This window comes from Petromyzon marinus, chromosome 70, assembly GCF_048934315.1.
Source record: "Petromyzon marinus isolate PM22_M1 ecotype Great Lakes invasive population chromosome 70, UKy_Petmar_22M1.pri1.0, whole genome shotgun sequence".
NCBI classification, from domain to species: Eukaryota; Metazoa; Chordata; class Hyperoartia; order Petromyzontiformes; family Petromyzontidae; genus Petromyzon; species Petromyzon marinus.
Genome location: NC_133736.1, coordinates 3,730,831 through 3,798,255, shown reverse-complemented (window position 1 = coordinate 3,798,255; position 67,425 = coordinate 3,730,831). Strand labels below are relative to the sequence as shown.

The 67,425-nt window shown below is 53.2% G+C and overlaps 3 protein-coding genes across 4 annotated transcripts in view; 1 reads left to right on the top strand and 2 right to left on the bottom strand.

Annotated features, from left to right (window-relative positions):
• Nucleotides 1-2,193, bottom strand: part of LOC116957203 (large ribosomal subunit protein eL39) — a 6,784-nt gene extending 4,591 nt beyond the window's left edge. The window contains exon 1 of the mRNA XM_032979217.2: nucleotides 2,074-2,193. Within this exon, the coding sequence (XP_032835108.1) occupies nucleotides 2,074-2,076 (3 nt within the window). The 5' untranslated portion in view covers nucleotides 2,077-2,193. The remainder of the gene's footprint in view (nucleotides 1-2,073) is intronic.
• A 14,630-nt stretch (nucleotides 2,194-16,823) lies between these two features.
• LOC116957175 (eukaryotic initiation factor 4A-II) lies at nucleotides 16,824-47,550 on the top strand. Of its 2 annotated transcripts, XR_012930482.1 has the most exons (11): nucleotides 16,824-16,975; nucleotides 27,841-27,889; nucleotides 32,501-32,633; nucleotides 34,390-34,529; nucleotides 36,003-36,281; nucleotides 37,565-37,708; nucleotides 39,434-39,571; nucleotides 42,235-42,324; nucleotides 42,805-42,884; nucleotides 44,369-46,717; nucleotides 46,753-47,550. XR_012930482.1 is itself a non-coding variant. In XM_032979175.2 (10 exons), exons 1-10 carry the CDS (start codon nucleotides 16,854-16,856, stop codon nucleotides 44,511-44,513), a joined length of 1,320 nt encoding a protein of 439 aa, XP_032835066.1. In that variant the 5' UTR covers nucleotides 16,824-16,853; the 3' UTR covers nucleotides 44,514-47,550. The 2 variants fall into 2 exon arrangements, 1 of the variants encoding a protein (XP_032835066.1); XM_032979175.2 differs by having other exon boundaries at nucleotides 44,369-47,550.
• A 17,142-nt stretch (nucleotides 47,551-64,692) lies between these two features.
• The window catches only part of LOC116957125 (uncharacterized), a 6,435-nt gene continuing 3,702 nt past the window's right edge, over nucleotides 64,693-67,425 (bottom strand). The window contains exon 3 of the mRNA XM_076055194.1: nucleotides 64,693-66,236. Within this exon, the coding sequence (XP_075911309.1) occupies nucleotides 65,262-66,236 (975 nt within the window). The 3' untranslated portion in view covers nucleotides 64,693-65,261. The remainder of the gene's footprint in view (nucleotides 66,237-67,425) is intronic.

Here is a 67,425-nt window from a genome sequence, read left to right as displayed (position 1 = left end):
GATAATCGTCACCGGTCGGCTGACACTTATTTTTCCCTGTACTACACACTATACACTACGTACAGAGTGCTTCAAAAAAATGTTAACACTTCCGCTGAGATAACTTCAAAAACAGCACCCCCACGATAAATGTTGGGCCTCCAGAGACCACCTGGGGAAGATTCCAGGCGCGCTAATGTTGACAACGCTGGCGAGAACAAGCAGGGGAGAATCTTTGAAGCTATTAAACGTCACGTTTGTTATCGTCTTACAATTGCTTTATCATTAAAAGCGATAGTCCCCTGTAAGTGTTAACGTTTTTTTGAAGCACCACGCGTGTGTAGTATGCCTCGGGTCAAAATACTTTTTGACAAGTCGCACACGAGCGGCGGTCACTGAATCGACCAATTCACAGGCGACGTTTCGAACCACGGGCCTCGAGAGAGCATAGACCCCCCTTCACAAATCACCCTCACACGTTGCTCAGCGGAAATCCACCACCACCCATCATCTCGCTATTAGAGACAGTGCCCAGTCTACTGTAGTCGTGACGTGTGAGACAGTGCCCAGTCCACTGTAGTCGTGACGTGTGTGAGACAGTGTCCAGTCCACTTTAGTCGTGACGTGTTGTGAGACAGTGCCCAGTCCACTGTAGTCGTGACGTGTTGTGAGACAGTGCCCAGTCCACTGTAGTCGTGACGTGTTGTGAGACAGTGCCCAGTCCACTGTAGTGGTGACGTGTGAGACAGTGCCCAGTCCACTGTAGTGGTGACGTGTTGTGAGACAGTGCCCAGTCCACTGTAGTGGTGACGTGTTGTGAGACAGTGCACAGTCCACTGTAGTCGTGACGTGTGAGACAGTGCCCAGTCCACTGTAGTCGTGACGTGTTGTGAGACAGTGCGCAGTCCACTGTAGTCGTGACGTGTTGTGAGACAGTGCACAGTCCACTGTAGTCGTGACGTGTTGTGAGACAGTGCCCAGTCCACTGTAGTGGTGACGCGTGTGAGACAGTGCCCAGTCCACTGTAGTCGTGACGTGTTGCGAGACAGTGCACAGTCCACTGTAGTCGTGACGTTTTGTGAGACAGTGCACAGTCCACTGTAGTCGTGACGTGTTGCGAGACAGTGCACAGTCCACTGTAGTCGTGACGTGTTGTGAGACAGTGCCCAGTCCACTGTAGTCGTGACGTGTTGTGAGACAGTGCACAGTCCACTGTAGTCACGCCGTGTGTGAGACAGTACCCAGTCCACTGCTGGAGTGGGCGAGGTGAGGTCGTGGTGAGGTTGTGGTGAGTGCGAGGTGAGGTCGTGGTGAGTGCGAGGTGAGGGGCTCCGTCCACCGCTGGACTGGTCGTGGTGAGGTCGTGGTGAGGGCGAGGTGAGGGGAGGTGAGGGCGAGGTGAGGGCGAGGTGAGGTTGTGGTGTTGTCGAGGTGAGGGTGAGTGCGAGGTGAGTGCGAGGTGAGGGCGAGGTGAGGGCGAGGTGAGAGCGTGGTGAGGTCGTGGTGAGTGCGAGGTGAGGGCGAGGTGAGTGCGAGGTGAGGTCGTGGTGAGTGCGAGGTGAGGGCGAGGTGAGTGCGAGGTGAGTGCGAGGTGAGGTCGTGGTGAGTGCGAGGTGAGGGCGAGGTGAGTGCGAGGTGAGGGGCTCCGTCCACCGCTGGGGTGCTCGTGGTGAGGGACCGCCGTGTTCCAAGTCAAAAACAAAATGTGCCGGTTCGTTTCGGAAGCGAGATCGTCGTTGTCGTGCAGTGGACAGAGCAACGAATCGACGCGCGGTGGTGATGGTGGTGGTGATGAGCGACAAGATGAAGGCAGCCAACGTTAAATCTCCTCAGCCAGGCCGCGACTTTTACCGCAACGGCGGCCTACGAGGAAAGGCTTCAACCGCTGGGCAATGGCGGGGGGGTGAGTGGCGGCGGGAGATTTTTTTTATCTCCCCTAAATTTTGTTTCAATTAAGAAATAAAGACGATAAAAAGCGACGACATCGCAACATGAATCCCCAATGGGCGAACTCGGGAGGTGTCCCGGTCGCGATTAAACGCGGCGATGGAGGCGGATGGCGATGGATTTGTCGCGCGGGAGTTTGTGCCTCACCATTCTGAGGGGAGACGACGACGAGGCGGCGGCGATGGCGGCGGAGGGGGAAAGGAGAGAGGGAGAGAGGGGGAGGGGCGAGGTGAGTGAGAGGGAGGGAGGGGGCGGGGTTAGAGAGAGGGAGGGGCGGGGTTAGAGAGAGGAAGGGGCGGGGTTAGAGAGAGGAAGAGGCGGAAAGGGGAGGGGTTAGAGAGAGGGGAGGGGCGGGGTGAAAGAGAGAGGAAGGGGTGGGGTTAGAGAGAGGTAGGGTCGGGGTTAGGGGCCGGAAGGGGCGGGGTTAGAGAGAAAGGGAGGCGGGGTTAAAGGGAGGGAGTGGGAAGGGCGGGGTTAGAGGGAGAGGGGCGGGGTTAGAGAGGGGGGCGGAGTTGGATAGAAGGAGGAGTTAACGGTGCGTCATGACGTCGGCGCTTACGGCGGACCGCACGTCCGCCGTGCGCGGTGACGTCAGGGCGCGGCCGTGCCGACGCTAGAGAGAGGGCGGCCGCGGTGGCATCATCGGCGATTGATGACGTCACACCGTTTGGCGGGAACGGGGAAGGCGGATTGTGGCGTGACGTCACCGCGCGCGTGTGTGTGCAACCACGTGGGGAGCGGTGGTGCAGCGGTTAGCGCTACGAACCGGGCCATCCGAGTTCGATTCCCGCTCACGGCCAACGATTATCTCGAACCGGTCCTGAGTCTCCTCCCCTAGGTCGACTCGGCCTCAAATGAGTAACCTGGTGCGGTGTGTAGCAAACATCGCCACTGGGGGAGAGACAAAGGCGGCCGGGCGTGGTGCTGGCCACCCACCCCCTCGTGTGCCACAGCGCCGGTAGCCTTCATAGGCGCTGCTCGCTAACAGCACTTGACGTCACATTTCTCACCCCTCCCCCCCATCGTCACACATCGTCACAAATGTCTGACCCCCCCCCCTCCTAGGTGCGTGACGTCATTTATGGACGATCCCTTGGCACAGTAGGGGATCACAGCTGGTGGTGCATCGGCCACTCGTCTCAGTCGGTCGACCCGTGGCACCTGCTGGGTCTGCCCCGTGACCTCCTGGTGCACCTAGCCTGGCACAGCAGGGGGCACAGGTGGTGCATCAGCCACTCATTTCAGTCGGTCGACCCGTGGCACCTGCTGGGTCTGCCCCGTGACCTCCTGGTGCACCTAGCCTGGCACAGCAGGGGGCACAGGTGGTGCATCGGCCACTCGTCTCAGTCGGTCGACCCGTGGCACCTGCTGGGTCTGCCCCGTGACAATCGTGGCCTCAAACGTGCACCTAGCCTGGTACACAAGCGCCGTGGTGACGTCACCGCCACTTAGGTGACGATCCCGTACGACGCTAAGATTGCGGCGTGACGTCACACTCGCACAACCGGAGGCGTGGTGACGGAAGGCGCGGAGGCGGATTTTGTGCGTGACGTCAGCCTGCGCTTAAACGCGTGACGTCACGACGCGTGAGACTCTTGTTCTTTGCGGAATGACGTCACCGCGTTCGGTGTGCGAGGGTGACGTCACGCCGCGAGGTGGTACGACGGCGTCGAGAAGGCGAAAAGGGAATCTTGGTTTTGACGTCACCGTGTGAGTGTTGATGACGTCATACGCGTGGTGACGATCCCATCCGACGCCCAGATTGTGGCGTGACGTCATTGGCAAACCTGAGCGTGGCGACGTCACGCCACTTCGAGAAAACGGGTTGTTTAGCGTGACGTCACCGCGGTTGCGATGACGCCGAACGTCGCGTGGAGAATCGGTGCTGTTTGCGGAATGACGTCACTGCGCGTGGCGTCACGAAAGTTTCGAGATGGGAACGAAAACCCGCGCAGCGGCGTGACGTCATCGCGTGGTTGCGAGAAAGGAACAAAAGACCGATTCGAAGCGTGACGTCGTCGTGCGTTGTCGACGTCACGCCGCGCGGGGCGACGCGGTGACGTCACGACGCACGGCGATCGTCACGACGCTGAACCCCGCCCCGTGCGTTCACAGCGGTGTGTCAGCATTGCGCAATGTCGGTAGACGTTTCGGGGCAATGGCCCTTCTACAGAGCGCACGTGTTTATACTGCAGCGAGTGGGGTTTTTTGGGGGGGGGTTAAATCGCGTAAATATATAAATGTTGTTGTGTCATGTGATTGGCTCTTTCGGTAAAGTCACCACGTAGAAGGGAAACAATAAAATAATAATTAAAATAATAATATTATATTCTTGGTTATTTCGGTAAAGTCACCACCACGTAGAAGGGAAACAATAAAATAATAATTAAAATAATATTATATTCTTGGTTCTTTCGGTAAAGTCACCACCACGTAGAAGGGAAACAATAAAATAATGAAAAATAATAATATTATGTTATTGGTTCTTTCGGTAAAGTCACCACGTAGAAGGGAAACAATAAAATAATAATTAAAAATAATAATATTATATTCTTGGTTCTTTCGGTAAAGTCACCACGTAGAAGGGAAAAATAAAATAATAATTAAAAATAATAATATTATATTCTTCGTTCTTTCGGTAGTCACCACCACGTAGAAGGGAAACAATAAAATAATTAAAAATAATATTATATTCTTGGTTCTTTCGGTAAAGTCACCACGTAGAAGAGAAACAATAAAATAATAAAAAATATAAAACGATAAAATTCTCACGACGTTTCGACTGCAACACAAGCAATCATCATCAGGTGTGAAAACCACAGCAAGAACAATTTCAAATTTTCCGCTTAATTTAATCGACTTTTTTTAAATAAATGTTTTCTCCTACAACATCAGAGTTGCAGCGCCACATTAAATACGCACCTACAATGACTAATAGTTTAAAGCGATTTGTAAGCATGTTTTATTTGTGGGGGAGGGGGCGGGGGCAGAGCTTTGTGACGTCATATTTGAGGGGGGGGGCGGTCTGACTTTTCGTGACGCCGTGTGACGAAGTGGGTGGAGGGGGGGGGGCAAAAATCGTCCAAAATCGCGTGACGTCATTTATCGACTGTCCCCCTGGGGAACCTTCCAGAATCCTCGGGCGGGATCTGGACGCTAACCACGTGACCACCCCTAGCCCCCCACTTGGGGCCCCTTTGTAGACTTAGCCGGTCACGTGTCCTCTCGAGTGCCATGGCCTTTGGTAACCCCATTCCTACGGACGGCACTCCCGCAACCTGTCCTGTAGGGGTTGGCACTGCGCGCCAAGCGTGGTGCTATCCGGCGCCATCCATCGGTGCTCAGCCGGTCCCTCTAGGGATGTCGTTGCACCGTACGCCGTGCCTCTGTAGGGCCGGCACGACACTAGTACGGCACTAACCGGTTGCTGTGTGTTGGAGAGTTAAACCCACTACAACATTCACAATTCGTTACTAGTACGGCACTAACCGGTTGCTGTGTGTTGGAGAGTTAAACCCACTACTACATTTACAATTCGTTACTAGTACAGCACTAACCGGTTGCTGTGTTGGAGAGTTAAACCCACTCCAACATTTACAATTCGTTACTAGTACAGCACTAACCGGTTGCTGCGTGTTGGAGAGTTAAACCCACTACAACATTTACAATTCGTTACTAGTACGGCACTAACCGGTTGCTGTGTTTTGGAGAGTTAAACCCACTACAACATTTACAATTCGTTACTAGTACGGCACTAACCGGTTGCTGTGTTTTGGAGAGTTAAACCCACTACAACATTCACAATTCGTTACTAGTACGGCACTAACGGGTTGCTGTGTGTTGGAGAGTTAAACCCACTACTACATTTACAATTCGTTACTAGTATGGCACTAACCGGTTACTGTGTGTTGGAGAGTTAAACCCACTACAACATTCACAATTCGTTACTAGTACGGCACTAACCGCTTGCTGTGTGTTGGAGAGTTAAACCCACTACTACATTCACAATTCGTTACTAGTACAGCACTAACCGGTTGCTGTGTGTTGGAGAGTTAAACCCACTACTACATTTACAATTCGTTACCAAGTACAGCACTAACCGGTTGCTGTGTGTTGGAGAGTTAAACCCACTACTACATTTACAATTCGTTACTAGTACAGCACTAACCGGTTGCTGTGTGTTGGAGAGTTAAACCCACTACAACATTCACAATTCGTTACTAGTACAGCACTAACCGGTTGCTGTGTGTTGGAGAGTTAAACCCACTAGTCCATTTACAATTCGTTACTAGTGTAGAGGAGTGAAATATGCGGAGCGCACAGTTGACCGAGGGCAATTGAGGGCAAACAGTTGCGTGTGTTGCAACATGATGTATGCACAGAGAAGCCGCCAGTTACTAAGGGGAGAAGCGGGTGCAAACGAGGTCGAACAGGTGCTACACTGTTCTCTTTGATTCTTTCGGTAAAGTCACGTAGGTAGATAACTATTAGATCACGACGTTTCGATCGCAACACAAGCAATCGTCATCAGGTGGGACAACCACAGCAAGAACAAACTGCTGAAGTAGGCGGGAGATCTGCCGTGACTGAAGATGTCTCGCCGCGGCCACTCACGCCGTTGCCAGCGAAGGGCAGCGGAGGAGATGGGGAGTCGCTGAGTGTGGAGACGCTGAGTGTGAAGACGCTGAGTGTGAAGACGCTGAGTGTGAAGACGCTGTGTGTGAAGACGCTGTGTGTGGAGACGCTGTGTGTGAAGACGCTGTGTGTGAAGACGCTGTGTGTGGAGACGCTGTGTGTGAAGACGCTGTGTGTGAAGACGCTGAGTGTGAAGACGCTGTGTGTGAAGACGCTGTGTGTGAATACGATTTGTGTGAAGACGCTTTGTGTGGAGACGCTGTGTGTGAAGACGCTGTGTGTGAAGACACTGTGTGTGAAGACGCTGTGTGTGGAGACGCTGAGTGTGAAGACGCTGTGTGTGAAGACGCTGTGTGTGAAGACGCTGTGTGTGAAGACGCTGTGTGTGAAGACGCTGAGTGTGAAGACGCTGTGTGTGGAGACGCTGTGTGTGAAGACGCTGTGTGTGAATACGCTTTGTGTGAAGACGCTTTGTGTGGAGACGCTGTGTGTGAAGACGCTATGTGTGGAGACGCTGAGTGTGAAGACACTGTGTGTGAAGACGCTGTGTGTGAAGACACTGTGTGTGGAGACGCTGTGTGTCGAGACGCTGTGTGTGAAGACGCTGTGTGTGAAGACGCTGTGTGTGGAGACGCTGTGTGTGGAGACGCTGTGTGTGGAGACGCTGTGTGTGGAGACGCTGTGTGTGGAGACGCTGTGTGTGAAGACGCTGTGTGTGGAGACGCTGAGTGTGAAGACACTGTGTGTGAAGACGCTGTGTGTGAAGACACTGTGTGTGGAGACGCTGTGTGTCGAGACGCTGTGTGTGAAGACGCTGTGTGTGAAGACGCTGTGTGTGGAGACGCTGTGTGTGGAGACGCTGTGTGTGGAGACGCTGTGTGTGGAGACGCTGTGTGTGGAGACGCTGTGTGTGGAGACGCTGTGTGTGAAGACGCTGTGTGTGAAGACGCTGTGTGTGGAGACGCTGTGTGTGAAGACACTGAGTGTGAAGACGCTGTGTGTGAAGACGCTGTGTGTGGAGAGGCTGTGTGTGAAGACGCTGTGTGTGGTGACGCTGTGTGTGGAGACGCTGTGTGTGGTGACGCTGAGTGTGAAGACGCTGTGTGTGAAGACGCCGTGTGTGAAGACGCTGAGTGTGAAGACGCTGTGTGTGGTGACGCTGAGTGTGAAGACGCTGTGTGTGAAGACGCTGTGTGTGAAGACGCTGTGTGTGGAGTCGCTGAATGTGAAGACGCTGTGTGTGAAGACGCTGTGTGTGAAGACGCTGTGTGTGGAGTCGCTGAATGTGAAGACGCTGTGTGTGGAGACGCTGTGTGTGAAGACGCTGTGCGTGGAGAAGCTGTGTGTGGAGACGCTGAGTGTGAAGACGCTGTGTGTGGAGACGCTGAGTGTGTAGACGCTGTGTGTGGAGACGCTGTGTGTGAAGACGCTGAGTGTGAAGACGCTGTGTGTGGAGACGCTGTGTGTGGAGACGCTGAATGTGAAGACGCTGTGTGTGAAGACGCTGTGTGTGAAGACGCTGTGTGTGGAGTCGCTGAATGTGAAGACGCTGTGTGTGGAGACGCTGTGTGTGAAGACGCTGTGCGTGGAGAAGCTGTGTGTGGAGACGCTGAGTGTGAAGACGCTGTGTGTGGAGACGCTGAGTGTGTAGACGCTGTGTGTGGAGACGCTGTGTGTGAAGACGCTGAGTGTGAAGACGCTGTGTGTGGAGACGCTGTGTGTGGAGACGCTGAGTGTGAAGTCGCTGTGTGTGGAGTTGCTGTGTGCTGAGTGCGAAGACACTGAGTGTGTAGACGCTGAGTGTGGAGACGCTGAGTGTGAAGACGCTGTGTGTGGAGACGCTGTGTGTGAAGACACTGAGTGTGTAGACGCTGAGTGTGGAGACGCTGAGTGTGAAGACGCTGTGTGTGGAGACGCTGTGTGTGGAGACGCTGTGTGTGAAGACACTGAGTGTGAAGACGCTGTGTGTGGAGACGCTGTGTGTGGAGACGCTGTGTGTGAAGACACTGAGTGTGAAGACGCTGAGTGTGAAGACGCTGTGTGTGGAGACGCTGAGTGAGGAGACGCTGTGTGTGTAGACGCTGTGTGTGAAGACACTGAGTGTGAAGACGCTGTGTGTGAAGACGCTGTGTGTGGAGACGCTGTGTGTGAAGACGCTGTGTGTGAAGACGCCCTTCTGTGAAGACGCTGAGTGCGGAGTCGCTGAGAGCAAAGCTGCCGAGTGCAGAATAAGTGAGGTGCAGAGCAGATAAGAGCGGGGAGAAGTTAAGTAGATGTGACCGTACAGATAGTTATAGGAGTGCCTATACACTGGGTGCAAGAACAGGTGAATAAAGTGTAAGCAGGTGACTTGTTACGTGTTGGTGTGAGTAATTTCTGAAGACGCTACATCTGGTGTTGGAAGTGCCAACGAACCGTCGCCGTCATCTCCCGAGTCGGCGATGAAACGTAAAAACCCACCTGCTGCGTCGTCCGATGACGCCGACGCCGAGCAAGACGTCGTCCCTCCAACGGCCCCGGTTTGCCGGAGCTCCGAGCGCCCGTTCCGACGACGTGCTTCAGTCGGCCCGGGAGTGCGTGGCGAGTCCTGCCCAGCCACCTCTTTCCGCCGAGCTGGCTGGGCATCGCCGGTCACCTGGGGATGTTGCCGTCGGCCGCCGCTCATCTTTTTGAGCCGACAAACTGCTGAGACTTCCACTGGACGCCAAGACGCGCTTCCTGCCGCCGTCACGACTGGAGCGCTGGACCTTCTCGCCATTTCGGGGGCTGCAGCCGCCGTGCTCCACTCGTCCGCCGTTTCGGGGCGACCGGCCCACGCCGCAGGAGCAGCCGCCGGCTTCCAAGGTGGAAGTCGTTCCCAGGTTCCGCCGGCTGCCGCCGGTGCGTCAGCTCGCCGCTGCGCGAGGGGATCGGAGGGATTTTCGTCGTCGATCCGAGGCCGCCTACATCCCAGGAGGCGCTCCAAGCCCTTCCTACGGCCCTCGGCGACAACTCGTACAGCCGCCTTTTTTCGCCATCCCCGAGTCGGGCAGAGCGACCCTCCCCCCCCCCCCCCCACCCCGCGCGTGCCTCCCTACACCGAGACGGCCGCTAATTTTTGCTCCCCAACCCCCGCCTAAAGTCCAGAGAAGATTCAGGCTGCGGCGACAGGGTGACGAGAGCGAGACTCCGCTGGCCCATCGCAGTGCTCTCCTCGCCTTGGCGCACCCGGCTTTCACCTCGCACGGACGGAGTCGCCTTGGATTCCCTCGCCTCGGAGCGGCTTCTCCCCTTGGCTCGGGAGTTGGGGGTCACCCCCGCCAGTGCCGGAGGGAGGCTGACTTCTCTGCGGGCGGCCCGCAGCACCCGAGCGCACCTCGGCCTTAACGCCTGGCCGGCGGCGGCGGCGGCGGCGGCGGCGGCGGCGGCGGCCGGCGCAACGGAGCCGGCCGTGGACGAGCAGGGACGTGCGCCTCCTTCGCCCGGGGGACGGAGGGAAGGAGCGCTGGCCCGAGCCCATCGGCACGGGAGCGGCGCCGCAGGCTGAGCCAGCCGCCTGGGCGTCCTTACCGTACCTGCTGCGGGCGCGGCTGCCCGGGCCGCATCGCCGTCGACTGCCGCCTCCGGCTTCAACGCCTCCTCCTCCCGCAGTCTGCGGGCGGGTCCGGACGCATCAGACACGCGGCCGCTTGCGTCCCATCATCCATCTGGCACAGGTCGCGCTCGGACTCATCCCGCGCGAGTCTCATCCCGTCGCGACCCCGGAAACGAGGCACGGGGTCGTTAGCGTGTTGGCCGCGCGGCGTCGAGCCGCGGAAAGCACTGGCTCATCGCGCTGCGAGCGCCGCGGCGGGTTCCTCAACAGTTGCGGGGTTGATCCCGGCGATCCAGGTTCGCCTGTTGATGGACACGGGGGCCGTTGCGACTGTGGTCTCCGAGGCTGTGTTTCGTACGTTGCCTTCGTCGCCCGACCCTCTTATCCCCCGTGGAGAGCGCTTGTGTGGCAGCTACCGGGGGGGGCGGGGTCTGGGCATAATGGGTCAGATGTTGGCCTCTGCACAAATGGGGGGAAATCTGTTTTGTAAGAACAGATGTTGGTTTCACGGACGTTGGCCGTGCCCTGTTTTGCCGGGCGCCGCTTTTCTAGGCAGGATCCCCCTCGAACATTCCCATCGACCCGGGGCATATTGAATTACCAATGGGACAGCGGTTGCTGGCTGCCTCTGAACTCCCCTGGTCGACAGCCGTCGCTGAATGCTGTCAGTCATGCGATGGCGGGCCAAACCGTTAAAAGTGCCTCCGGGTTCTCAAATGTTCGTACGGCCACGATTTGCGCAAAGAGTGTTGCCTTCACCGGGGCCCGGAGGAGTGGATCCTGCCAAACACTTCTAGCCCCCGTGTCGCGATCTCCTTACCCTGCCGGTGGCCACGACTATTATGTCCGCCGAGCCGATGCCGTTCCTACAAGTGCTTAATGCGGGGGGGGCATGCGCTGGCCGTGATTCAGCCGGGCACTGTCCTGTCGCATGCCCCGGTGGTCCGGTGTTTTCACGCGGAGGCAGCCCCTGGGTTCGCGGGAAGCGTTGCTGGAGCTGATGAGCCGGATTCCGCATGGCTGGGATCTTTGCGCTCCGAGAACCCCGGCGCTGACAGAGGCTCAGCAGGCTCAGCTGCGCCGGCTCCTGTGTACGATTTTTTCCGACGCCTTCAGCGCCAGCAAATTTCATATTGGGCGCACTCCCTCTCCTCCGCCATCATGTCAATGCGGGCGACTCGCCCCCAATTCGGATTAATTCCCAGAGACTTAACCCAGCGGAGAAGGAACAGGTACGCCAGGCTGTGGATGAGATGCTGGCAGCTGATGTTATTTCCCCGTCCAATACCCCGTGGGGAGCGCCCATAGTCCTATCGAAAAAACACGTGATGGGAACTTAAGATTTTGCATTGATTTCTGCAAGTTAAATAAGATATCGGTGGTGGATGCATATCCCCTCCCTCGTATGGACGAATTGCTAGATGCGTTATCGGGCGCACAGTTGAATGAGATGGTGGGTTGAGTGAATGAATGGTTGAGTTGAGATGGTGGGTGAGTGAATGAGTGAGATGGTGGGTGAATGAGTGGTTGAATGAGATGGTGGGTGCGTGAATGAGTAAGATGGTGGGTGAGTGAATGAGTAGAGTGAGATGGTGGGTGAGTGAATGAATGGTTGAGTGAGATGGGGGGTGCGTGAATGAGTGAGATGGTGGGTGAATGAGTGGTTGAATGAGATGGTGGGTGAGTGAATGGGTGGTTGGATGAGATGGTGGGTGAGTGAATGAGTAAGATGGTGGGTGAGTGAATGAGTGAGATGGTGGGTGAGTAAATGAGTAGAGTGAGATGGTGGGTGAGTGAATGGGTGAGATGAAGCGTGAGTGAGATGGTGAGTGAAATGGTGATTAAATGAGATGAGACGGTGAGTGAATGAGTGAGATGGTGAGTGAATGAGATGGTGAGTGAATGAGTGAGATGGTGAGTGAGCGAGATAGGGAATGAGATGGTGAGTGAAATGGTGGGGGTGAGTGAATGAGTGGTTGAGTGAGTTGGTGGGTGAGTTAATAAATGAGATGGTGGGTGAGTGAATGAGTGAGATGATGGGTCAATGAGTGAAATGGTGAGTGAGCGATATGTTGAGATGGTGAGTTAGATGGTGAGATGGTGGGTGAGTGAATCAGTGAGATGACGGGTGAGTGAGATGGTGAGTGAATGAGAGAAATGGTGATTGAATGAGATGGTGAGTGAGACGGTGAATGATTGAGATGGTGAGTGAATGAGTGAGATGGTGAGTGAATGAGATGATGAGTGAATGAGTGAAATGGTGACTGAGTGAGATGATGAGTGAGATGATGAGTGAATGAGTGAGATAGTGTGTGAGTGAGATGGTGTGTGAGCGAGATGGTGAGATGGTGAGTGAGATAATGGGTAAGTGTATGAGTGGTTGAGTGAGATGGTGGGTGAGTGAATGAGTGAGATGACGGGTGAGTGAGATGGTGAGTGAATGAGTGAAATGGTGATTGAATGAGATGGTGAATGAGACGGTGAATGATTGAAATGATGAGCGAGAATGTGAGTGAATGAGTGAAATGGTGAGTGAATGAGTGATATGATGAGTGAATGAGTGAAATGGTGACTGAGTGAGATGATGAGTGAGACGGTGAGTGAATGAGTGAGGTGGTGTGTGAGTGAGATGGTATGTGAGCGAGATGGTGAGTGAGATGGTGAGTGAGATAATGGTTAAGTGTATGAGTGGTTGAGTGAGATGGTGGGTGAGTTAATGAGTGAGATGATGATTGAATGGTTGAGATGGTGTGTGAGCGAGATGGTGAGTGAGATGGTGAGTGAGATGGTGGGTGAGTTAATGAGTGAGATGGTGGGTGAGTGAATGGGTGTGATGGTGGGTGAGATGGTGAGTGAGATGGTGAGTGATATGGTGAGTGAATGAGTGACATTGTGAGTGAATGAGTGAGTGAGATGGTCGGTGAGTGAATGAGTGAAATGGTGAGTGAATGAGTGAAATGGTGAGTGAATGAGTGAGATGGTGAGTGAATGAGGGAGTGAATGAGTGAGTGAGATGGTGCGTGAGTGAATGAGCGAAATGGTGAGTGAATGAGTGAAATTGTGAGTGAATGAGTGAAATGGCGAGTGAGTGAGATGATGAGTGAGACGGTGAGTGAATGAGTGAGATGGTGTGTGAGTGAGATGGTATGTGAGCGAGATGGTGAGTGAGATGGTGAGTGATATAATGGGTAAGTGTATGAGTGGTTGAGTGAGATGGTGGGTGAGTGAATGAGTGAGATGATGATTGAATGGTTGAGGTGGTGTGTGAGCGAGATGGTGAGTGAGATGGTGAGTGAGATGGTGGGTGAATTAATGAGTGGGATGGTGGGTGAGTGAATGGGTGTGATGGTGGGTGAGATGGTGAGTGAGATGGTGAGTGAATGAGTGACATTGTGAGTGAATGAGTGAGATGGTCGGTGAGTGAATGAGTGAAATGGTGAGTGAATGAGTGAAATGGTGAGTGAATGAGTGAGATGGTGAGTGAATGAGGGAGTGAATGAGTGAGTGAGATGGTGAGTGAGTGAATGAGTGAAATGGTGAGTGAATGAGTGAAATTGTGAGTGAATGAGATGGTTGGTGAGTGAATGAGTAAAATGGCGAGTGAATGAGTGAAATGATGAGTGACTGAGTGAGTGAATGAGTACAATGGTGAGTGATTGCGTGAAATGGTGAGTGAATGCGTGAAATGGTGAGTGACTCAGTGAGTGAATGAGTGAAATGGTGAGTGAATGAGTGAAATGGTGAGTGACTGAGTGAGTGAATGAGTGAAATGGTGAGTGATTGCGTGAAATGGTGAGTGAATGCGTGAAATGGTGAGTGACTGAGTGAGTGAATGAGTGAAATGGTGAGTGAATGAGTGAAATGGTGAGTGACTGAGTGAATGAGTGAAATAGTGAGTGATTGCGTGAAATGGTGAGTGAATGAGTGAAATGGTGAGTGAATGAGTGAAATGGTGAGTGACTGAGTAAATTAGTGAAATGGTGAGTGACTGAGTGAGTGAATGAGTGAAATGGTGAGTGAATGAGTGAAATGGTGAGTGACTGAATGAGTGAAATGGTGAGTGAATTAGTGAAATGGTGAGTGACTGAGTGAGGGAATGAATGAGATGGTGAGTGACTGAGTGAAATGGTGAGTGACTGAGTGAGTGACTGAGTGAAATGGTGAGTGACTGAGTGAGTGAATGAGTGAAATGTTGAGTGACTAAATGAGTGAAATGGTGAGTGAATGAGTGAAATGGTGAGTGACTGAGTGAGTGAATGAGTGAAATGGTGAGTGAATGAGTGAAATGGTGAGTGACTGAGTGAGTGAATGAGTGAAATGGTGAGTGACTGAGTGAAATGGTGAGTGACTGAGTGAGTAAATTAGTGAAATGGTGAGTGACTGAGTGAGTGAATGAGTGAAATGGTGAGTGAGTGAATGATTGAAATGGTGAGTGACTGAATGAGTGAAATGGTGAGTGAATGAGTGAAATGGTGAGTGACTGAGTGAGTGAATGAATGAGATGGTGAATGACTGAGTGAAATGGTGAGTGACTGAGTGAATGAGTGAAATAGTGAGTGATTGCGTGAAATGGTGAGTGAATGAGTGAAATGGTGAGTGACTGAATGAGTGAATGAGTGAAATGGTGAGTGACTGAGTGAGTAAATTAGTGAAACGGTGAGTGACTGAGTGAGTGAATGAAATGGTAAGTGAGTGAGTGAGTGAAATGGTGAGTGACTGAATGAGTGAAATGGTGAGTGAATGAGTGAAATGGTGAGTGACTGAGTGAGTGAATGAATGAGATGGTGAGTGACTGAGTGAAATGGTGAGTGACTGAGTGAGTGAATGAGTCAAATGGTGAGTTACTGAGTGAGTGAATGAGTGAAATGGTGAGTGACTAAATGGGTGAAATGGTGAGTGAATGAGTGAAATGGTGAGTGACTGAGTGAGTGAATGAGTGAAATGGTGAGTGAATGAGTGAAATGGTGAGTGACTGAGTGAAATGGTGAGTGACTAAATGGGTGAAATGGTGAGTGAATGAGTGAAATGTTGAGTGACTGAGTGAGTGAATGAGTGAAATGGTGAATGACTGAGTGAGTGAATGAGTGAAATGGTGAGTGACTGAGTGAAATGGTGAGTGACTGAGTGAGTAAATTAATGAAATGGTGAGTGAGTGAATGAGTGAAATGGTGAGTGACTGAATGAGTGAAACGGTGAGTGAATGAGTGAAATGGTGAGTGACTGAGTGAGTGAATGAATGAGATGGTGAGTGACTGAGTGAAATGGTGAGTGACTGAGTGAGTGAATGAGTCAAATGGTAAGTGACTGAGTGAGTGAATGAGTGAAATGGTGAGTGAATGAGTGAAAAAGTGAATGACTGAGTGAGTGAATTAGTGAAATGGTGAGTGATTGAGTGAGTGACTGAGTGAAATGGTGACTGAGTGAATGAGTGAAATGGTGAGTGAATGAGTGAAATGGTGAGTGACTGAGTGAGTGAATGAGTGAAATAGTGAGTGACTGAGTGAAATGATGAGTGACTGAGTGAATGAGTGAAATGGTGAGTGATTGAGTGAAATGGTGAGTGACTGAGTGAGTGAATGAGTGAAATGGTGAGTGAATGAGTGAAATGGTGAGTGACTGAGTGAAATGGTGAGTGAATGAGTAAAATGGTGAGTGAAATGGTGAGTGAATGAGTGAAATGGTGACTGAGTGAGTGAATGAATGAGATGGTGAGTGACAGTGAAATGGCGAGTGACTGAGTGAGTGAATGAGTGAAATGGTGAGTGACTGAGTGAAATGGTGAGTGACTGAGTGAGTGAATGAGTGAAATGGTGAGTGACTAAATTAGTGAAATGGTGAGTGAATGAGTGAAATGGTGAGTGACTGCGTGAGTGAATGAGTGAAATGGTGAGTGAATGAGTGAAATGGTGAGTGACTGAGTGAGTGAATGAGTCAAATGGTGAGTGACTGAGTGAGTGAATGAGTGAAATGGTGAGTGACTAAATTAGTGAAATGGTGAGTGAATGAGTGAAATGGTGAGTGACTGCGTGAGTGAATGAGTGAAATGGTGAGTGAATGAGTGAAATGGTGAGTGACTGAGTGAGTGAATGCGTCAGATGGTGAGTGACTGAGTGAATGAGTGAAATGGTGAGTGACTAAATTAGTGAAATGGTGAGTGAATGAGTGAAATGGTGAGTGACTGAGTGAGTGAAGAGTCAAATGGTGAGTGACTTGACGGTGGGTCACGTGAATCCGAATATGTTTCCTTTGTTTTTCTAAATAAAAAATAACGGCCCAGTTGACAGAAATTAAAACGTTAACTTTTAAAAGGGGGAGCCTCGGTTTTGGTGGAATGTGTCTCTCTGTCGCTCTTTTAAGTCGAATTTACCCCCTCGGTTGCAGATTGTGAATTTTTTTAAAAAAAATTAAACCGGTCCCGGTGACGTCACGCGCATTAAATGGAGCCCGGGCGAGGCCGCATCACGACCCGACGAACGCCACACACGCACACACAAAAGCCTCCTCTGAAAAGAAATAGTACGCTAACACACACCATTTAAAAAAAACCTCGATATTTATTTTCTCACGCAAACTCTCAACACCACCCCCCCCACCCCCACTAGCACTCGAAACGATTTAATATTTTCTCACCACCAAAGTATATTTAATAAAAAGAACCCGTTTTAATGTGTGGTGATTTAAATAACCAACCCACCCCACCACTGTGCTGCTGCTGCTGATGGGTGGGGGTGGGTCGCGGCCGCTTCACATAAAGTATCGCTGCGCGGACCGGGCCGCCCTTCTTTTCCGTTTTGCCGCGAAGCTGCGAGGGAAAATGTCCGACACGTCTGCCGAGTACAGGTAACGACTTCGACGGCCAAAAGGGCACCTAAAGCCTCGCCGCGTTCGCCGCAAACGTCGCCGTTCGAGCGGCGCGAACGTTCGCCGTCGTTTGTCGTGCGACTCGAGTTCGTGGGCGGAATTTTTGTTTTCCCTTCACGAGACCCGCCCGACCCCTGTGATCGGGGGGGAGGGGGTGCCGCCGGGGTCGTCGCGCAACCCCCGGCGAGGTTGGTCAGGCGAGACCGAGGCTTCGCTTGAGGCCCCGTAGAGGCCTAGGCTTCCACCAGCACCACCGCCACCCACGTTCTCGCGCCGAAGGGAGTTAAAAAAAAATCGCACGTGGCGAATACAATGTCGACGTTTTTGTTAACGTTATTAAATGTACCTTCGGTGCGTTGATGTTACAAACGATAGATTTAGGTCGAATCAAAACTAAATAAATCACTTTGACCTTCCTTTACAACAAAAAAAAGCCGACGCAAGTGCGGCCGCGGCTTGCGGTAAAATAGAGCGGCGTTTTTGTTGTTCAAAATAAATAAACGTGAACCGTCGTTACGAAACGACGCGAAGGACACGAATCTTGTACGTAAAAGCCCTCGTCGTGGTTTGGATGCGCGAGCGAGCGATGAGTCGCAGACTCTGGGAAGAGGACGCGTGGGACGGGGAGGGCCTCGCTCCGAACGTAAAATGGAGGCGGTTGCGGCGGCCGATGGTGATGTGTGGTGGTGAAGTGTGGTGATGTGTGGTGGTGAAGAGTGGTGGTGTGTGGTGGTGGTGATGATGTGTGGTGGTGATGATGTGTGGTGGTGGGTGATGGTGATGTGTGGTGGTGAAGTGTGGTGGTAATGTGTGGTGGTGATGACGGTGATGATGTGTGGTGATGGGTGGTGATGGTGATGATGTGTGGTGGTGGTGATGTGGTGGTGATGGTGGTGATGTGTGGTGATGGTGAAGTGGTGGCGGTGATGTGTGATGGTGGTGATGTGTGGTGATGATGTGTGGTGGTGATGTGTGGTGGTGATGGTGATGATGTGTAGTGGTGATGGTGGTGGTGATGTTTGGTGATGGTGATGATGTATGGTGATGGTGGTGATGATGTGTGGTGGTGGTGATGATGTATGGTGATGGTGGTGATGTGTGGTGGTGATGGTGGCGGTGATGCTGATGATGTGTGGTGGTGATGTCGGTGATTGTGGTGATGATGGTAATGATGGGGTGATGATGGTAGTGGTGATGGTAATGATGGGTGGTGGTGATATTGAAGGGTGGTGATGGTAATGATGGGCGATGGTGGTGATTGTGGTGATTGTGGTGGTAATGGGTGATATGGTAATGATGGTGGTGATGGGCGTGGGTGATGGTGATGATGATGGGTGATGGGAGCGCTTGAACGTTAAATCCGCTTAGATATTCACGTACTCGTCAAACAAACGATCCTATAACACGTGTGGGGGGGGGGGGTGGATTTAAACGTCTTAAACGAACGAAACAACGGCACGTTGATGTTGGGGGGGTGGTGATGGTGGTGGAGAGAGACTTGCTGCTGTGTGTGGCAGGCATCTTTGTAGGGAGCGGGCGGGTTCGTCTCACTGCAGTGCTTTGAGTGGCTTGGTTTGAGTCCTGCGCTGCGCTACGAACCCAGATTTGGAGATTCCCGACTTGATTATCCGAACCGGTACCACCACCCCTTAAGGCTCGAATTGGAGATTACCGGTTCGTAGAACGTCAGCGCTGTGTGTTGGGGGGGGGGGGGTGGCGGGGGAGGGACACAAAGGCGGCCGGGTGTGGTGCTAGCCACCCACCACCACCACCGTCGTGTGTGTGTGTCACAGTCCTCGGCCTTCGTAGGCGCTCCTAACTCGCTTACTAACAGCACTTGCCCCCACCCAACACACGGAGGTGGTGGTGGGGGGAGGTGGTGGTGGAGAGAATCTCTGTCTTTGTGTGGCATCCATTAGCCGGGGGCTTCTCTGCACGTATCCGGAGAGGGATAATCTCTCGGATATCGCGAGGAGAGATGGCGGCAGATTGCGTTGGATGGAGGAGGATTTGTTCTTCATCCAGCAGTGGATTGACCGTGGCCGATGATTAAAGGATGTACCCCCCTCCACCCGTGGCTTGGGGGGGGGGCTATCATCCAGCAGCGGATTGACCAAGGACGATGGACAATTTGACTCGCGTGGCATGGGGGGGGAGGCCCTCATCCAGCAGTAGATTAACCATGGCTACCGATTGTTAGTAATGATGATGATGGCTAGTTTCGTGTTAGCAGTGCTGCTTGGCGAACCGGATCAGTTGATGATAATCCCGTCGAGTTTCCGCAAGGAAGATTGGACTAACGTGGCATGGGGGGGGAGGCCCTCATCCAGCAGTAGATTAACCATGGCTACCGATTGTTAATGATGATGATGGCTAGTTTGGTGTTAGCAGTGCTGCTTGGCGAACCGGACCAGTTGATGATATTCCCGTCGAGTTTCCGCAAGGAAGATTGGACTAACGTGGCATGGGGGACAAGCCCTCATCCAGCAGTAGATTAACCATGGCTACCGATTGTTAGTGATGATGATGGCTGGTTTCGTGTTAGCAGTGCTGCTTGGCGAACCGGACCAGTTAAAAGGATCGGCTCGCTGGAATGGCCACGGGAGGGGGGGTGATAGTCAAGTGGACGGCACGAGTTGAATGAATTGTTAAATCCATCTGTGCCGAGCCTTGAGCCGTGGAACAATGCACGCGCTGCGCGTTTGGCGGTGTGTGGTGGGGGGGTTTGGTAGAGCGGTGGTGCAGCGGTTAGCGCTACGCTGTAACCCCGGAGGACCCAAGTTCGATTCCCTCTCACGGCCAACACCGGGTGACGATTATCCGAACCGGTCCTGGGCCACCTCCGCTAGGTCGACTCGGCCTCGAATGAGTCACCTGGTGCGGTGTGTAGTAAACGTCGCCACCGGGGAGACAAAGGCGGTCGGGCGTGGTTGCTGGCCACCCACCCCCTCTTGTGCCACTGTGCCGGCCTTCATAGGTGCTAACAGCACTTGCACCAACATATTCTTGGTTCTTTATAAAACAAAACATTTTATTGTCTTGTATATATTATTTTATTGTTTCCCTTCAACGTGACTTTACGGAAAGAACCAAGAATATGAATTACTGCAGTCACGAAAGCTTTAAATCATAACTTGCACCAACAGTTAAGGCTGTACGGGGGGGGGGGATGTAGTATCTTGGTCTTATAGGTTTGTTTGGATTAAGAGGTGGGCATTAAAGACGGGGGTGGGTGGGTTTTAGTTGTAGATTATTTTTTTGGGGGGGTTTATTTGTGAAATCCATCTGTACGGCAGCGTCTTGCGGGACCGGTCCAGACCCCCCCACCGCACGTCCACCCCTTCGGTTCACGAAAGAGAATGGCGGTGGCTGGTTTTTGGCTTTGGTTTTCGTTTGGTCCAACGTCCAAAATGTAGCAGACAGGCAGGGCGCGAAAGAGTTCGAGATCCGCTCAAGAGAGTCGTTTTTATTTTTATGTACGGTTTAGTTACACAAACTCCCGGAGCCGTAACTGCACCCCGTGTCCCGGTCACGTGCGCTTGGCTTAACCATGCTCTTCCACCACGCGCTGGTCAGTCGCGGAGGAGGAGGAGGAGGAGGAAGGGGGGGGGAGAGTTTAACGAATTGAAGGTGGCGTAAGAGGGAACACGATAGGGCAAGTTACAGACGTTATCGTCAACTCGCCCGCCGCTGCGTTTTTTTTTGTTTAGCCTCGGCCTGGGGTCGAACTCTGGTGGGGGAGGGGGAGGAGGCAGGATGGGCCCACCGCTCCCCACCGACACCCCCCCCCCCCGACACACGAGTGGACAAAGAGAGACACCTTGAAGCTTTGTGATAAGTTGTCTTTGCCTCCCTTGTGTGGCCGAAAACGCGAGCGAGTGCGTGCGCATGTTGAACTTCTTTCGCACCATGCGTGGCTAGCCGTGCTGCTATGTGTGTGTCTATGTTGAACCTCTTTCGCGCACCGTACGTCGCCAACCGCGCTAATCGTAGATGCGGGGGCGGGGGGGGGGGGAGGAGACTGCAAACGAAACACAATAACCAGTTCGAAGTAAAATTAGTTTTGTCGATCCGAGATGGTGATGATAATCATTCAGCGCCCAGCGGCTTCCCAATACCGGGCAGGAAGAGAGCGTTCCAGACGGCCGCGGAAGCGGCGGCGCATCTGAAAACGCGTGCGCACGATGATGATGATGATGCGGTGACCCACCGTCGTTTTTTTTACGGCATCGCGCGATGCTTTTGGATGAGCTTGCGAAAGACTTTCGGACCCCCCACCCCCTCCTCCCTCTCTATCCCTCCCTCCCTCCCTCCTTCCCTCATCCTTGTTTGCCCTGGGATCTCGGCGCCAGTCCCCTCTGGCTGGCTTTGCCGAATTCTTGCGTAATGGGGATTTTTCGCTGGCGCATGTTAACCGCGATTCTCCTGCCGCCGAGGTCATCGTGCCTGCTCGCTAGGAGATGTTGACCACCTCGCCTGGTACGCAGCAGGTACGAGGGCTCGATCGCGACCCTGACTCTATGCCCGTTTCATTTTTGGAGTTGGCGTTTCTCTCTCTCTCTCTCCCTCTCTCCCCCCGTGATTGTGTGGATTTTTTTTTCCGAATCCCCCGGTTTTTCCCTCATTTAAAATCACGCGCTGAGAGTATTTGGCCGCTGCTATAAATTGCCACGTGATGATGATGATAAGCTGATAAGCCGCCACTTTGTTGAGCTATAATTTGTGATAGCCAGGGGTCGCTTCTGAAAAAGAGCTAGGTGACATCCATCTAGTACGTACGCAAAAATCTGTCAACTTGACCCCCCCCCCCTCCTCCCTGTATGCACGCGTACTTTTCACCCCCCACCTGGGTACGTACGCTTGACGCCCCCCCTCGAATCCTATAGAACGGCCGATATTTAATCCACGCAGAAACGATCAAGGATGAATAATTTGAACGCGTTTTAAGCAAAACAGTCCACCGCCGGACTAACTAATTTGAAGTCCAATGTCGACAAATTGTTATCAAGGTTTCACCCTCCCCCCCTCCATGCGTACATACGAAATGGATGGCCCCTTACTAAATAGCAGTTCAGTGGGGGGGGGGGCCTTACAACTTGTACAATAAAAATAGTTTACTGCTACTACGTGTGAGAAAAACTCGTTCAGATGGAGGGGACGGTGAGAGTGTTGCGGTGTTGCAGCATAGCAAGCGGGTTGGTGAACTCGAATCGTCGTGTGGCAAGGTCAGGCGGAGCTCAGCTGTAGGGGCGGCTAGACCCCCCACGGCATTCATCCAGCAGTGGATTGACGAATGGGGGGGGGGGGACTGCGTCGTAAGCATTGTCTGCCCGTGCGAGTCCAGAGTCATTCCGGTTCCCGGCATCGTATGACGCGCACTCCTTATTAAGAGTGGGCCCTTGAAAATAAAAAAAATAGTTTTGTAATGGCGCGTGAGCGGAAACGGTCAAACAAAAACCCCAGCATAAGCTGCCACCCTCTATCCTGGCAATTGGTCTCTGAGACTCTGATCAGGTTCTCTTCTGGGTTTGAATAAAGAGCGTTAATTAATTGCTTTCTTTAGAACCGCTTGTTGTTGTGCGATTGGCTGCGTACGGTGCGAAAAGTTCAACGTGCATACAGTGCATAGTTTTGGCTTTGCGCCGTTAACGCCATCACGTTACGAACTTTTTCCCCACGGTTAATGTTCAGTGATGAGAGACATCTGTCACGTCCGTACCGATTCTGGCCTCGCATCACTTGAAGTAACTTTCTGACCCCGTTCCCACTATTAGGGGGGGGCGCCACGGTGGCTGGGAGATGTCATCGCCCTCGCCTGGTATACAGGAGGGCCGTGGGTTCGATCCCGACCAATGGGAGCCTGCTGTATATTTGGAGTTTGTGTGTCTGTCTCTCCCAAGTGGTCCGAGCGGATTTTGTTTTCGGGTCTTCGGTTTTTTTTAATTCCCCCGACCACGTTTAGAAACAACATCTACGCAATTGAGTGTTTGGCTGCTGCTAGAAATTTCCACGTGATGGTGATGATGATGAAGCCCCTACTTTGTTCAGCTATCATTTGTGATGGCCTGGTCGCTTCTGAAGAAGAGCAGCTGGGCCTTACCTGGTAAAAGAGTTCAGTAGTTTCACGGACGTCTGTGGGAAAAAAAATTAAGTTAATCAGATTCCTACTGTGTAAGTACGTATTCTGAAAGTGTGGTCAAACAACTGGTGCGGTTTGATGGTTTTTATCCACCAGTGTTATGGGCAGATGTGGTCGGGGGATGTTGGTGCTAACAAAGCAAACAGTGGGGAGTGAGGGAGGAAGGGAATTGCTGGGTGGGTAAGGGACCCAACCCATCGAGTCATGCGCAGAAGCTTCCCCCTCCCCACCGTCCACACGATTCGGCGGGGGGGGGGGGGTCTACTGCTGCCCGTACGTGACTCATGGCATCGTCGTCAAAATCGTCATCAGCTGTTGCCACATGGGGGCGAGTGGGGGGAGCTGAGTGAACATAGTTGGGGTTTACCTCAAATGAGCATCACCACCTCCACCACGACACCTCTGATTTTAGCACGGTTGGCTACGTACAGCCCGAAGGGAAGTTCTACATTAAACCGCAGCCCGCGTTTTTTTCTCGCTAAATTGGTGTCCGTAACTGACCTGGGTCTCCGCTAGGTCGACTCGGCTTCAAATAATTAACCTAATCACGATTTATATGCTTCGTTCTTTCGGTAAAGTCGCGTAGAAGGGAAGGAATAAAATAATAAAAATATAAAACAATAAAATTCCTTCGTTTCGACTGCAACACGAGCAATCATCATCAGGTGTGAAAACCACAGCAAGAAAATTTGAAAAAAGTGGTGTTTTTTTATTTTAACTTTAGCACCACGGAGAGCGATTTGACAGTTTATTCAGATGGACGAGTCCATCTATGTTCGGAAAAGAAGAGGGGGGAGACGAAAATAATGGATGCGGTCTGAACGCCACCGTAAGCGTGAACAATCAATTAAGGCCCGAAATGGTTTATCAAATCCTTCCAATGATTGCTAAGCCAGAATCCATCTTCTCGGTTGAAATTGTCTGTGTTTGTATATGTGGAAAGCCTCATGAACGAATCTCTCATGGTAGCCAGATGGCTTGCAAAAGAACCTCTGTCTTGGAGAAGTCGATGTCACGTGAACCTACTGAATTATATAACAGTGCTCTGCCACGGCCGAGGTGTTGGTCCTACCGTGCTTTAGGTCTGCTTTGTGTTCACGAATGCGGTCCGAGAATATAAATATGAATCCCTGCAGTCACGAAAGCTTTAAAACATAATTTTAATCACGATTTGTTTCCTTTTTGGGGGGGGTGGGGGGTGGGTTTAAAGGGTGTCCGGAACTGGTTTGGCAAGGGTCTCTCGAGGTCCGCTCGGCCTCAAATGGCGTGGGCGGTGGTGCGCGAGTGTGCCGCGCCCGTTTTTCAATAGGCGGGTCGCTAGCAGCGCGTATTCCCGTGTCGTCAAAATCGAATTTTTATTTTTGCCGCATAAGGCCCACAAACTGAGTGACCTGGCTATCACAAATGATAGCTCAACGGAAGTGGATTAATCATCATCATCATCACCACGTGGGAATGTATAGCAGCCCGAATACTCTTAAACTCGTGACGTTGAGTCTAAATGTGAAGGTGGAAACATCGGAGGACCCCGGGGGGGGAATATCCACGCGACCACGGGGAGAGACACATGCAAACTGGTGTGTACAGGAGGTCGTGAGTTCGATTCCGACCGCCTGGCGACTGCTTTTTATATTTGGAGTTTGCGTGTCTCTCTCCTCATGGCCCGGTGGATATTTTTCCGGGTCCTCCTCTTGGTTTTTCCCCTGCACGTTTAGAATCGACGTCACGCGTTTTAGAGTGCAGCGAAACCTTGTGGATTGCGAGTAACTGCAGGACGGGCAAAATTTGTAACTAAATGTTAATTTGATAAACGAGCGAGGGTCTTGCAAATACGAGCAGCGTACGTAACACGCTTTGTCTCACCGAGCGTCACGTGATCACAACTGATACACTACGAGTGCTTTGATATACGAGTGCTTTGATACACGAGTGCTTTGATACACGAGTGCTTTGATACACGAGTGCTTTGATACACGAGTGCTTTGATACACGAGTGCTTTGATGATATACGAGTGCTTTGATGATATACGAGTGCTTTGATGATATACGAGTGCTTTGATGATATACGAGTGCTTTGATGATATACGAGTGCTTTGATGATATACGAGTGCTTTGATGATATACGAGTGCTTTGATGATATACGAGTGCTTTGATGATATACGAGTGCTTTGATGATATACGAGTGCTTTGATGATATATACGAGTGCTTTGATGATATATACGAGTGCTTTGATGATATATACGAGTGCTTTGATGATATATACGAGTGCTTTGATGATATATACGAGTGCTTTGATGATATATACGAGTGCTTTGATGATATATACGAGTGCTTTGATGATATATACGAGTGCTTTGATGATATATACGAGTGCTTTGATGATATATACGAGTGCTTTGATGATATATACGAGTGCTTTGATGATATATACGAGTGCTTTGATGATATATACGAGTGCTTTGATGATATATACGAGTGCTTTGATGATATACGAGTGCTTTGATGATATACGAGTGCTTTGATGATATACGAGTGCTTTGATGATATACGAGTGCTTTGATGATATACGAGTGCTTTGATGATATACGAGTGCTTTGATGATATACGAGTGCTTTGGATCACAAGCACGTTTCCGGAACGAATAATGCTCGCAATCCAAGGTTTTACTGTAATTTGGCTGCTATGCTTTTCCCCACGTCTTGATGATGACGATGATGATGGCTCTCAACCCACTTGGTCGAGCTATCGTTTGTGATAGCCCCAGGGTCGCCTCTCAGAACGAGAGCAACGTAGCTCTGTGAGGGCAGTACCTGGTGAAGTAAACATAGTTTTAGTTTAATGTACGATCGAACAGTATTATTGAATATACAAAATTTTGTTAAACGTTAAATTGTTGAAGGTTACCAGAAATCAAGCGAGCTCATTTGCTGTGCGTGCGATCTCCATTGCTACATCTGCAGAACGTGAAGAACCAGTGGCATCTACATCTGCAGAACGTGAAGAACCAGTGGCATCTACATCTGCAGAACGTGAAGAACCAGTGGCATCTACATCTGCAGAACGTGAAGAACCAGTGGCATCTACATCTGCAGAACGTGAAGAACCAGTGGCATCTACATCTGCAGAACGTGAAGAACCAGTGGCATCTACATCTGCAGAACGTGAAGAACCAGTGGCATCTACATCTGCAGAACGTGAAGAACCAGTGGCATCTACATCTGCAGAACGTGAAGAACCAGTGGCATCTACATCTGCAGAACGTGAAGAACCAGTGGCATCTACATCTGCAGAACGTGAAGAACCAGTGGCATCTACATCTGCAGAACGTGAAGGACCAGTGGCATCTACATCTGCAGAACGTGAAGAACCAGTGGCATCTACATCTGCAGAACGTGAAGGACCAGTGGCATCTACATCTGCAGAACGTCAAGAACCAGTGGCATCTACATCTGCAGAACGTGAAGAACCAGTGGCATCTCCATCTGCAGAACGTCAAGAACCAGTGGCATCTACATCTGCAGAACGTTAAGAACCAGTGGCATCTACAGAACGTGAAGAACCAGTGGCATCTACATCTGCAGAACATGAAAAACCAGTGGCATCTACATCTGCAGAACGTGAAGAACCAGTGGCATCTACATCTGCAGAACGTCAAGAACCAGTGGCATCTACATCTGCAGAACGTCAAGAACCAGTGGCATCTACATCTGCAGAACGTCAAGAACCAGTGGCATCTACATCTGCAGAACGTCAAGAACCAGTGGCATCTACATCTGCAGAACGTCAAGAACCAGTGGCATCTACATCTGCAGAACGTCAAGAACCAGTGGCATCTACATCTGCAGAACGTCAAGAACCAGTGGCATCTACATCTGCAGAACGTCAAGAACCAGTGGCATCTACATCTGCAGAACGTCAAGAACCAGTGGCATCTACATCTGCAGAATGTCAAGAACCAGTGGCATCTACATCTGCAGAACGTCAAGAACCAGTGGCATCTACATCTGCAGAACGTCAAGAACCAGTGGCATCTACATCTGCAGAACGTGAAGAACCAGTGGCATCTACATCTGCAGAACGTGAAGAACCAGTGGCATCTGCAGAACGTGAAGAACCAGTGGCATCTGCAGAACGTCAAGAACCAGTGGCATCTGCAGAACGTCAAGAACCAGTGGCATCTACATCTGCAGAACGTGAAGAACCAGTGGCATCTACATCTGCAGAACGTCAAGAACCAGTGGCATCTACATCTGCAGAAGATTACTTTTTTTTTTAGAGAGGAGGCGTAGTAGCGGTAGCAGCGCCGTTGGTTTTTTTACAAAGACGTCGTTACTCACCGCAAAAGCACCGCAGCGACGCGATCGCCGCCACACTCTACCATCGCCGGCACCAAAACTGCGCCACACACGCGTGCTCCCCCCCCCCCCTCCCCTCCCTGCATGGGCCTTGTGGGGAGAGCCTCGCGGTACCGGTTTAAAGTTATTTTATTTTTAGCCTTTCTTCCGATTCCCGTCCGGACGCCGCGGAAGCGCGCAGCATTGGCACGTCGTGCGTCATCGGAACAACGAGCGTCTTTGTACGCGCGGGGGGGAGGCCGCCGGAATCCGCGCGCGTTGGTGGTTGCGTTTTCCCCGTTCGAAGTTTGACGTTCTGTTCTCCCGCCTTCCCTTTTGACCCTCTACCCCCCCCCCCCCCACACGCAGATCCCGTGACAATGGCCCGGAGGGTATGGAACCCGATGGCATCATTGAGGTGAGGTGCCGCGTGTGGCTTTTTAACTCTTGTCGCACGCACGCACGCGCTCTGCACACGCAGGCTGTCTCCTTCCTCAGTGCTGATGTTTACCGTCACCGATAGCGGTGATGGCGATTGTGACGCTGTCCTACCAGACAGTCTCGTCCCCTTCACCTGATGAAGGCTGCTTGTGTTGTGGCCGAAACGTCGTGAGAATATTATTGTGTTATTTTATTTTATCAATTTATTGTTTTATTCTCATTCTACGTGACTTTACCGAAAGAACCAAAGAAGATAAAAAAGTGACGATATCGGTGAGATGATGGTAGTGATAGTCACGATAGCGATGGTGGTGATAGTGACTATATCATTGATGGAGATGGCGACGATAGCGGTGAGATGGTGATGGCAGTGATAGTATAGCAGTGATGGTGATGATCGCGGTGATGTTAATGGCGAATAATGGTGATAGTGAAGATAGCGGGTGAGATAGTGATGGTGGTGATTGTGAAGATGGCGGTGATGGTGACGATAGCGGTGGTCGTGGTGATAGTCGTGAGATCGAGTTTGTGTTGATAGCGGTGATGGTGACGATAGCGGTGATCGTGATGATAGTCGTGAGGTGAAGACGACGTAGAGAGCGTTGATGGTGATAGTGGCGATATCAGTGAGATGGTGATGGTAGTGATAGTTACGATAGCGGTGGTGATTGTTACGGTAGCGGTGATGGAGATGGTGACGATAGCGGTGATCGTGATGATAACCGTGAGATGGAGATGGTGTGGCTAACGATGATGGTGACGATAGCGTTGACAATGATGGTGGTGATTGTTACGGTAGCGGTGATGGAGGTGGTGACGATAGCGGTAATCGTGATGATAACCATGAGATGGAGATGGTGTGGCTAGCGATGATGGTGACGATAGCGTTGACAATGATGGTGGTGATTGTTACGATAGCGGTGATGGAGATGGTGACGATAGCGGTGATCGTGATGATAACCGTGAGATGGCGATGGTGTGGCTAGCGATGATGGTGACGATAGCGTTGACAATGATGGTGGTGATTGTTACGGTAGCGGTGATGGAGGTGGTGACGATGGCGGTGATCGTGATGATAACCGTGAGATGGAGATGGTGTGGCTAGCGATGATGGTGACGATAGCGTTGACAATGATGGTGGTGATTGTTACGGTAGCGGTGATGGAGATGGTGACGATGGCGGTGATCGTGATGATAACCGTGAGATGGAGATGGTGTGGCTAGCGATGATGGTGACGATAGCGTTGACTGATGGTGGTGATTGTTACGGTAGCAGTGATGGTGACGACAGCGGTGAGGGTAGTCATGCGGCGGAGATAGCGTTGATAGCGGTGATGGTGTTGATCGCGGTGATGGTGTTGATAGCATGAGACGGTGATGATAGCAGTGATGTTGATCGTGGCGATGGCAGTGTTGGTGATGATAGTCATGAGATTGAGATGGCGATAGCGGTGTTGGTTACGGTAGCGCGCTGATGGAGATGGTGACGACAGCGGTGGTGGTTGGTGGTGATAGTGACAGTAGCGGTGATCGTAGTCGTGAGACGGAGATGGTGATGATAGTGGGGACGGTGATGGTGGTGATGATAGCGGTGAGATGGGTGACGGTGGTGTGGCGATAGTCACGACAGCGGCGATGGTGATGATAGTGGGGACGGTGGTGATGGTGGCCATGGCGGTGATGGTGACGATAGCGGTGAGATGGGTGACGGTGGTCTGGCGATAGTCAAGACAGCGGCGATGGTGATTGATAGCGGATGAGATGGCGGTGATGGTGGCGGTGGAGATGCCACAGCCGTAGCCGGCGATCGTCCCCCAGTACAGCTGGCTCAGCGTCTGCGCTAAAAGCGGCGCCCGTTCACCTACCCCCCCACCCCCGTCAGCTCAGGTAGCCCAGAAACACGAACCGTTGCGGGATCTCAAGTCGGTTAAATCTCGATTCTCAAAACTCGTTGCTTCAGAACCGCTTTTTGCGTTTAGTTTGTCCCCCCGCCCGCCTGCCGTCGCACATCCGATTATCACGGTTGGCTGCGTACGGTGGCGAAAGAAGTTCACACACACAGCTCGGTTGGCTCGCAGAGACACCTATAGGCTCACACAGAGACACCCATAGGCTCACAGAGACACCCATAGTAGGCTCACACAGAGACCCATAGGCTCGCAGAGACACCCATAGTAGGCTCACACAGAGACACCCATAGTAGGCTCACACAGAGACACCCATAGTAGGCTCACACAGAGACCCATAGTAGGCTCACACAGAGACCCATAGTAGGCTCACACAGAGACTCATAGTAAGTTCACAGAGACCCATAGTAGGCTCACACAGAGACCCATAGTAGGCTCACACAGAGACCCATAGTAGGCTCACACAGAGACCCATAGTAGGCTCACACAGAGACACCCATAGTAGGCTCACACAGAGACACCCATAGTAGGCTCACACAGAGACACCCATAGTAGGCTCGCACAGAGACCCCCATAGTAGGCTCACACAGAGACCCATAGTAGGCTCACACAGAGACCCATAGTAGGCTCACACAGAGACCCATAGTAGGCTCACACAGAGACACCCATAGTAGGCTCACACAGAGACCCATAGTAGGCTCACAGAGACACCCATAGGCTCACACAGAGACCCATAGTAGGCTCACACAGAGACCCATAGTAGGCTCACACAGAGACACCCATAGTAGGCTCACACAGAGACACCCATAGTAGGCTCACACAGAGACACCCATAGTAGGCTTGCACAGAGACCCCCATAGTAAGCTCACACAGAGACCCATAGTAGGCTCACACAGAGACACCCATAGTAGGCTCACACAGAGACCCATAGTATGCTCACAGAGACACCCATAGGCTCACACAGAGACCCATTGTAGGCTCACACAGATACCCATGGTAGGCTCACACAGAGACCCATAGGCTCACACAGACCCATGGTAGGCTCACACAGAGACCCACAGTAGGCTCACACAGAGACCCATAGTAAGCTCGCACAGACCCATAGTAGGCTCACACAGAGACACATAGTAGGCTCACACAGACCCCCATAGTAGGCTCACACACAGAGGCCCATAGTAGGCTCACGCACAGAGGCCCATAGTAGGCTCACGCACAGAGGCCCATAGTAGGCTCACGCACAGAGGCCCATAGTAGGCTCACGCACAGAGGCCCATAGTAGGCTCACGCACAGAGGCCCATAGTAGGCTCACGCACAGAGGCCCATAGTAGGCTCACGCACAGAGGCCCATAGTAGGCTCACGCACAGAGGCCCATAGTAGGCTCACACAGAGACACATAGTAGGCTCACGCACAGAGGCCCATAGTAGGCTCACACAGAGACCCATAGTAGGCTCACACAGAGACCCATAGTAGGCTCACACAGAGACACATAGTAGGTTCACACAGAGACACATAGTAAGCTCACACAGACACGTAGTAGGCTCACAGAGACCCATAAGCTCACACAGAGACGCATAGTAGGCTCACACAGAGACCCATAGTAGGCTCACACAGAGACCCATAGTAGGCTCACACAGAGACACATAGTAGGTTCACACAGAGACACATAGTAAGCTCACACAGACACGTAGTAGGCTCACAGAGACCCATAAGCTCACACAGAGACGCATAGTAGGCTCACACAGAGACCCATAGTAGGCTCACACAGACTCGTAGTAGGCTCACAGACACCCATAGGCTCACACAGAGACCCATGGTAGGCTCGCACAGAGACCATAGTAGGCTCGCACAGAGACCCATAGTAGGCTCGCACACAGACCCATAGTAGGCTCACACAGACCCATAGTAGGCTCACACAGAGACCCATAGTAGGCTCGCACACAGACCCATAGTAGGCTCGCACACAGACCCATAGTAGGCTCGCACACAGACCCATAGTAGGCTCGCACACAGACCCATAGGCTCACACAGATACCCATAGTAGGCTCACACAGATACCCATAGTAGGCTCGCACAGAGACCCCCATAGTAAGCTCACACAGACCCCCATAGTAGGCTCACACAGAGACCCATAGTAGGCTCACACAGAGACCCATAGTAGGCTCACACAGAGACCCATAGTAGGCTCACACAGAGACCCATAGTAGGCTCACACAGAGACCCATAGTAGGCTCACACAGAGACCCATAGTAGGCTCACACAGAGACCCATAGTAGGCTCACACAGAGACACCCATAGTAGGCTCACACAGAGACACATAGTAGGCTCACACAGAGACCCATAGTAGGCTCACACAGAGACCCATAGTAAGTTCACACAGAGACCCATAGTAGGCTCACACAGAGACCCATAGTAGGCTCACACAGAGACTCATAGTAGGCTCACACAGAGACCCATAGTAGGCTCGCACAGAGACACCCATAGTAGGCTCACACAGAGACTCATAGTAGGCTCGCACACAGACCCATAGGCTCACAGAGTCACCCATAGGCTCACAGAGTCACCCATAGGCTCACAGAGTCACCCATAGGCTCGCATAAAGAGCCACAAACTCGCTTGCGCGAAGCTAAACGCTCGTTCAATGGAATGCCCGTGTTTCCCCCACATGTGCGCGTGTACAGAGCAACTGGAATGAGATCGTGGACAACTTTGATGACATGAGCCTCAAGGAGACTCTGCTGCGTGGAATCTACGCCTACGGCTTTGAGAAACCGTCTGCCATCCAGCAGCGCGCCATCCTGCCCTGCATAAAGGGTGAGCGTGGGTGTGTGGCAGAGTAGGGGGGCACAGGTCGGGGTGCATATGCCCAGTCATCGCAGTCGGTCAACCCGTGGCACCCGGCCTGGGTCTGTCCCGTGACCTCCTGGGTCTGTCCCGGCGGTTCGTTCGACACTTCACGTGGCGGGCCAAAAGTGCACATGGCCTTGCACAGGCGCAAGTTGACGTCGCCGCCGCCGCCGCCGCCGCTTATCGGGGAATGGCGGGTATTGTTGTTGCCGGGAACGGTTAGCGCCGCTGCGCTCCGAACCCGGCGAGCCCAGTTCAATTCCCGCTCTGCGGTCAACACGGGGTGACGATTTATCTGAACCGGTCCCGGGCCCTCCTCGGCTAGGTCGGCTCGCTCTCAGATGAGTACCTGGTAGCGGTGTGCAGTAAGCATCGCCACTGGGGAGACAAAGGCGGTCAGGCGTGGTGCTGGCCAACCACAACGCCCTTGTGCATCGTGCCGGCCTTCATAGGCGCTCGCTTAATATCGCTTTCCCCAACGGTCAGCGCGGGCTACACGGATCTTGGCATGCGTGTAATGTATTTATGCTGAGCTTCTTTCGCACCGTACGTAGCCAACCGCGCTAATCGGAGGTGCAGGGGAAGGACAATAAACTAAACGCAGAGTAGCTCTCAGGAAATGAGTTTTCAATTTAGTATAGTGGTGTCGTGTATAGTAGTATAGTGGTGTAGTTTACAGTGGAGTGTGTAGCATAGTGTATAGTCTATAGTGTGTAGTGTAATGTAGCGTAGTATGGAGTGTGAAGCGTAGTGTATAATAATGTGTAGTGTAGTATGTGGTGTATAGTATAATGTGGATTGTGGTGTATAGTATAATGTGGTTTGTGGTGTGTAGTGTAGTATGTGGTGTATAGTATAATGTGGATTGTGGTGTATAGTATAATGTGGATTGTAGTGTGTAGTGTAGTATGTGGTGTATAGTATAATGTGGATTGTAGTGTATAGCATAATGTGGATTGTAGTGTGTAGCGTAGTGTAGTATGTGGTGTATAGTATAATGTTGATTGTGGTGTATAGTATAATGTGGATTGTGGTGTGTAGTGTAGTGTGTAGTGTAGTATGTGGTGTATAGTATAATGTGGATTGTGGTGTATAGTATAATGTGGATTGTAGTGTGTAGTGTAGTGTGTAGTGTAGTATGTGGTGTATAGTATAATGTGGATTGTGGTGTATAGTATAATGTGGATTGTAGTGTGTAGCGTAGTGTGTAGTGTAGTATGTGGTGTATAGTATAATGTTGATTGTGGTGTATAGTATTATGTGGATTGTGGTGTGTAGCGTAGTGTAGTATGTGGTGTATAGTATAATGTGGATTGTGGTGTATAGTATAATGTGGATTGTGGTGTGTAGCGTAGTGTGTAGTGTAGTATGTGGTGTCTAGTATAATGTGGATTGTGGTGTATAGTATTATGTGGATTGTGGTGTGTAGCGTAGTGTGTAGTGTAGTATGTGGTGTATAGTATAATGTGGATTGTGGTGTGTAGCGTAGTGTGTAGTGTAGTATGTGGTGTATAGTATAATGTGGATTGTGGTGTATAGTATAATGTGGATTGTGGTGTGTAGTATAATGTGGATTGTGGTGTGTAGCGTAGTGTGTAGTTTATAGTATAGTGTGACGTGTAGTGTATAGTGTACGTATGTAGAACTTCTTTCCCACCGTAGCCGGCCAACCGTGCTAACCTCGCGCACGCGTGTACGCTCCGTGTCCCTGCCGTGCCCGCAGGCTATGACGTGATTGCCCAGGCTCAGTCTGGCACAGGGAAGACCGCCACCTTCGCGATCTCCATCCTGCAGCAGCTGGACGTGAGCACCAAGGAGACGCAGGCCCTCGTGCTGGCACCCACCCGCGAGCTGGCGCAGCAGGTACACGGCCAGCACCGCTCGCTCGGTCGTGAGCTCGGTCGTGAGCTCGCTCGCTCAGTCGTGAGCTCGCTCGGTCGTGAGCTCGCTCGCTCGGTCGTGAGCTCGCTCGGTCAGTCGTGAGCTCGCTCGCTCAGTGATAAGCTCGCTCGCTCGGTCGTGAGCTCGCTCGCTCGGTCGTGAGCTCGCTCGCTCGGTCGTGAGCTCGCTCGCTCGGTCGTGAGCTCGCTCGCTCGGTCGTGAGCTCGCTCGCTCAGTGATAAGCTCGCTCGCTCAGTGATAAGCTCGCTCAGTGATAAGCTCGCTCAGTGATAAGCTCGCTCAGTGATAAGCTCGCTCAGTGATAAGCTCGCTCAGTGATAAGCTCGCTCAGTGATAAGCTCGCTCAGTGATAAGCTCGCTCAGTGATAAGCTCGCTCAGTGATAAGCTCGCTCAGTGATAAGCTCGCTCAGTGATAAGCTCGCTCAGTGATAAGCTCGCTCAGTGATAAGCTCGCTCAGTGATAAGCTCGCTCAGTGATAAGCTCGCTCAGTGATAAGCTCGCTCAGTGATAAGCTCGCTCAGTGATAAGCTCGCTCAGTGATAAGCTCGCTCAGTGATAAGCTCGCTCAGTGATAAGCTCGCTCAGTGATAAGCTCGCTCAGTGATAAGCTCGCTCAGTGATAAGCTCGCTCAGTGATAAGCTCGCTCAGTGATAAGCTCGCTCAGTGATAAGCTCGCTCAGTGATAAGCTCGCTCAGTGATAAGCTCGCTCAGTGATAAGCTCGCTCAGTGATAAGCTCGCTCAGTGATAAGCTCGCTCAGTGATAAGCTCGCTCAGTGATAAGCTCGCTCAGTGATAAGCTCGCTCAGTGATAAGCTCGCTCAGTGATAAGCTCGCTCAGTGATAAGCTCGCTCAGTGATAAGCTCGCTCAGTGATAAGCTCGCTCAGTGATAAGCTCGCTCAGTGATAAGCTCGCTCAGTGATAAGCTCGCTCAGTGATAAGCTCGCTCAGTGATAAGCTCGCTCAGTGATAAGCTCGCTCAGTGATAAGCTCGCTCAGTGATAAGCTCGCTCAGTGATAAGCTCGCTCAGTGATAAGCTCGCTCAGTGATAAGCTCGCTCAGTGATAAGCTCGCTCAGTGATAAGCTCGCTCAGTGATAAGCTCGCTCAGTGATAAGCTCGCTCAGTGATAAGCTCGCTCAGTGATAAGCTCGCTCAGTGATAAGCTCGCTCAGTGATAAGCTCGCTCAGTGATAAGCTCGCTCAGTGATAAGCTCGCTCAGTGATAAGCTCGCTCAGTGATAAGCTCGCTCAGTGATAAGCTCGCTCAGTGATAAGCTCGCTCAGTGATAAGCTCGCTCAGTGATAAGCTCGCTCAGTGATAAGCTCGCTCGGTCGTGAGCTCGGCCGCGAACTCGCTCGCCGTCTCGTCCCCCCCTCACCCCCCTCACCCCCCCGCGCCTCGCCGTGTCGTCCTCCGCCCGCGACAGATCCAGAAGGTGGTGCTGGCGCTGGGCGACTACATGGGCGCCGCCTGCCACGCCTGCATCGGGGGCACCAACGTGCGCAACGAGATGCAGAAGCTGCAGGCGGAGGCGCCGCACATCGTGGTGGGCACGCCGGGCCGCGTCTTCGACATGCTGAACCGCCGCTACCTCTCGCCGCGCGCCATCCGCATGTTCGTGCTGGACGAGGCCGACGAGATGTTGAGCCGCGGCTTCAAGGACCAGATCTACGAGATCTTCCAGAAGCTCAACTCCAACATCCAGGTGCGCGCGTGTGTGTGTTGGGAGGGGGTGGGGGGGGGGGTGTTGTTTGTGTGTGTGTGTGTGTGTGTTGGGAGGGGGTGTGTGGGTGTTCGTGTGTTGGGGGGGTGTTTGTGTGTGTGTGTTGGGAGGGGGGTGTTTGTGTGTGTGTTGGGAGGGGTGTGTGGGTGTTCGTGTGTTGGGGGGTGTTTGTGTGTGTGTTGGGAGGGGGGGTGTTTGTGTGTGGGTGGGGGGGGGGGATGTTTGTGTGTGTGTTGGGAGGGGGGGTGTTTGTGTGTGTGTGTGTTGGGGGGTGTTTGTGTGTGTGTGTTGGGGGGTGTTTGTGTGTGTTGGGGGGTGTTTGTGTGTGTGTGTTGGGGGGTGTTTGTGTGTGTGTGTTGGGGGGTGTTTGTGTGTGTTGGGAGGGGGGGTGTTTGTGTGTGTTGGGAGGGTGCGGTGTTCGTGTGTTGGGGGGTGTTTGTGTGTGTGTTGGGAGGGGGGGTGTTTGTGTGTGTGTTGGGAGGGGGGTGTGTGTGTGTGTGTTGGGAGGGGGGGTGTTTGTGTGTGTGTTGGGAGGGGGGTGTGTGTGTGTGTGTGTTGGGAGGGGGGGTGTTTGTGTGTTGGGGGGTGTTTGTGTGTGTGTTGGGAGGGGGGTGTGTGTGTGTGTGTTGGGAGGGGGGTGTTTGTGTGTGTGTGTGTTGGGGGGGTGTTTGTGTGTGTGTGTGTTGGGGGGGTGTTTGTGTGTGTGTTGGGAGGGGGGGTGTTTGTGTGTTGGGGGGTGTTTGTGTGTGTGTTGGGAGGGGGGTGTGTGTGTGTGTGTTGGGAGGGGGGTGTTTGTGTGTGTGTGTGTTGGGGGGGTGTTTGTGTGTGTGTTGGGAGGGGGGGTGTTTGTGTGTGTGTGTTGGGGGGGGGGTGTTCGTGTGTGTGGGGGGCTTGTGTGTGTGCGTGCGTGGGGGGCTTGTGTGTGTGCGTGTTTGGGGGGGTTTGTGTGTGTGTGTGTGGGGGGGTTTGTGTGTGTGTGTGCGTGGGGGGCTTGTGTGTGTGTGTGTGTGCATGGGGGGCTTGTGTGTGTGCGTGGGGGGTTTGTGTGTGTGTGTGTGCGTGGGGGTTTGCGCTCGCGTGCGTGTGTGGGGGGTGCAGGAGGTTTGTGCACGGTTGGCTACGTACGTTGTGAAAGAAGCTGAAACACCTCCACATGCGTACGGACATACACACCTGCGCCACAGCTCCCCCCAATCGACGCGCCCGATGGCCTGCTTCACCGTTCTGGGCTTGCTCCTGCTCCCCTCTCCCCTCTCCCCCCCCAGGTGGTGCTGCTGTCGGCCACCATGCCGGCCGAGGTGCTGGAGGTGACCAAGAAGTTCATGCGCGAGCCGGTGCGCATCCTCGTCAAGAAGGAGGAGCTCACCCTGGAGGGCATCAAGCAGTTCTACATCATGGTGGAGCGCGAGGTGAGGGGACCCACCTCCACCGCCATGACCAGAACAACCGCCACAACCACCTCGACTAGAGCTACCACGCACGCCGCCAGAACCACGCACAAACACCTTGTTAATGACTCGTCCATTTGACGACGGTACTCCATGGAGCCCAATGTATAGTGTAGTGGTGTGTGGTGTATGGTGGTGTAGTGTATAGTGGTGTAGTAGTGTAGTGTATAGTAGTGTGTAGTAGTGTAGTGTATAGTAGTGTAGTGGTGTATAGTGTGTAGTGGTGTAGTGTATGGTGGTGTAGTGTATAGTGGTGTAGTGTGTAGTAGTGTATAGTAGTAGTGGTAGTAGTGGTAGTGTGTAGTAGTGTATATTAGTGTAGTAGTGTGTAGGTAGTGTAGTGTATAGTAGTGTAGTGGTGTATAGTGTGTAGTGGTGTGGTGTATGGTGGTGTAGTGTATAGTGGTGTAGTGTGTAGTAGTGTAGTGTATAGTAGTGTGTAGTAGTGGTAGTAGTGTAGTGGTGTATAGTGTGTAGTGGAGTAGTGTATCGTAGTGTATAGTAGTGTAAGTGGTGTAGTGTAAGTGGTGTAGTGTAAGTGGTATAATGTATAGTGTAGTAGTGTATAGTAGTGTATAGTGTCTAATAGTGTGTAGTAGTGTAGTGTATAGTGTAGTGCCTCCAGAGTCCAATGTATTCGCTTTCCGACCATTCCCCTGTTAACGATGGGCTGTTGTAGGTACAGTAAATATTAATGAATACATCGATGAACCAAGTTTCTCGTCACGTTACGTGTGTGTTTATAATGTAGTTGGCATCTTTACGTATCAATATCAATTGTTTGACTATTATAAGGGACGTTATATTTTTTCGGGGGTGGGGGGGGCGGGGGGGGAACTTTCCTTGCTATCGGAACGAGGTGAAGCCTTTCACCGCTCGCTCAACGGGAAAAAAACAAAAATCGCTCAACGGCCCGTTACGTGGAGCCAATTGCCGCGGTTAAGAGTCGGAGTGCTCGATTGTGTACAGCTGCTTGATTCGAAGCTTTCGTGACTGGAGGAATCCATGCTCTCTCCGGTTTCTTTCGCTGTAAAGTCCACGTAGGCGGTGTGTTTTTTATTTATTATTATTTTAATTCTATCTATCTACGTAACTTTACCGAAAGAAACAGAGACGAGCGTGTGGTGGGTACCACCAACCGACCGAGGAGCTTTGCTGCCGCTGCATTTTTGCGAAGGCGGAGGGAGCGCCGCTTCCCCGACGGCGTTGAATGTCGGAGACCCTGAGAGCGTAACGGGGATTGGGGGGGCGGGCGGGGGGGGGGGGGGGGCAGAGGAGGGGGAGAGCCGCGGTGGTCCATAGCCAGAAGGCGAACAGCGCCAGCCAAGGGGGGGCAGTTCACCATCGGAGCGTTTACAGCTCGGGGTGAGCGGCCACAAACACATGGCACCGTTTAGTTTCACGGTATCAAAGTTTGAAAAAAAAATAAAAATTAAGGAATCTTTTTTTTTTGTTTGCCCTTCCCTGGCGGTGGAACAGGGACGTTTGCGTTTTAAGATGTTCAAACACCGATTCCATTAAACCTAAAGCTTGTGCGAGGGGTCGCTTCCGAATCGGGGGGGCCCTCTAGGCGCGACCGACCGTGGGCACGCCGACCCACTTGTGCCACTGCTACCCCCGGGGGGAGCTGCTTGCTTGCGTGCGTGCGACAGCCTTTGGCACGCGTGTTTTGCTCTCGCGTTTCAGGAGTGGAAGCTGGACACACTGTGCGATCTCTACGAGACGCTCACCATCACCCAGGCGGTGATCTTCTTGAACACCCGGCGGAAGGTGGACTGGCTCACGGAGAAGATGCACGCGCGTGACTTCACCGTGTCCGCCATGGTACGCACGCGGATCGCCGGCGAGCGAGCCGGCACGCCGGTTCACCTACTCACCGGCTCGCTCACCAGCTCGCTGATTCACTTACTCACCGGCTCGCTCACCAGCTCGCTGATTCACCTACTCACCGGCTCGCTCACCAACTCGCTGATTCACCTACTCAATGACTCACCGACTCGCTGATTCACCTACTCAATGACTCACCGACTCGCTGATTCACCTACTCAATGACTCACCAACTCGCAGATTCACCTACTCACCGGCTCGCTCACCGACTCGCTGATTCACCTACTCACCGGCTCGCTCACCAACTCGCAGATTCGCCTACTCACCGGCTCGCTCACCAACTCGCTGATTCACCTACTCACCGGCTCGCTCACCAACTCGCTGATTCACCTACTCAATGACTCACCGACTCGCTGATTCACCTACTCACCAGCTCGCTCACTGACTCGCTGATTCACCTACTCACTGGCTCGCTCACCGGCACGCCGATTCATCTACTCACCGGCTCGCTCACCAACTCGCTGATTCACCTACTCAATGACTCGCTGATTCACCTAATGAATGACTCACCGACTCGCTGATTCACCTACTCACCGGCTCGCTCACCGACTCGCTGATTCACCTACTCACCGGCTCGCTCGCCGGCACGCCGATTCACCTACTCACCGGCTCGCTCACCGGAACGCCGATTCACCTACTCACCGGCTCGCTCACCAACTCGCTGATTCACCTACTCACCGGCACGCCGATTCATCTACTCACCGGCTCGCTCACCAACTCGCTGATTCACCTACTCACCGGCTCGCTCACCGGAGCTCGCCGGCACTCCGATTCACCTTCTCACCGGCTCGCTCACCGGCACGCCAATTCACCTACTCACCGGCTTGCTCACCAACTTGCTGATTCACCTACTCACCGGCTCGCTCACCGGCACGCCGATTCACCTACTCACCGGCTCGCTCACCGGCACGCCGATTCACCTACTCACCGGCTCGCTCACCGGCACGCTGATTCACCTACTCACCGGCACGCTCACCAACTCGCTGATTCACCTACTCACCGGCTCGCTCACCGGCACTCCAATTCACCTACTCACCAGCTTGCTCACCAACTAGCTGATTCACCTACTCACCGGCTTGCTCGCCGGCACGCCGATTCACCTACTCACCGGCTCGCTGATTCATCTACTCACCGGCTCGCTGATTCACCTACTCACCGGCTCGCTCACCAACTCGCTGATTCATCTACTCACTGGCTCGCTGATTCATCTACTCACCGGCTCGCTGATTCACCTACTCACCGGCTTGCTCGCCGGCACGCCGATTCACCTACTCACCGGCTCGCTGATTCATCTACTCACCGGCTCGCTGATTCACCTACTCACCGGCTCGCTCACCAACTCGCTGATTCATCTACTCACTGGCTCGCTGATTCATCTACTCACCGGCTCGCTGATTCACCTACTCACCGGCTCGCTCACCAACTCGCTGATTCATCTACTCACCGGCTCGCTCACCAACTCGCTGATTCACCTACTCACTGGCTCGCTCACCGGCACGCCGATTCACCTACTCGCCGGCTCGCTCACCGGCACGCCAATTCACCTACTCACCGGCACACTCACCAACTCGCTGATTCACCTACTCACCGGCTCGCTCACCAACTCGCTGATTCACCTACTCACTGGCTCGCTCACCGACTCGCCGATTCACCTACTCACCGGCTCGCTCACCAACTCGCTGATTCATCTACTCACCGGCTCGCTCACCAACTCGCAGATTCACCTACTCACCAGCTTGCTCGCCGGCACGCCGATTCACCTACTCACCGGCTCGCTGATTCATCTACTCACCGGCTCGCTCACCAACTCGCTGATTCATCTACTCACCGGCTCGCTCACCAACTCGCTGATTCACCTACTCACCGGCTCGCTCACCGGCACGCCGATTCACCTACTCGCCGGCTCGCTCACCGGCACGCCAATTCACCTACTCACCGGCTCACTCACCAACTCGCTGATTCACCTACTCAATGACTCACCGGCTCGCCGATTCGCCTACTCGCCAGCACGCTCGGCAGCTCGCCCAGACTCGCTGATTCACCAGCCCCAAACCGTGCCAATCGGAGGTTGCGATATTCATGACCCCCGATGACCCGAGATTGCCTCGGCATGTCCCGCCAGCTCCGTGAATCCACCGGAACCGGCGATTCGCCCATTCACCGTCTTCCACCAACACTCAACACCACCACCACCACCACCACACCTCACCGGCTCTCCCAAAGCCGCCACCCAGTCGCCTCCCATCCACCCGACTCCGCCGGTTAAACACGGGCCGAGTGACGGCTAGAGCGTTCACGCGCCGGCGTCACTGGCTACGTACGGTGTGAAAGAAGTTCAACACACACACACAGCACGGTTGGCTACGTACGGTGTGAAAGAAGTTCGACACACAGCACGGTTGGCTACGTACGGTGTGAAGGAAGTTCGACACACAGCACGGTTGGCTACGTACGGTGTGAAGGAAGTTCGACACACAGCACGGTTGGCTACGTACGGTGTGAAGGAAGTTCGACACACAGCACGGTTGGCTACGTACGGTGTGAAAGAAGTTCGACACACACGAATGCGTGTGTGCGCCTGCGTGTGTGTCCGTCTGCAGCACGGTGACATGGATCAGAAGGAGCGGGACCTGATCATGCGCGAGTTTCGCTCGGGCTCCAGTCGCGTGCTCATCACCACGGACCTGCTGGTGAGTAACGGGGAGCCTACTCGCGAGATGTTGACTACCTCGCCCGGTACGCAGGGGGTCGTGGGTCCGATCCCGACCCCTGACGATGCCTGCTGTATTTGGCAAGATATTAACTACCTCGCCCGGTACGCAGGGGGTTGTGGGTCCGATCGCGACCCCTGACGATGCCTGCTGTATTTGGCGAGAGATGTTAACTACCTCGCCCGGTACGCAGGAGGTCATGGGTTCGATCCCGACCCCTGACGATGCCTGCCGTATTTGGCAGGATATTAACTACCTCGCCTGGTACGCAGGGGGTTGTGGGTCCGATCCCGACCCCTGACGATGCCTGCTGTATTTGGCAGGATATTAACTACCTCGCCTGGTACGCAGGGGGTTGTGGGTCCGATCCCGACCCCTAACGATGCCTGCTGTATTTGGCGGCGATGTTAACTAAGGCTACATGGGGGATCTTTGTCTTTGTGTGTGCGTGTGACCCAGGCCCGTGGTATTGACGTGCAGCAAGTCTCCTTGGTCATCAACTACGACCTGCCCACCAACCGAGAGAACTACATCCACAGGTACCCCCGCTCACCCCAACCACCCCACCCACCCTGTGCGTCTGTGTGGTGAGTCTACGGGTCTCTGTGTGATGAGTCTATGGGTCTCTGTGTGATGAGTCTGTGCGTCTGTGTGATGAGTCTATGGGTCTCTGTGTGATCAGTCTATGGGTCTCTGTGTGATGAGTCTATGGGTGTCTGCGTGATGAGTCTACGGGTGTCTGCATGATGAGTCTGTGGGTCTCTGTGATGAGTCTACGGGTCTCTGTGTGATGAGTCTATGGGTCTGTGTGTGATGAGTCTATGGGTCTCTGTGTGATGAGTCTATGGGTCTCTGTGTGGTGAGTCTGTGGGTCTCTGTGTGATGAGTCTATGGGTCTCTGTGTGAGTCTGTGGGTCTCTGTGTGATGAGTCTATGGGTCTCTATGTGTGATGAGTCTGTGGGTCTCTGTGTGATGAGTCTGTGGGTCTCTGTGTGGTGAGTCTATGGGTCTCTGTGTGATGAGTCTGTGGGTCTGTGTGATGAGTCTATGGGTCTCTGTGTGATGAGTCTATGGGTCTCTGTGTGATGAGTCTATGGGTCTGTGTGATGAGTCTGTGGGTCTGTGTGATGAGTCTACGGGTCTCTGTGTGTGATGAGTCTATGAGTCTCTGTGTGATGAGTCTATGGGTCTCTGTGTGTGATGAGTCTATGGGTCTCTGTGTGATGAGTCTACGGGTCTCTGTGTGATGAGTCTATGGGTCTCTGTGTGATGAGTCTATGGGTCTCTGTGTGATGAGTCTATGGGTCTCTGTGTGATGAGTCTACGGGTGTCTGCGTGATGAGTCTATGGGTCTCTGTGTAATGAGTCTACGGGTCTCTGTGTGATGAGTCTATGGGTCTCTATGTGCGAGTCTATGGGTCTCTGTGTGATGAGTCTACGGGTCTCTGTGTGATGAGTATATGAGTCTGTGTGATGAGTCTATGGGTCTTTGTGTGATGAGTCTATGGGTCTCTGTGTGATGAGTCTATGAGTCTGTGTGATGAGTCTATGGGTCTCTATGTGCGAGTCTATGGGTCTCTGTGTGATGAGTCTATTGGTCTCTGTGTGATGAGTCTATGAGTCTACGGGTCTTTGTGTGATGAGTCTACGGGTCTCTATGTGGCCACCGCCTTTGTACGACGGTTAGCCAAAAGCCGCCGCCGGTGTTGCGAGGGGCGGTCACCGGAGTTTGCGCCGGATGACGTCACTCTCCACCTTCACTGTCCACTGCCACGGTTACCAACGCGTGCGTGTCCCCCCCACCCCCTCCTCCACTCCCACCCCCTCCTCCTCCACCCCCTCCTGCTCCACCCCCTCCTGCTCCGCCCCCTCCTCCTGCTCCGCCCTCCTCCTGCTCCGCCCCCTCCTGCTCCGCCCCCCTCCTGCTCCGCCCCCTCCTGCTCCGCCCCCTCCTCCTGCTCCGCCCCCCTCCTGCTCCGCCCCCTCCTCCTGCTCCGCCCCCCTCCTGCTCCGCCCGCGTAGGATTGGACGAGGGGGTCGTTTCGGCCGCAAGGGCGTCGCCATAAACTTTGTGACGGAGGAGGACAAGCGAATCCTCCGCGACATCGAGACGTTCTACAACACGCAGGTGGAGGAGATGCCCATGAACGTGGCCGACCTCATCTAGGGATGAGGAGAGCGAGAGGGGGGAGGGGAGGGAGAAGAAGAATTGGGGGGCGGGGGGGGGCAGGGAGGGAGGGAGGTGTTGTGGGGGGTGGTCGTTTAATGTACGACTCCCCCCACATACTGGCTCCACACCGCTCCCCCCCACCACCACCACACTCCCACCCCCCCCCCACACTCCCACCACCACCACCGTCTCCCCACCCACCCACCCACCCCCCCCACCACCACCACCACCAAGCCCGCAATTGTAGAGCCGGCAGGGACAACCGCCACAACCGCCCACCGTCACCCACCCACCTGCTGCAACAACGACCACCACCCATCGGCGCGGGCGAGTGAGCGAGATTGTTTCCAACGGTATAATAACGTTGTAACAAAAAAAGGGGTCTAAAAGAAAGAAATTTGATTAACAAACGAAAAAAAAAACGACACAAAATTAACGCCACACGCGTACACACACACGCGTACACACACACGCGTACACACACGCGTACACACACACGTACACACGCGTACACACACACTGTACACACACGCGTACACACACACGCGTACACACACACGTACACACACACGTACACACGCCCACCACCACCACCACCCGTTAATTTTTTCCCGCGATTCTGTGTTTTTGTTTTTCCATCTCCTCCACGTTTCCTCCGCCGTTTGTGGTGGGTTTTTTTTTAACGCTTTGCCGCCGGGGTAAAATCGTCGGCGGCCCCTCCCCTCACCTCCCCCCACCACCACAACCCCCCACCCCCCCCCCCACACACACACAAGGGGTGGGTGGAGGGTGGGAGGGGGGTGGTGGTCCTGCGCCATTTCTCTCCGCGAGAAGGAAGCGGCCCGTCTCCAACCACGGTTTTTTTTCCACCCCCACCAACCACCACCACCACCTCCACCACCACCCCCACCAACCACCACCTCCACCACCACCCCCACCACCACCTCCACCACCCACACCACCTCCACCACCACCCCCACCAACCACCACCACCACCAACCCTCTCCTTTTTTTGACGTAATATTTAAAAAATACCCAAAACATTTCTCTGCGGTTTTGTTGTTGTTGTTTTTGAATCGTCGATTCGCTTCCTCGCTCCCCCCACCCCCCTCCCCCGATTCGGTCGACCGCGGTAAAATGTAGATGGTGGGTTTGGGGGGGGGGGGGTGAAGAAATTAACCACACCACCACACTACCACCACCACACCACCACACCACAACACCACCACGTGTTGGTGAAACCGCGAGGTTCGCGCCGCATGCCGGAACGGGTCTTCGCGGGGCTCCGCCTCATGCGGTTTCTTGACGCGGGTTTGGATTTGTCGACGATAAAACAAAAATATATAGGGGAGGGGGAGGAGGCTGGAACCGTGGTTTAGATTTGGTCCGATGGCACGCGCTCGCACGTAACCCGGTCTTGCTTGACATCTACCGCAGGGCCCATTTCTCTCTGTGTGTGTGTAAACCGTGTTTGGCTTCCAAAGGAAAGAGACTCGCTCGGGCATTTTGGTAAAGGTTGATGGTGGTGGGGGGGGGGGGGAAGGGCTTGGGAGGGATGGGGGATGGGGGGGCAAGGGGTGTTTGGGGGTAACGGGCCAAAAAAAAAAATGAAAATCGACAAAAAAAGAAAACTTGGAAATGGAAAGTTTAAAAAATAAGCAAAAAACATAATTAAGAAAAAAAAAGGTAGAACCGACACACACAACCGTTTAAACAAGCAACGGAAAGCAACGGATAGACGCGAGAGTTTAGCGAGTTGACTCCGCTGGGGATGCGGTGGCCATTTTGAAAAGTATTCAAAATGGACGCCCATGGCCCACGGTTGAACGTGACGACGGTGACGGTGAACCTGACGGTGAACCTGACGACGAACCTGACGACGAACCTGACGGTGAACCTGACGGTGAACCTGACGACGAACCTGACGACGGTGACGGTGAACCTGACGACGGTGACGGTGAACCTGACGGTGAACCTGACGGTGAACCTGACGGTGACGGTGAACCTGACGACGAACCTGACGACGGTGACGGTGAACCTGACGGTGAACCTGACGGTGACTGAACGTGACGGTGAACCTGACGGTGAACCTGACGGTGAACCTGACGGGGAACCTGACGGTGAACCTGACGGTGAATGTGACGACGTTCAAGTGAACGTGACGATGTTCAAGTGAACGTGACGACGGTGAACGTGACGACGTTCAAGTGAACGTGACGACGGTGAACGTGACGAGGTTCAAGTGAACGTGAAGACGTTCAAGTGAACGTGACGACGGTGAACAGTGACGACGACGCCTCCCCCCCCCCCTCCTCGCCGGTCCCAGACTGCCGCTGCTACCGCCTGGACGCCGCCGGTGTCTCGCCGAAGATTTGATTTCACCGCCACCACCACCACCGCCACCACCACCGCCACCACCGCGCCCTGCCGCTGGTGTGACTGTGTGCGGGCAGCGAGAGTGCGCTACGAGTGCCCGGCCACGGCCCAATTTTGTTTGATTCCCGCTCTCGCGGCGGTCTCACCGACCGGCCGGCCGGCCGGACGCGGCGGCGATTTATCTGAACCGGTCCCCGCCCCCGCCAGGTCGTCATGGCGACGGCCCCCCCCCCGGCCCCCGCCGCCGCCGCCGCGGGTCGTCGCCCTGACAACGGCCCTCCCGCCGCGGGTCGTCGCCGTGACGACGGCTCCCCCCCCCCCCCCCCGCCGCCGCCGCGGGTCGTTGCCCTGACGACGGCTTTGCTTTTTTTAAGTTTAAATTCGTAAGGAGACCACCCCCAGCAGTGGCGAGCGCAGAGTTATTGATTATTGTTAGTCGAGGAGGAATTAACTTAAGCGACCATACAATAAAGCTAAGGCGTGGAGCGGGGGGGCGGGAGGGGGGTGGGGTTGGCGTGTGTGCATGCTTTTGGGATTCGAGCAAAAAAAAAAGCTACCGATTTTGACCTCGACTGGCCAACTTTCTGTACAAAAGCGTGTTTAAAAATGGAAAAAAAAAATAGAAAAAAAATGAAAAATTAAAATGTTTTCTAAGTCGGCCCTGAGTTGGAGGTGCTGCGGCATGGCGTGTGTGGGTCACCCCCCCCCCCCCTCCTCTCTCTCCTCTCCTGTGCCTCCTCTCCCTCCCCTCTTCTCTCCACCTCGTTCCCTTCTCTCAAGGTCCTCTCCTCCCCCTCTCATGGTCCTCTCCTCCCCCCCCCTCCCTAATGGTCCTCTCCTCCCCCCCCCTCTCAAGGTCCCCTCCCCCCTCTCTCATGGTCCTCTCCTCCCCCCCCCTCTCCCTCATGGTCCTCTCCTCCCTCTCTCCACCTCGTTCCCTCCTCCCCTCCTGTGCCCCTCTCCCCTCTTCTCTCCACCTCGTTACCACCTCCCCTCCTGTGCCCCTCTCCCCTCTTCTCTCCACCTCGTTCCCTCCTCCCCTCCTGTGCCCCTCTCCCCTCTTCTCTCCACCTCGTTCCCCTCTTCCCTTCGCGGCCTCTCCGCTCGCCGCGGCCTCTCCGCTCGCCTGCTTTTTCCCGTCTTCTCTCCCCACTCCCCCCTCCCCATCCCTTCTGCTCCACGCCCCTCTCCACACCTCTCCTGATCAATACCGCTCAATCCCCGATCAGTGCCCTGCCTTATTACAGACCAACTCGGACCATATATCGGTCACTCGTTGTTGTGTGTTTTTTTCTTTCGGTAAAGTCACGTGTGTAGAAATCCAATAAAATTATATTAAAGCAAAAAAAAACAATCGCGACGCAAGCGATCGGGCGTCGAGAACAAATCGCGGAGGTAAAATTCAACCTCGGCGATTTGTTCTTGACACCTGATGTGAAGATCGCTTTGCGTTGTGATCGAAACGTCGTGATTGTTTCTCGTTTTAATATAATTTTTATTGTATTTCTACCACACGTGCCTTTACCGAAACAAACACCGATGAGTAATTTTACGCAGTCACGAAAGCTTTAATACTTTGTCATATCGGTCACCTCCGCGTTGCCCCCCTTATGAACCTCATCGTTCGTCCTGCAAAGTCCCATCACAAGGGAGAGAAACGCAAACACATAAGACGACTATTTGTTTGCCGGTATTTTAAACGGTCTGTACGCCGTGTGGATCTGAACTTAAATGTCCCCTGTGCAGGAAGACGCGTTAAACCGCGTGGTTTGACAGCTCATGCCTATCTCACCTTCAACTACTAGATTTGAAGCTTTTCGTGACTGCAAGGATCCATACTCTATGGTTCTATTCGGTAAAGTCACGTAGTAGGTAAAAAAAATAAAACAACAAAAACGACGACGTTTCGGCCACAACACAAGTAGCCTTCAGGCGAAGGAACAGAACTGTCGGGACGGCAGAGCTTCAATGAACGCCGCTAAGATTCGCGGCGTCTGTTAAGCTGGGTGAGAGAAGTGAGGCACCTTGACAAAGGAGTTTACAAATCAAACAGGAGAATTTAGCATTGAACTAGCTGAGGGATTAGCTTGTGACTGGTCACAGAAATAGCTATGTTAAAGTCAAAGCCTACACATCCACAGAGGCGCCTAGTATAAATCAAACAGGAGAATGTAGCATTGAAATAGCTGAGGGATTAGCTTGTGACTGGTCACAGAAATAGCTATGTTAAAGTCAAAGCCTACACATCCACAGAGGCACCTAGCATAAATCAAACAGGAGAATTTAGCATTGAAATAACTGAGGGATTAGCTTGTGACTGGTCACAGAAATAGCTATGTTGAAGTCAAAGCCTACACATCCACAGAGGCACCTAGTATAAATCAAACAGGAGAATTTAGCATTGAAATAGCTGAGGGATTAGCTTGTAACTGGTCACAGAAATAGCTATGTTGAAGTCAAAGCCTACACATCCACAGAGGCGCCTAGTACATGGACGCCAAAGGGGCTTGCACTACCCAACTATCATACAGTAACCGATGTGAAAAAACGAAGTCTAAATTACATCAATATAATAACTACTATCATACTCGTTGGTTTTATTCGGTAAAGTCACGTAAGATAAAATGAAGCTAAACAAAAAAAATTTATCACGACGTTTCGGAGGCAACACAAGCTTCCGTCTTCAGGTGGAAAAGTCAACGCAGAATATCTGTGTCGGGCGCTCCCTCTCTCTCCTTCCACAAACCTCCCCATCCCCTCCATCCGCGGTGATGCGAGATGAGCGAATGAATGGAATTGCGCACCGCGTACGTAGCCAACCGCGACATTCGGCCATGTCAGTGTCGGTGGTGTCACCACGCTGCCCTGTGCCAGGCTAGGTGCACTTTGAGGTCACGTGAAGGTGTCGAAGGCTCGCCGCCCCCCACCCCGACAGGTCACGGGACAGGCCCAGCAGGTGCCATGGGTTAACCGAGATGGCTTGTTAGGTGCAGCACCTCTACTGTGCCAGGCTAGGTGCAGGTCACGGGACAGACCCAGCAAGTGCTGTGGGGGATGACTGATAGATGCATCAGCTGTGCCCTCCCCTACTGTGCCAGGCTAGGTGCAGGGGGTCACGGGACAGACCCAGCAAGTGCCACTGATGATGACTGGTAGATGCATCAGCTGTGCCCTCCCCTACTGTGCCAGGCTAGGTGCAGGTCACGGGACAGACCCAGCAGGTGCCATGGGTTGACCGAGATGGCTTGTTAGGTGCACCACCCCTACTGTGCCAGGCTAGGTGCAGGAGGTCACGGGACACCCAGGAAGTGCCATGGGTTGACCGAGATGGCTTGTTAGGTGCACCAGCTGTACACCACCCCCCTACTGTGCCAGGCTAGGTGCAGGAGGTCACGGGACAGACCCAGCAGGTGCCATGGGTTGACCGAGATGGCTTGTTAGGTACACCACCCCTACTGTGCCAGGCTAGGTGCACCACCCCCCCCCCTAGACACCGACAAAAGAGGGGAGCGGTGGCGCAGCGGTTAGCGCATCGCGCTACGAATCCCTGAGCCGACCCGAGTTTGTAAAATGTGTGGAGAGTGTAAGAATTTATTAAATAAGTGGAGGAGCGTGGAGCGAGAGTTCGTCGTGCACGTTCAAGAGGACAACTTTTTCAAAGCGGTGAAAACGAAACGACAACACAACCCCCCGCGTGGATTAATCTCGGAAGTTCTCCGATATCCCCTTCCACGTGGGCTGTGCCCCCCACCCTGAATGTGACGGGGGGGTGAGTAGGGATCGATCGTTGTATTGATCTCGCGGAAGCATCCGCACAGAAGGTGAACTTGACGCTGCCCTCGGACACAAAACTCCAGGCGCTCATCAACAACTCCGCGGGGAAAAAGTTAAAAAGTTCGTGGGGGAAATAATGTAGCCAACTTTCTATACTCTTAAGGAAATTAGCAATTGGAAAATAACACTTGCTGTTCAGGAACAAAAATGGTGTTACAGAGTGTAGTTATATGCCGGTAGGATTCCTCGCATGAAGGCTTGGGTTTGGTGGTTTTTAAATCTTTACACAACCCATGTTTTATTCGTATTATTATGTTATTACAGATCTTTACCTCGCCTAGTGTTCGCAGGAGGTCGTGGGTTCGATCTCGATGCATATTGAGTTGGTCACTCGTCATCATCACGGTGGCTGTGAGATGTTGACTACCTCGCCTGGTATACAGAAGGTCGTGGGTTCGATCCTCGTGCATATCGAGGTGGTCGCTCTCCCAGTTGGTCGCGTGGATTTTTCTCCGGGTCCTCTGCATTTGGGATCGAACCCACGACCATCCCTGCACACCAGGCGAGGTAGTCAACATCTCCTAGCCACCTGGGTAAAATAAAAAAACAACAGTTTTAGTTCGTAGCGGGCCGACGTTTTGGCCAATGGTCCTTTCACACGAAGCGCGCGAACCGGGGTCGCGATCCAATCCCAGCACGCGGCACCACCACCACGAGGCGTGGGTTCACCACCACCAGCACCACCACCACGTGATGTGGGTTCACCACCAGCACCACGAGGCGTGGGTTCACCACCAGCACCACGTGATGTGGGTTCACCACCACCAGCACCACGAGGCGTGGGTTCACCACCACCACGTGATGTGGGTTCACCAGCACCACGAGGCGTGGGTTCACCACCACCAGCACCACCAGCACCACCACGTGATGTGGGTTCACCACCACCACCACGAGGCGTGGGTTCACCAGCACCACGTGGTGTGGGTTCACCACCACGTGATGTGGGTTCACCACCACCACGTGATGTGGGTTCACCACCACCACGTGATGTGGGTTCACCACCACCACCACGTGATGTGGGTTCACCACCACCACGTGATGAGGTGAGTGTGAACCGCGCCGTGACAACGATCAGCGGCGTCAAGCAGCTGCCTCACGTGGGGTTTGTCGATTCCCGATTCGTATCTTTAGATCCAGGAATCGCGCATGGGGAGACCTCACCGATTCCTATCTTTAGATCCAGGAATCGCGCATGGGGCTGCCTCACCGATTCCTATCTTTAGATCCAGGAATCGCGCATGGGGAGCGCTCACCGATTCCTATCTTTAGATCCAGGAATCGCGCATGGGGCTGCCTCACGTGGGGTTTGTGGATTCCCGATTCGTGTCTTTAGATCCAGGAATCGCACATGGGGCTGCCTCACCGATTCTTATCTTTAGATCCAGGAATCGCACATGGGGAGACCTCACGTGGGGTTTGTGGATTCCCGATTCGTGTCTTTAGATCCAGGAATCGCACATGGGGAGACCTCACCGATTCCTATCTTTAGATCCAGGAATCGCGCATGGGGCTGCCTCACCGATTCCTATCTTTAGATCCAGGAATCGCGCATGGGGCTGCCTCACCGATTCCTATCTTTAGATCCAGGAATCGCACATGGGGAGACCTCACGTGGGGTTTGTGGATTCTCGATTCGTATCTTTAGATCCAGGAATCGCACATGGGACTGCCTCACAGATTCCTGTCTTTAGATCCAGGAATCGCGCATGGGGCTGCATCACGTGGGATTTTTGGAATCGGCGATTCGCATCTTTAGATCCAGGAATCGCGCATGGGGCTGCCTCACCGATTCCTATCTTTAGATCCAGGAATCGGGGTGCAAATCCACAAATGGTTTGGATTCCGCTCCGCAAATCAAGCGACGGGAATCATTCACCGATTTTTTTTAATAAAAAGTTTTTTTATTAGCAACGTCACAGCTGCGTTCTCGGGCAACGGATCAAGCTGCGAACCCTTAAACAAAATCGTCAAGGTTCCCGTTTTAATCGAGCATTGGTTTTGGAGTAAAGGTTGGGGTTAAGGTGAAAGAGATTCCCGTTCCAGAATTCCTTACACGCAGCACAAAACCCACGCCCGATGACGTCATATATGGGCCTCGTAGATTAACACAAATGTGTTTTTTTTTAAAGTCACACAATGTCAATGTTGCCCTTGTTACAGCGCTCACCGCTTGCGACCCGTCTCTCTCCACCGGTACCCACAAAATCATCTGCAAAGCTACCCCCCCACCATCGCCTGAAGCGGACTTAGGGACCGTCCATAAATGACGTCACGCACCTAGGGGGAGGGGGGCGGGGTCAGACATTTGTGACGATTTGTGACGATGAGGGGAGGGGGGTGAGAAATGTGACGTCACATCAAAATGCGCAACTTTAAATAAATATAGACAACACGTTCTACTTATATTCTTGGTTCTTTCGGTAAAGTCACCACCACGTAGAAGGGAAACAATAAAATAATAATTTAAAATATTATATTCTTGGTTCTTTCGGTAAAGTCACCACCACGTAGAAGGGAAACAATAAAATAATAATTAAAAATAATAATATGATATTCTTGGTTCTTTCGGTAAAGTCACCACCACGTAGAAGGGAAACAATAAAATAATAAAAAATAATATTATATTCTTGGTTCTTTCGGTAAAGTCACCACGTAGAAGGGAAACAATAAAATAATAAAAAATATAAAACAATAAAATTCTCACGACGTTTCGACTGCAACACAAGCAATCATCATCAGGTGTGAAAACCACAGCAAGAACAATTTAAAATTTTCCGCTTAATTTAATCGACTTTTTTTAAATAAATGTTTTCTCCTACAACATCAGAGTTGCAGCGCCACATTAAATACGCACGACAATAACAACAATAGTTTAAAGCGATTTGAAGCAGGTTTGGTATTTTTTCGGGAGGGGGGCGGGGCAGAGCTTTGTGACGTCATCTTGGGGGGTCTGACTTTTTGTGACGTCATCTTTGAGGGGGGGCTGACTTTTAGTGACGTCATCTTTGAGGGGGGGTCTGACTTTTTGTGACATCATCTTTGAGGGGGGGTCTGACTTTTTGTGACGTCATCTTTGAGGAGAGGGGGTCTGACTTTTTGTGACGTCATCTTTGGGGAGGGGGGGTCTGACTTTTTGTGACGCCGTGTGATGATGGGGGGGGCAGAGCTTTGTGACGTCATCTTTGAGGGGGGGTCTGACTTTTTGTGGTCATCTTTGAGGGGGGGGTCTGACCTTTTGTGACGTCATCTTTGAGGGGGGTCTGACTTTTTGTGACGCCGTGTGACGATAGGAGGGGGCAGAGCTTTGTGACGTCATCTTTGAGGGGGGGGGGTCTGACTTTGTGTGACGATGGGGGGGGGGGCAGAGCTTTGTGACGTCATCTTTGAGGGGGGGGTCTGACTTTTTGTGACGCCGTGTGACGATGGGGGGGGGGCAGAGCTTTGTGACGTCATCTTTGAGGGGGGGTCTTACTTTTTGTGACGTCATCTTTGAGGGGGGGGTCTGACTTTTTGTGACGTCATCTTTGAGGAGGGGGGGGGGTCTGACTTTTTGTGACGCCGTGTGACGATGGGGGGGGGCAGAGCTTTGTGACGTCATCTTTGAGGGGGGGTCTGACTTTTTGTGACGCCGTGTGACGATGGGGGGGGGGGCGGGGGCAGAGCTTTGTGACGTCATCTTTGAGGGGAGGGGGTCTGACTTTTTGTGACGTCATCTTTGAGGGGGGAGGGTCTGACTTTGTGTGACGATGGGGGGGGGGGGGGCAGAGCTTTGTGACGTCATCTTTGAGGTGGGGGGTCTGACTTTTTGTGACGTCGCCGCGTGACGATGGGGGGGGGGGCAGTTTTGTGACGTCATCTTTGAAGGGGGGGTCTGACTTTTTGTGACGTCATCTTTGAGGGGAGGGGGGTCTGACTTTTTGTGACGTCATCTTTAGGGGAGGGGGGTCTGACTTTTTGTGACGCCGTGTGACGATGGGGGGGGGGGGGGGTGGCAGAGCTTTGTGACGTCTCTTTGAGGGGAGGGGGGGTCTGACTTTTGTGACGCCGCCGCGTGACGATGGGGGGAGGGGGGGGTCAAAATCGTCCAAAATCGCGTGACGTCATTTATGGACGGCTCCCTTAGAGGAGCGGGCAAGCGTCATCTGTGAAGGCCGCCGCCGTCACCACCACCACAAGGGGGGAGGAGGGGGGGGGGTGGGGGGTCGTGTTAAAGGTGGCCAGCACCACGCCCGGCCGCCTTTGTCTCCCCCCTCCCCTCCCCCCAAGCGGTGAAGCTTCACGCACCACGCCACCTTAACTGTGTTGCGTGGCCAGGGGCGAGCCAGCTGCTGTAGGAGGGGGAGGAGGAGAGGCCACCACGAGGCCCGCTTCAGGTGATCGTCACCCGAAGCCGGGGTCTTCGTCGTCCGCGCTTCGTGGAGCAGCGCCGCTAACCGCTGCGCCACCGCTCCCCTCAAAACGCACACACACACGTGAGGCGACTCACGTGTGTGTGTGCGTGTATGTGTGTGTGTGTATGTGTGTGTACACGTGTGTGTGTATGTGTGTGTGTGTGGTGTGTGTGTATGTACGTGTGTGTATGTGTGTGTATGTGTGTATGTACGTGTGTGTATGTGTGTATGTGTGTGTATGTGTGTGTACACGTGTGTGTGTGTGTGGTGTGTGTATGTACGTGTGTGTATGTGTGTGTATGTGTGTATGTACGTGTGTGTATGTGTGTATGTGTGTGTATGTACGTGTGTGTATGTGTGTGTGGTGTGTGTGTGTATGTGTGTATGTGTGTGTGTACGTGTGTCCGGCAAAACAACCCCCTACCTCCTCGCGGTGCCGGACGGGCAACTCTGTCGTGGACAACGCTGTGGGGGGAGATCCAATTTTGATTGGCTCCTCCCCTCATGGCATATGTGTCCACCACAGGGGCTAAACGGGGGCTCTGGACGGGTGCGAGGGGCTGGTAACCCCTCCACCTTCAATTAATTACCACGAAACCACGAATTAAACTGAAATATGTAACAACTAAGCTTGTGCCGGAGGCCCCGGGGGGCCAGGCGTCTATGACGTCTCCTGGCCAAACCCCAATTGGCGGAGCCAGGAGATTGAATACCTACCCTCGGGGCTACTCCAGAAACAACGAAAAGCCACTACGGGTGGCCACGTGGAATGTTCGAACGCTCACTGCAGAGGAGAGGCTGCCACTCCTCTGTCGGGAGCTGGACCGGTACCGCCTGGATCTATGCGGCATTCAGGAGGTCCGGTGGACCGGCTCTGGCTCCTGCCACCATGAGGGGTGGACAGTCCTCTACTCGGGGCAGCAGACTGCCAAACAACAGGGTGTGGGTCTTCTTTTGAACAAAAGAATGAAGGGGGCGTGGGAGCGTGGCGGCGAGGTGTGGGAAGCTGTAAGCCCCAGGCTACTTTGGGCTCGCCTTCCCATCAACCGGAGGCGAGGAATGGTGGTCGTGGTTACTTATGCCCCCACCGAAGATGAACATCCGTGGAGGGATGCAGGCAAAGCCGATGAGTCAGATGCCTTCTATGACCTCCTGTCACAGGTGCTGGCTAAAGTGGCCCCTCGGGATAGAGTCATCATGTTGGGTGACTTCAATGCCCGAGTTGGTCATGATACTGGCACCTGGTCTGGAGTGATTGGAGGGCATGGGCCAGATCAGCTCAATAACAACGGTAGGAGGCTGCTAGATTTTTGTGCAGCCCATGGGCTTGTAATTACCAACACGCTGTTCCGGCATCGGCGCATCCACACAACATCATGGATGCATGCCGGGTCCAAGCAAGAACATCTGCTGGACTACATAGTGACGGACCAGCGAATGCGAGCCCATGTCGTTGACACCAGGACCTACCGTGGAGCTGATCTGCCCTCTGACCATCGACTAGTCATCTGTAAGATGCGCCTGCCATTCTTCCACTCCGGTGGTGGGTGTACACCCAGGACCCCATTCCAACCTAAAGTGGCCTGGTCTCAGTTATCTGATGAAAGTTGCAAGCGAGAATTTCATCATCGCTTGCGGCTGGGATTGGCATCGTCCCCGACTCCTCCTGATGTCGAGGGTAAATGGGCGAGGTTTAGGACTGTGACTCATGCAGCTGCAATGGCTGCTTTGGGTACGTGGTCCAGACCTCCCCAGACACCCTGGATGACAGAGGAGTTGCTCAGGATGGTTGAGAAAAAGCGACAGGCCCACTGTCATCGGCTACAGAATCCCACGTCAGAGAATGAGGAGGCTTACCGCAGCCTTCGCTCGGAGGTTCGGAGAGCCGTGAGGCGCTGCAAGGATGGGTGGTGGTCGCGGGTTGCTGAGGAGATGGAGTCTGCCTCAGTGGCCCGTGATCACAAATCTCTATTTAACTCCATCAAAAAAGTAACCTGCAGCGCCACACCTATTACCATCATTAGGGGAAAAAACGGTGATCCAATTTCCGACCCCCAGGAACAGGTTCGCAGATTTGCTGAGCATTTCTGTGAGGTCCTGGGGGAGGAAAAATCCCTCAGCCAGGAAAACATCGTGGCACAAAGTGAAGATGACCCTGCTGAGGCTGCGGTGCCTCAAATATTGGATGAAGTCACCCCCTGTGAGTGGCTGGCTGAGGTGCCATCAGCTGAGGAAGTATTGAAGGCGATCCGGAGTCTGAGACCAGGAAAGGCAGCGGGCAGAGATGATCTCCCAAGCGAAATGCTGAGGGAGGGTGGCGTTTGTGCACAGACTGCCCTATATGACATCATAACAACAGTCTGGACCACTGGACGGGTTCCGCAGGATTGGAAGGATGCCCTGGTGGTCCCCCTTTTTAAGAAGGGGGACCGCACAGACTGTAACAACTACAGGGGCATCTCACTCCTCAGTGTGCCGGGAAAGGTCCTGGCAAGGATTATTCAGCATCGCCTTGCCAGGCACGCTGAGGAGAGGCTTGCGGAGCCCCAATGCGGTTTCAAGAAAGGGCGGTCCTGCACAGATGCTATATTTTCTGTCCGTCTGCTACAGCAGAGGTGTAGGGAATTCCAACAAGACCTACATCTCTGCTTTATTGACCTGGTCAAGGCCTATGATACCATCAGTAGGCCTGGGCTCTGGGTCGTTCTTCGTGCTTTTGGAGTACCTGACCCTCTGCTCACGATCATTAAGGACCTTCATGATGGTAAGCGGGCCCGGGTAAAACTACGTGGCCGGGAGTCAGAGCCATTCCCTGTACACCTTGGGGTGCGACAGGGATGTCCTCTGGCTCCCACATTATTTAACATCTATTTTGACCACGTAGTTCGTGAAGCCTTCAATAGCTGTACCGGGGGAATCTCCATATGGTACAGATATAATGGGAGGCTAATCGATGCCCGGGTGCGGTCAAGGGATGGCTCCCTATTGCTCAACCACGTTATGTATGCTGATGATTTGGTAATAGCTGCTCAGTCAGAGGAGGAGTTGGAGACGCTGCTGCTGAGACTGGAGCGTGCCACTAAGAGGTGGGGCCTTACCATCAGCCCCACCAAAACTAAGCACCTGCCTGGGTGTTTTGTACCATCGGACACTCCGCCCCCACAACTTCCAATCGGTGATGGGGCAGTTGTGGAGAGAGTGGAGAGTTTCCCATGCCTGGGCAGTGTGCTTATGACTGGCTCCAGTTTAACAGCAGAGGTCTCACTCCGAATCAGTCGAGCGGCAATATCTTTTCATCGGTTGCGTAACGCTGTGTGGAAGCTACCTGGTCTGTCGCTCCGCACTAAGCTTCAGGTCTTCTCGGCCACGGTCATTCCCTCCCTTCTCTACGCTTGCGAAACGTGGACCCCCCTAATGGAACATCTTCGCCGGTTAGAAACATTTAGGCTGGCCTGCCTACGATCCATCCTGGGTTTAACCAGACTGGATTGTGTGAGGGGCTCACAAATCCTTGAAAGATCTGGGCAGGGTCCCATCGGTGAGCTCCTCCGGCAGGCAAGGCTGCGATGGCTGGGTCATGTAGCCCGCATGCCCAGCCACCGCATGCCGAAACAGCTTTTGTTTGGCCGGATTGAGGGGGCTAAGCGGGCGCGGCACGGGCTAGAGAAGAGATGGAGTGATGTGGTACAGGAGGACGTGGAGCTGAGTGGACTTGCCGATGACTGGTACCAGCGGTGTCAAGATCGGCCTCTGTGGAGGAGTTGGAGGCAGTCGCCCTCCAACAACAACGGAGGGCGGAGGAGCGACGCTCACAACAGCGAGCGGAGCGCCGGGTGGCTAAAGCACAGCAGGTTGGCACAGTAGGGGGCACAGGTGGTGCATCAGCCAGTCATCTCAGTCAGTCGACCCGTGGCACCTGGGTCTGCCCCGTGACCTGCCAGCGGGCGTTCGACACTTCACGTGGCCTCAGGGTGCACATAGCCTGGCACAAGCGTCGTGGTGACGTCACCGCCACTTAGTGGCGAATGGCGGTTGTTGTTGTTGTTGTGTACGTGTGTATGTGTGTTTATGTGCGTGTGTGTGTGGGACTCAGGCGTGTGTGTGGAACTGGTGTGTGTGTGGGACTCAGGTGTGTGTGTGGGACTCAGGCATGTGTGTGTGTGTGGACTCAGGTGTGTGTGTGTGGACTCAGGTGTGTGTGTGTGGGACTCAGGCGTGTGTGTGTGGACTCAGGTGTGTGTGTGTGTGGGACTCAGGCGTGTGTGTGTGGACTCAGGTGTGTGTGTGTGGACTCCAGCCGCGTAGTATTTGAGAGCGCCATGGTGGCTAGATGTTGACTACCTCGCCTGGTACGCAGGAGGTCGTGGGGTTTGATCTGAACCCTGACGCCTGCTGCTGTATATTTGGAGTTTGCGTCTCTCTCTCTCTCATCATCATCACGGTGGCTGAGATGTTGACTACCTCGATTGGTATACAGGAGGTCGTGGGGTTTGATCTGATCCCTGACGCCTGCTGCTGTATATTTGGAGTTTGCGTGTCTCTCATCATCATCACGGTGGCTATGAGAAGTTGACTACCTCGCCTTGTATGCAGGAGGTCGTGGGTTCGATCTGAACCGACGCCTGCTGCTGCTGTATATTTGGAGTCTGCGTCTCTCTCTCTCTCTCTCATCATCATCATCATCACCACGGTGGCTAGGAGATGTTGACTACCTCGCCTGGTATGCAGGAGGTCGTGGGTTCGATCTGAACCCTGACGCCTGCAGCTGCTGCTGCATATTTGGAGTATTTGCCTGCTGCTTTACGGGGCGATGATGATTTAATTCCTACTTTTCTGCTTCCAGCGGCAGAATTAGTGGGCATTCTAGTCAATGCCGCACTAGGCTTTGCTCAAGCAGCGAAACGCCGCCCAAGGGGTAAACGGTCGGGGGCTCTCGTACGGCTACGCAGACGCGGGATCCGAACAGTGCTTCCGAGCTTTTTCCTCTCCAACGTACGTTCACTGTGGAACAAAATGGACGAACTTCAGCTACTGATGGTGAAAAACAGAGGCTTTCTTTCATCCTCTGTTTTGTGCTTCACGGAGACATGGCTGTGTGATTTGATTCCGGACACTTCGCTACAACTAGCAGGATTCCATCTTGTAAGATCGGATCGTGACATAGCGCTCTCCGGCAAGACGAAAGGCGGTGGTATTTGTTTTTACATTAACAGTGGCTGGTGTGTAGATGTCACAGTGATTCTGCAACATTGTTCTCCACTCCTTGAATCCATTTTTATAACCTGTAAACCTTTCTACTCGCCTCGCGAGTTCGCGTCGCTCATTTTGGTCGGAGTTTATTTGCCGCCGTGTCCTCAGGTTAAAGAGGCCCAACGCATGCTCGCCGATCAGATTCTGAGTGTGGAGCGAGCAAATCCAGATTCGTTGGTTATCGTACTTGGCGACTTTAACAAAGGTAATCTCAGCCACGAACTCCCCCAAATACATACAATTCATTAAATGCCCAACCAGAGAAGGGAACACTCTGGATCACTGCTACACTACAGTCAGTAGAGCCTACCACGCCGTCCCCCGAACAGCACTAAGACATATTCTTAGTTCTTTCGGTAAAGTCACGTTGAAGGGAAACAATAAAATAATAAAATATATATAAAATAAAAATTCTCACGACGTTTCGACCATAACACAAACGGTCGTCATCAGGTCTGTCGGTTTGCATACATTTATTTTTAAACGGTGTATTTATTTATTTATAGAAAAACGTTAGCGCCACGCGCAGTGATTTGGCAATTTATTTAGAAGGACTAGTCCATCTCTGTTCTGAAAAGAGGAGGGGGGAGACGAAAAATGTAATGTATGCTGTATGAAAAGCCACCGTAAGCGTGAACAATCAATTAAGACCCGAAATGGTTTATCAAATCTTTCCAATGATTGCTAAGCCAGAATCCATCTTCTCGGTTGAAATTGTCTCTGTGCTTGTATATGTGGATAGCCTCATGAACGAATCTCTCATGGTAGCCAGATGGCTTACAAAGAACCTCTGTGTTGGAAAAGTCAATGTCATGTGAGCCTACTGAATTATAACAATGATGTGCCATGGCCGAGGTGTTGGTCCTACCGTGTTTAAGGTCTGCTTTGTGTTCACGAATGCGGTCCGAGACATGGCGTTTGGTTTCTCCAATGTAACTACTACCACAGAGGCAACTTAGTTTGCAGACACCAGGGTATTGTATGTCCGGAATCACATCTTTTACAGACGGAACCAGATCACGCATTTTATGTAATGTGTTGAAACGGACCTGGATCTTGTGTTTATTCAAGATTTTGGAGATCTTTTTTGTGATCCCTGCAATGTAGGGTAAAGTGATGGTTTTGAAAGGCTCCTCAAGAGGGTCCTTCTTCATGGTTTGAGTGATAGCTTTGCGGATTGTATAGTCGGAGTAACCATTAGCCTTAAGAGCTTGGTGTACGTGCTTGAGTTCACTGCCTATGTGTTCCTGGTCGGATATGCATTGGGCTCTATGATACAGAGTCTTGATGAGAGAATTCTTCTGTGAGAGAATTCTTCTTCTTTTGTAAGCCATCTGGCTACCATGAGAGATTCGTTCATGAGGCTATCCACATATACAAGCACAGAGACATTTTCAACCGAGAAGATGGATTCTGGCTTAGCAATCATTGGAAAGATTTGATAAACCATTTCAGGTCTTAATTGATTGTTCACGCTTACAGTGGCTTTCAGACAGCATACATTACATTTTTCGTCTCCCCCCTCCTCTTTTCAGAACATAGATGGACTAGTCCTTCTAAATAAAGTGCCAAATCACTGCGCGTGGCGCTAACGTTTTTTAAATATAAATTAATAAATACACCGTTTAAAAATAAATTTATGCAAACCGACACACCTGATGACGACCGTTTGTGTTATGGTCGAAACGTCGTGAGAATTTTTATTGTTATATATATTTTATTATTTTATTGTTTCCCTTCAACGTGGTGACTTTACCGAAAGAACCAGGAATACGAATCCCTGCAGTCACGAAAGCTTTAAATCAAAAGCACTAGGACACTGACCATGCCATGGTCCACCTGATTCCTGCATACAGGCAGAAACTAAAACTCTGTAAACCTGCTGTGAGGACATCTAAACAGTGGACCAGTGAGGCTGTGGAAGATTTGCGGGCGTGCTTGGACTGTACTGACTGGGATATGTTCACGACTGCTACCAATAGTCTGGATGAACTCACAGAGGCTGTGACGTCCTACATCAGCTTCTGTGAGGACTGTTGTATCCCAACACGTACCAGGGTGAACTTTAACAACAACAAGCCCTGGTTCTCAGCAAAGCTCAGAAGGTTGAGGTTGGAGGAGGAAGTGTTTAGGAGTGGGGATAGACAGATTCAAGGAGTCGAAGAACAGGTTTAGCAAAGCGGTGAGAGAGGCTAAACGACTGTACTCAGAGAGACTAAAACACCAGTTCTCCACTAACGACTCTGCTTCTGTCTGGAGGGCTCAGGCAGATCACCAGCTACAAGCCCAGAGCTCCCCACACCACTAACGAATCCCGCCTGGTCAACGACCTGAACGAGTTCTACTGCAGATTTGAAAGACAATTGGACTGTCCTGAACTACCCCTTCCCACGCAAGAGGCCCCATCCGCCACCCATACTACAGAGAGGACTCTCTCCTTTCAGGAGGGAGAAGTTAATAGACTTTTCAAGAGGCAGAATCCACGCAAAGCAGCCAGGCCGGACTCTGTCTCTCCAGCCACCCTCAGGCACTGCGCTGACCAGCTGTCTCTGGTGTTCACCAACATCTTTAACACCTCCCTGGAGACATGCCATGTACCAGCCTGTCTCAAGTCCTCCACCATCATCCCTGTGCCCAAAAAGCTAAGGCCAACAGGACTAAATGATTACAGACCGGTCGCCCTTACATCTGTGGTAATGAAGTCTTTTGAGCGCCTGGTCCTGGCACACCTCAAAGCCATCACAGACCCTCTCCTGGACCCCCTTCAGTTTGCCTACAGAGCCAACAGGTCTGTGGACGACGCAGTTAACATGGCCCTCCACTTCACCCTACAGCATCTGGACGCCCCAGCATCCTACGCTAGGATCCTGTTTGTGGACTTCAGCTCTGCCTTCAACACCATCATCCCTGCCCTGCTTCAGGACATGCTCTTCCAGCTGAACGTGCCCTACTCCACCTGCAGGTGGATCACAGACTTCCTGTCTGACAGGAAGCAGTGCGTTAAGCTGGGAACACAAGTCTCTGACTCCAGGTCCATCAGCACCGGAACTCCTCAGGGCTGCGTCCTTTCCCCCCTGCTCTTCTCCCTTTACACCAACAGCTGCACCTCCAATCATCTGTCCGTCAAACTCTTGAAGTTTGCGGACGACACCACCCTCATTGGGCTGATCTCTGGTGGGGATGAGTCTGACTATAGGTGGGAAGCTGACAACCTGGTGACCTGGTGTAGCCAGAACAACTTAGAGATAAATGCTCTAAAGACAGTTGAGATGGTTGTGGACTTCAGGAAGAATACAGCCCCACTCACCCCCATCACCCTGTTAGACTCCCCAGTCAAAATTGTAGAGTCCTTCCGCTTCCTGGGCACTATTCTCTCCCGGGACCTCAAGTGGGAACTGAACATCAGCTCCCTCACCAAGAGAGCTCAACAGAGGATGTACTTCCTACGGCAGCTGAAGAAATTCAACCTGCCAAAGACAATGATGGTGCAATTCTATACAGCGATCATTGAATCCATCCTCACCTCCTCCATAACCGTCTGGTACGCTGCTGCCACTGCCAAGGACAAGAGCAGACTGCCGCGTATCATCCACACTGCTGAGAAGGTAATTGCCTGCAATCTACCAACCCTCGAGGACCTGCACACGACAAGGACCATGAGGGCGAGCGAGGAAGATTTGTGGCCGATTCCTCCCACCCTGGACACTCTCTGTTCCAGCTACTCCCCTCCGGCAGAAGGCTTCGGTCCATCAGGACCAAAACCTCACGCCATAAAAACAGTTTTTCTTCCCATCTGCTGCTGGCCTGTTGAACAAGGCCAAGGGCTTACACCGATTTTAAAATTTTATCTACATAATGACACCTTGCCGATATTAACAATGCTAACCTATTTGTATTTTTCATTTTTAAATTATATCTTAAAGCTATTTTATATTCGATATTTACTCAATTTTATATACTTCAGCCCCTTGGTGTTAGTTAGACTTTTAAACCTTATTATAGTAAGACTTGTTTAAAACTTATTTAAGATTTTACATTCCTATATGTTGAATGTTTGCACCATCCTGCCAAAGTAAATTCCGTGTCGGTGTGAACTTTCATGGCGAATAAAACCCTTTCTGATTCCGATTCTGATGATGATGAACCGTCACTTGATCGTGCCACCGCTTGTGATGGGCCAGGTCGCTTCTGAGCGAGAGCTACTCCGACATCGCCCAGGTTGGGGACCTTCCGCGCGGTAAAACAAAAAGTTAAATTTTTGAGCTTCGACTTCCACCGAGAAACCCCCCTTGCTACGAAAACTGCCATTGTGATCGAGACCCAGGAACGGTTCGCGGCTCAAGCCACACAACTCTTTAATCACGGGGGGGCGGGTAACCTGCCAGTCTCCCCCGCACGGCACACGCTCCATCGGGCCTTTGCCCGGGCTAAACGCAACGTGGCACAACCTCCGAAGCCTCTTCGGTTCTTTCGGTAAAGTCACGTAGAATGAGAATAAGCGCTGTCCTACCAGACAGTCTCATCCCTTCACCTGATGAAGGCCGCTTGTGTTGTGGCCGAAACGTCGTGAGAATATTATTGTGTTATTTTATTTATAAATTTATTATTTTATTATCATTCTACGTGGTGACTTTACCGAAAGAACCAAAGAAGATGAATCATTGCAGTCACGAAAGCTTTAAATCGAAATTTAACCTCCGAAGCCGCCCGCTGCTTTCCCGCGCCGTTCGGCAAGACCCGGGGGGGGGGGGGGGGGGCCCCCTCGCTTCGTGCAAGCGCCGAGCCGACCGGACCGGCGCGGTGCGGTCTGCCCAACGAGGTCCCCCGCAGCCTCTCCGACTCCTCGTTCAATCTGGGGCCCACAAAATCGCCTCCGAGTCAACTTGCCGTGCGGTTATGTGTCTCCCCCTCCCCCACCTCGGTTTGCAAACACCTCGGCGCCACCGCCGGTGCCGCCGCCGCCGCCGCCGCTCAGCGCCGCTCCGCGTGGCCGAGCGCTCCCCGGCACCGCCTCTCGAGCGCGGCCACCGCGCCGGCGCCGAACCCGGCGGCCGCCCCCCTCGCCTCGGCCGCCGCCCCGGCCAGCGCCGCCCCCCAGCGCCCGGCGCGCGCCGACGCCCAGGCAGAACGGCAGCAGCGCCGAGCCGTCGCCGCCCAGCCGCAGGAGCTCGCGGCGCAGCCGCAGCCACGCGGCGAGGACGCACAGCGCCCCGCACAGCGCCCCGCAGGCGCACAGCCACGCCGCCGCGCAGACGCCGCACCGGCACCGCGCGCCGTGCCCCCCGGCCGCCGCCGCCGCCGCCGCCAGCGCCAGCGCGGCGGCGGCGGCGGCGGCGGCCGCCGCGGCCGCCCGGCCCCTGGCCAGCGTGGCCCCGGCGCCGTACGGCCCCTCCTCCTCCTCCACGACGACCCGCGGCCGCGCGTCCGGCTCCACCGGCGCCCGCGCCAGCAGCAGCTCGACGGCCGCCGCCCACGCCCGGAAGCGCCGCGTCTCCGCGGGGGGCCGCCGCCCGGGCGCCAGCGCCAGCACCCGGGGCGGCGCGGCGGCGCACAGCGCCTCCAGGCGGCGGCGGCGCCCGCCGGCGTCGCGCAGGAACGAGAGGCGCGCCGAGGCGCCGGCGTCGCGGTCGGCGTGCGCCGCCCCGAAGTCCCGGCGCTCCGCCAGGGCGAGGTCGCGGCGCGCCAGCAGCTCGCGCGCCGGCCCCGCCGCGCCGGCCATGGCGGCGTGGACCGAGGCCCGCAGGGCGGCGTGGGCGGCCGTGGCGCGCAGGCAGGCGGAGCGCAGCGAGGAGGAGAGGCGCTGCAGCCGGCGCTGCACCTCGCGCTCCTGCTGGGACAGCAGCGCCGCCGCCTCCGTGCGGCGGCGCTCCTGACGACGGGCGCGGGGAGGGGGCGGGACGGGGGGGCGAGATGCAGAGGTTGCGGCGGTGGCGTTCGTGCGGCGCACGTGGTGTGGTGTACGTGGTGTGGTGTGGTAGGTGGTGTGGTGTACACGGTGTGGTGTACGTGGTGTGGTACGTGGTGTGGTGTACGTGGTGTGGTGTACGTGTGGTAGGTGGTGTGGTACGTGGTGTGGTGTACGTGGTGTGGTGTACGTGGTGTGGTGTACGTGGTGTGGTACGTGGTGTGGTACGTGGTGTGGTGTGGTACGTGGTGTGGTACGTGTGGTGTGGTCAACTAAACTGCGTATAAAATATCTACTTAATAAGCTTGTGCCGGAGGCCCCGAGGGGACTGGCGTCTATGACGTCTCCTGGCCAAACCCCATTTGGCGGAGCCAGGAGACTGAATCTTTGCCCCAATGCGGTTTCAGGAAAGGGCGGTCCTGCACAGATGCCATATTTTATGTCCGTCTGCTACAGCAGAGGTGTAGGGAATTCCCGCAAGACCTACATCTCTGCTTTATTGACCTGGTCAAGGCCTATGATGCCATCAGTAGGCCTGGGCTCTGGGTTGTTCCTCGTGCTTTTGGAGCCCCTGACCCTCTGCTCACGATCATTAAGGACCTTCATGATGGTGAGCGGGCCCGGGTAAAACTACGTGACCGGGAGTCGGAGCCATTCCCTGTACAGCTTGGGGTGCGACAGGGATGTCCTCTGGCTCCCACATTATGTAACTTATTTTTCGACCACGTAGTTTGTGAAGCCTTTGATGGCTGTACCGGAGGAATTTCCATCTGGTACAGATACAATGGGAGGCTGATCGATGCCCGGGTGCGGTCAAGGGATGGCTCCCTATTGGTCAACCACGCCATGTATGCCGATGACCTGGTAATTGCTGCTCACTCGGAGGAGGAGTTGGAGGCGCTGCTGCTGAACCTGTGGTTTGCCACTAAGAGGTGGGGTCTTACCATCGGCCCCACCAAAACTAAGCACCTGCCTGGGTATTTTGTACCATCGGACACTCCACCCCCACAACTCCAAATTGGTAATGGAACAGCTGTGGAGAGAGTGGAGGATTTCCCATACCTGGGCAGTGTGCTTATGACCGGCTCCAGTTAAACAGCAGAGGTCTCACTCCGAATCAGTCGAGCGGCATTATAAGCTACCTGGTCTGTTG

Excerpts from the sequence above, each read along its gene's own strand:
- LOC116957175 (XM_032979175.2), top strand. The coding sequence starts at position 16,854 with ATGGGTGGGGGTGGGTCGCGGCCGCTTCACATAAAGTATCGCTGCGCG. Across the intron at positions 16,976-27,840 it reads GACACGTCTGCCGAGTACAG|ATCCCGTGACAATGGCCCGG; the intron begins GTAACGACTTCG and ends CCCCACACGCAG. Across the intron at positions 34,530-36,002 it reads CCCGCGAGCTGGCGCAGCAG|ATCCAGAAGGTGGTGCTGGC; the intron begins GTACACGGCCAG and ends CGCCCGCGACAG.